The 72,089-nt window shown below is 44.7% G+C and overlaps 1 protein-coding gene across 3 annotated transcripts; it reads left to right on the top strand.

The window, feature by feature from the left end:
* The first annotated feature begins 13,025 nt into the window (after positions 1-13,025).
* On the top strand, positions 13,026-64,615 carry LOC147616715 (proteinaceous RNase P 1, chloroplastic/mitochondrial-like). Of its 3 annotated transcripts, XM_086777789.1 has the most exons (7): positions 13,073-13,141; positions 13,254-14,933; positions 15,057-15,155; positions 28,875-29,053; positions 29,189-29,309; positions 63,810-63,878; positions 63,958-64,615. In XM_086777789.1, the coding sequence occupies exons 1-7, from the start codon at positions 13,103-13,105 to the stop codon at positions 64,063-64,065; spliced, it is 2,295 nt and encodes a 764-aa protein (XP_086633915.1). In that variant the 5' UTR covers positions 13,073-13,102; the 3' UTR covers positions 64,066-64,615. The 3 variants fall into 3 exon arrangements, 2 of the variants coding, with proteins under 2 accessions (XP_086633914.1, XP_086633915.1); XM_086777788.1 differs by having other exon boundaries at positions 13,026-14,933; XR_015262540.1 differs by having other exon boundaries at positions 13,059-14,933; positions 29,209-29,309.
* Positions 64,616-72,089: the final 7,474 nt, after the last annotated feature.

Raw genomic sequence — 72,089 nt, 5'->3', positions numbered from 1 at the left:
TGGTCAAGATGCTTGTTAGTAGGAACTTTTCAACCATGCACATGACCTCCAAGGAGTTTAGAGGGGCTTACTCCAAGGTATCTTTCCTTATTTTCTTGGTGTGGAGATTTAACACACCAAGGTGCTAACCTTATGAATAGTGGTTCTGATTTCTTCAGTAGTACGACATCCCTTTATTATAATTGGAAGAACAAATTGTAGAAATTTGTGCCAATCATGGGACTTTAAGCCACTTTTCTCATCATCCTTTACAAATGCACCCTTTAGGCAATGCATACATCTAGTGGGGGTGTGAAACTCTGCAACGGTCCTCGTTACCTATTTTTCTTCTAATTTACTTAAGACCCATGGCTTAGGGGGAGGAAGGGTCAGCAATAAACATATAAGAGTGGCATGTGGGTTCAACAGAAGGGATTTTTAAAATCCCTTTTTTACATATTTTTTACATACAAAAGGGTACCATTTAAAGGGGGTATTCATAGGTTGAATAGAAAAAGGGTGTGTTTTATTCTTGAAAATTTCACAGATAAGGGATTTTTTAATTAGGCCTTGAACGCACGTGATACAAAGGGTTTACATATATAGTGAACCCCCTGAGACCCAGGGTGCTTTAGGTACTACCACCTTCTCAATCATCAGGTTGTGTTTGTAGCCACAAATCTTCCATACATCCAACAACCTTTAGATTATCTCTCTCGCCCTTGCTTTCTTTAGCCCCACTTATGGTTTTCCAAAGCACATCAGCTATATTCTTGAATATGTGAATTAGGTCTAGTAGATGATTAATTAGAAGATCACTCCCATAAGGAAGTTTGTGAAAAATGGAGAGCCTCTTCATTCCTGGGTGGGGGGGGGTAAAATTTTTATTATTTGTCCATTCTTTCTTCTAGTCACGTGTCTTTAAATCAACGAGCATCCAATTGAGGTCCACATAATGGCCATGTGTTGTATACAGATATAGTGAACCCTACAAAACATTATAAATCTACAAAAAAGGCAATTTGAGAAATTACCAAGGAACTTATTGAAGTTTAATTAATTAAGTATCTTTACCAAGGAACTTGTTAAATTATGTATTAGTTAAAACTTACCCGAGCATTCTCCATAACCGGGCCAATCATGCATAGTCCACATAAGTACTTGGACATTTCTTGAACTTGAATGCCATCCCAAAGTGTTTTAAGATCCTCTACCAATGGTACCAAGTATACATACATGTTCTTTACTTTGTACTTTCTTGGGACTACTAATGATAGTAAGAGATGCCCCTTCTTTATTGCCAACCATGGTGGAGGTTACAATTCACAAGGCAAATAGGCCATGTGCTCCATGATGAACTTCGTAAACCAAATGGATTTACACCATCCATTTCTAGCCCGAGAACGAATGTTACGAGTATCTTCTTTGAAAATAGGCCATTTCTCTTCAATGTGGCTCCAAACAAGGAAATCGGCTGGGACAAGCATGAGATTGTCTGCTATGTAATTAAACTTGCTATAGATTTGCACGTGAACATGTGCTTTATCCTCGGTATGATAGGGAAGTGTCGGAGAACTTTTGCAGGAACCTTTTTTCCCTGAACATCTTGCATGTATTTGAGCGCCCCACAACTTGGACATTCTTGATGATGTGTTTATTCATGTCGGTAAAGGATAGAATCATTGGGACAAGCATGGATACAATTGAAGTCCATACCAATTTCACTTAACAATCGTTTGGGCTCCGCACGATAGCTTAGCATTGACAACAGAATGAGGGTGTAGTAGTGAAAATAGCAGCGTCTTTATAACTAGAAGGGTACGAAGATTTGGGGGCCATTTGCTGCTAAAAAGGTGCTATTTTTGCAGCAAGATCGCTGCTCAACATCAAAAGTAGCAGTAAAAATTCACTGCTCAGCAACGATATTTCGCTGTTTAGATGAAATTTTACTATTCATATCGATGGTTAATGATATTGAGCAGATTTGTAATATATGGGTGCTGTGGGTCGATTGTGACATTGCACATATAACCCAACCCAAATACATGCATAAGAGTCAATTGCTTGAAGTAGAAAACATCCATAAATAGCCATTCATAAAGGCTTTATGAATAAAGCTCTACGCATGGAGCTATGCATAGAGCCTACGCATAGAGCCTTATGCATAAAGCCCTATGTAAAGAGCCTACGCATAGAGCCTTATGCATAAATCTCTATGCATAGAGCCTATGTATAGAGCCTACGCATAGAGCCTTATGCATAAAGCCCTATGTAAAGAGCCTACGCATAGAGCCTTATGCATAAATCTCTATGCATAGAGCCTATGTATAGAGCCTACGCAAAAAGCTCTATGCATAGAGCCTATGCATGGAGTTCTACGCATAGGCCCTATGAATAAAGCTACGCATAGAGGTAAACCTAAGCTAAACTTAAACCCGACACCCAAGGGTGCAATAAAGATAGAACTTGTATAAGTGATTAAAAAGAAAGCTTACGTCTTTTTTGTGCAGCCGAAAGAAAGGATTAGTGCAACAGCTACAAAATAAAAGATTAAGCAAAGAAATTAGTAGATTAAATATAAGCCTTATGCAAGCCTATCCATAGAGCTTGCAAGAAGCATAAAGCTTGCATAAATATACATAAAGCTCTTGCGTAGAACTTGCAAGAAGCCTATGCATAGATCTTGCAAAAGCTTACAAGCTCAATGCATAAAGATTATGCATAGAGCTTATGCACAAGCTTGTAAGCTCTATGCATAGACCTTGCAAGAAGACAAGAAGCCTATGCATAGAGCTTGTAAGAAAGCTATGCATAGAGCTTGCAAGAAGTCTAGGCTTGCATAAGGTTGTAAGCTATATGCATAAAGCCTGAGCTTGCAACAAGAAGGCTATGCAAGAAGCCTATGCATAGAGCTTGCAAGAAGGCTATGCAAGCTTATAAGAATCCTAGGCTTGCATAAAGACTATGCATAAATCTTTCAAGATCTATCCATAAAGCCTATGCATAGAGCTTATAAGAAGGCAATGCAAGAAGTCTAGGCTTTCATAAGCTTATAAGTTATATGCATAAAGCCTGAGCTTGCAAGAAGGATATGCAAGAAGCCTATGCATAGAGCTTGCAAAAGAAGGCTATGCAAGCTTGTAAGAACCTTAGGCTTGCATAGATCCTATGCATAAACCTTTCAAGCTCTATCAATAAAGCCTATACATAGAGCTTGTAAGAAGGCTATGCAAGAAGCCTATGTATAGAGCTTGAACGAAGGCTATGCATAGAGCTTGAATGAAGGCTATGTATAGAGCTTGAACGAAGGCTATGCATAGAGCTTGCAAGAAGCCTATGCAAGCTTTATGCAAGCTGCAAGAAGCCTATGTAAGCTTTATGCATAAGATTTATGCAAGCTCTATGCATAAGCTTCATGAAAGCTTGCGAGAAGCCTATGCATCAGCCTTATGCAAGCTTGTAAGAAGCCTATGTAAGATTTATGCATAAGCTTCATGTAAGCTTACAAGAAGCCTATGCATAAAGCTTTCAAGAAAACTATGCATAGAGCTCTAAGCGTATGCATAGAGCTTGCAAACCTAAACTAAACCTAAACCCGACACCCAAGGTTGTAATAATATGTAGAGAAAGGCATAAACGATTAAAAGAAAAAGAGGGCTTATGTCTTTTTTATGAGGACGAAGGAAAGGATTGGTGAAAAAAATGAATAAACAAAGTAATTAGTAGATTAAACTTAAGATTAAGGACTAAAACATAAAAAATACAAAACCCTAAAATCTCTAGGCATGCATTAAGAGCTCTATGCATGCATAGAGAGCTCTTAACATGCATAGAGACCTAAGAAATTCACAAAAACCTAAAAGCTCTCAACATGCTTAGAGGTACACCTAAGATAAACCTAAAGGTGTAATAAAAGGTAGAAATTATGTAAGCAATTAAAAGAAAAAGAGATCTTACCTCTTTTTTGTGAAGCCAAAAGAGAGGATAGTGCAAGAGCTATAAAATAGAAGATTAAACAAAGTAATTAGTAGATTAAACACAAGATTTATGCAAGCCTATGCATAGAGCTTGCAATAAGCCTATGCATAAAGCTTGGATAAATATACATAAAGCTCTTGCATAAAACTTGCAAGGAGCCTATGCATAGAGCTTGCAAGATCTATGCATACGCTTTATGCATAGAGATTGCAAGCTTTATGCAAGCCTATGCATAAGCTTGCAAGCTCTATGTATAAAGCCTATGCATAGAACTTGTATAAGTTTAAAAGCTCTATGCATAAAGCCTGTGTATAGAGCTTGCAAAAGCCTATACATAGAGCTTTGCAAGAAGGCTATGCAAGAAGCCATGCATAGTGCTTTGCAAGAAGCCTATCCAAGCTTTATGTGAGCTTGCAAGAAGCCTAGGCTTGAATAAAGCTTACATATGCTTGTAAGCTATATGCATAAAGTCTATACATAGAGCTTGCATAGCCTTGCCTATCCAAGCTTTATGCGAGCTTGCAAGAAGCCTAGGCTTGCATAAAGCTTGCATATGCTTATAAGCTATATGCATAAATCCTATGCATAGAGCTTGCAAGAAGGCTATGCAAGCTTTCTGCATAAGCTTGTAAGCTATATGCATAAAAAGTATGTATAGAGCTTACAAGAAGGCTATGCAAGCTTTATGCATAGGCCTTCTTGCAAGCTTTATGCATAGAGCTTGCAAGAAGCCTAGGCTAAACTAAACCTAAAGCCAGCACCCAAGGGTGTAATCATATGTAGAGAAAAGCATAAATGATTAAAAGAAAAAGAGGGCTTACCTCTTTTTTGTGAAGCAGAAGGAGAGGATTGGTGAAAGACCTACAAAACAAAAGATTAGACAAAGTAATTAGTAGATTAGACATAAAATTAAGGATTAACACACCAAAAAATACAAAACCCTAAAAGCTCTATGCATGCATTGGGAGCTCTATGCATGCATAGAGAGCTCTCAACATGTATAGAGACCCAAAAATTCACAAAAACATAAAGGCCCTAAAAGCATAATAGAGAAGAGAGAGCTCTTACCTCAAGAAGCTAGAGTTATGAGTTATTGACTTCAATAACCTAAAAAATAGCAACAAATTAATAAAATAAAAAGTTAGAAAGTATACTTTATTTTTTAGGTTATTGACTTCAATAATCTAAAAAATAGCAACAAATTAATAAAATAAAAAGTTAGAAAGTATACTTCATTTTAACATATAAACAAGCAAGAGGAGAAGTGAAAGAGGAGAGGAGAAAAACAAGGTGAGTTTATTTAACCTAATCCTAATGCATAAATGATTGAAAGCTTGTGGTTTATGTTGCCTTAACCGTAGCTTTTACATAGAAATCATAGTAGAGAGCTTTAATGGAGAGCTCTCCACATCAAATCTCTCTATTAGCACTTCTATGTGCAAGCTAGGGTTAGGTTAAGGCAAAAAGAGGGAAGAAAGGGAAAGGAAAGACATGGGGAAGGGAAAGAAAAGCTCACATAGAGAGCATAGTTCAAGCTTTCCATGAAAGCTTGGAAAGCAAGAAAGGAATGAAGCTTTCCATGAAAGCTTGGGAGAAAGGAAGACAGGAATGAAGAATAGGAGAGGGAGAGAGGCACTTTCTTACTAAGCTAGATGCCCATATAAAAGATGGCACATCAGATAGAAAACTCTTGGTTTACAATGCCATAAAAAAGAGTACTTAGGCTTAAACAAATAAAACATGTGAGAGTAGAATGGGCCAAGTCCATGACCATCAAAAGGCAAAATCATAATCATTGAGGAAAGGTTGGCCTGATGGAGAGTCTTCTTCTTTCTTCTCTTCGGCAAGATAGGTTTTTTGGGCCTTCTTCTTTGCAAAACAAAATTCCTCAAGATGTCCTTGTTTACCACAAAATGTGCACTTAAAGGTTTTATTGGTTTGAGGAGTGGCTTTTGAGGATAAGGTTTGCCCTTTGATAAAATAAGCTCCATCAACATGATACTCACTCTTCTTTAGAATCCTCTTCTCTTCTTCCAAGAGAGAAGTTTCAATGTCGATGAGAGATGGATTAGGAAGATTTAAAAGGGTTGTGACAAGGGTTGAGTATTCATCAAGATGTGACACACTCTTGATTAACATAGCAATTTTATCGTCATCTTCTATTTCCTTCTTGATTCCTGTGAGTTGTCTTAAGAGGCTTTTAAAATCATTAATGTGGGCACGCATAGTAGTTGTGGAGTCCTTTTGAAGCCGAAAGAACTTCACTACGAGACTAATCTTGGAATGTTTACATGTAGCACCAAATAATTTTTCTAGGGTTTCCCATGCATGTTGAGATATTTCACAAGTGTAAATGTGATATAAAAAAATGTCATCCAAGTGTTCCCCTATAATGCCTAGTGCCTTATCATTCTTTAAATCCCATTGTGCACTACTCTCTCTAGTAGTAATTCTTTCCTCTTTCCCTTGAATAATGTTCCACAAGCCCTTTTTCATGAGATTAAACTTCACCTTGGTTTGCCAAGTGTGAAAGTTCTCCCCTCTAAACTTTTCTCTCACCTCTCTAGGAGCCAAAACAAGGTCTTACCTCTTGCAAGAGCAAGGGCAGTGTCAAGTTTTGCTCAAATTACTTTGACAGTGAAAAAATAAGACACAAGTGCTAAACCAAATACCTAAAGTAATTCCCACCTTGAGAAAGTTAATAACCCGTCTTCTTTCATATCCCATGTCCCATACAAATGAAGGTTTGATGCAAGATAAGGACTAATACCCATTTTAATGCTTTCTTTATAATACTAGGGTTTCTTTGGATTCCACAGGTTTCTAGGTGCCCTATTACTTCTTCATCAAATGGATAGCTTCTGGAGTAGAGGTTACTTCATGTGAAGATTTGGAGGATGGTTGACGGAAGAAAATGATGAGTTTTCACTCTCAGAAGATGAAATAGTAATGATTTCTTTATAATACTAGGGTTTCTTTGGATTCCACAGGTTTCTAGGTGCCCTATTACTTCTTCTTCAAATGGATAGCTTCTGGAGTAGAGGTTACTTCATGTGAAGATTTGGAGGGCTGGTTGACGGAAGAAAATGATGAGTTTTCACTCTCAGAAGATGAAATATTAATGATCTCAACCACCTTCTTGCTACTAGTTGACATAGCTATAAGTACTCATCATGAAGTAAAAAAGAGTTATGTGCCTTATATGGAGAAGATGGTGAAGTGCTTGACAAAATCTATTTTGATGATGACATCAAATCCGATGATGAAGACTGAGTTGATGAAGTGACAAAAGACACATTTATCACATGCCACATGTGCATTACCCTTATAGAAGTCACTCTATACCTCTTAAAGACCAAGAGTTTTATTTTATTTTATTTAAAATAAATCTTATTTTTATTTTGTTTTATTTTATTTAAAATAAATCTTATCTCTTGATTTTTCGACTTGCAAAGGCACCAAAAATGGCAGTATAGTAGGAGAATCGTGATGCTATCACAGATGATAGATGGCGTTAGATTTTTCTTGGCTGATACGCTTAATGGAGACACTACCAGCATGGAAGGTGATAGCCAAGTGGTGCTATCTACAGGGTGGCGCTACTCAAAGACGGCACTTAGGTGATTGGAAGTGCTGACTGGGCTGAGTAAAGAGGGTAGCAGCGCATAGGCCAAAGTAGGCAACAACGATGGTACTGCAGGCACAACTAATGCGCAATGGAGGCGCTGGCGGCTAGGCAAAGTAGCACAAGGAGATGCACCGACTCGAGAGGACACATGGGCGTAGGGCTAGTGTTGCCAGTTAAAGGGATGTCACAACTAGAAGTGCTGGCACAGCACCATTGGTGAATAGACGTGGAAGTTGGAGGTGACCAGAGACGAGGGTGTCGCTGCACTAGTAGACCTTGTACAGCAGAAGCACTGGTAGCCCTTTGGCTTTGATACCATATTATAAAAAATTATGCTAATACAAGACTTGCATAATCTAACTGGGGTGCATTATAAAGCATATTAGCCATCATAAAATTATAATCAAATATCAAGCTTGCAAATAGAATAGTGTAGCAAAGCTAGCACTTGATCACGGTGATGAAGCAAAGAGACTTGACTTCTTTCCATTAAACATTGAGCCTATTTATGGGCTTTAGGTACAACCGCTAGCCCACAATCGCTCGTGGCCTTGATTGAAGGAAAAATGGTGGAGAAAATCTAGGAAGGTAGAGATAATTTTGGCAAGTGGAAGATGCACCTCTTGTATCCTTTAATACGGATAAAAGGCTAAAGTAAAAGTATGCCTCATCATTTGACTCTTAATGAGATAATGTGAAAATAACCTTAGGAGAACAAGCACATGTTTGGAGCATTATTTCCAATAGTTTTTTGCAAGTTTAGGGCCTCTTCTTCAGCATGTTTTAAGTGCTTTTATCTTCATGGCTAGTATCTGACACCTAGGTAGTTGGCTGCCCACATGTGCATTTTTCTACCTCGTGGCACTTTGTTTCTAGAGCTTGAAGGTGGATGCATTTTCTTCACTGCTAGATTAGTGTTTTCTGCCAGTGACGCCTCTTGTTTGTGAGTGTTTTCTCTTCTGGTGCTCCTGCTCTGCATTTTCCTCATGGAGTTCAAGGTTTAATTGAGAGGGGGGGGGCTTCGTTGGTGATCAGTGGGCTGTTTTTATAGCTTGGATTGCAGGTGAAGGTACGTTTCTTGCTTGTGGTCTAGCCTGACAAGTGGCTCTTGCTGTTCATCTTCTTCCTCGGCTTCCCTCCCCTCTCGCTCAATGCTTTTTAGAGGATTCACCACTTCATTTTCCAACTTTTTCTCAATCCATTCACTTATGGAACTACTTGCTCAACTTCGATCTCCACCGCACAAGCTTGCCGTCCCTTCTTGCTGGTCTCTCTTGACTTGTTGGAGGTGTTTCCCTACCAATTTCTTCCCTCAAAACAAGTTCCCATCACCCTCCAAAACAAATCATGCATTTTTCAAGTTATCTCTCTCCTCCTTTGTCACCATTGCAGCCTCGGTAATTAGCCAAATTCTCGATGCAGTTCCAGGAAAAGTAATGATGGAATCGTGCAAGGTCAAAGTATGCATGACATTGTAATTGAAAAACCAAATGTGTTGCCATGTTGTACCATTGGGCTGTTGCCTCCTTCCTTTAAAACATGGTTTAGGCATGTCGGCAGTTGCACTCTTGCCAAGCTTATTGATCAATTTCCCACATCTACTATCGGTTGATTGTAGGCAACCAAAACATGTGACCTCAATCCTTGGTCTTGTCCTGTGGATAGCCCAGTATGTTTCGTGAACAATACTCTCCTTGCATATTTTTAAATGCTCATCTTGCACTTGTCTTTGTTTTCTTTGTCCCCCAACCAACCTTTTTACCTTGATTGTTGAGTATTCTAGTCTATGACTATTTGTTCGAAGTATCTCTAGGATCCACACCACCTCTCTTCCTCTGCACACTTCTCTCCTCCACATGAGGCTTATACATCTCAGGTGAATGTATCCCTACCTCAAATATCACTGAATGTGTCAAGTTGACAAACTTCTTATTAGAAGTACTTCCACCCTTCCCTAACATGAATCTTTCCTTTAGCTTCTCCAATGATGGTCCAGTACCAAGATGTTTGCCAGACATGAATGCCATGTAGTGTGCACTCTGTAGGACTGCCATTGCTAGATCTGAACTACATGCCTCATAAAGTGTTAAGTACTTGGAGAACCCATGTGCAGCCAGCATACTTGAATGTTTTGTTTCATACAAGTTCATAATCGAAAAAAATCCCATATCATCATGCTGCTCAAGGAGCGTAGCTCCCCATTGAGAAACCCTAACATCCCACCAATTGAACCATGCAAGTAGTCCTGGAAGTTCTCCATCCTTTACATGTTCCAAACTCCATAATGACAAAAGAGCTGCTTTGCATTTCTCTGCTTTTGCTTCAGAACTCGCTTTCTTCCATTTTCTACATAGAAATTTATGTTCCTCTAGGTATTTCTCTTTGACACATCTCTTAGCATGCACAACCATGTTCATCTCCCAATGAAATGAACATGTCCTTTCTTTTCCTTCCATCACATTTTTAGGCCCTCCATTGTAAACTATTCTAATAGCCAACCAATTAGCTTGTGCTACATCTGCCACCATGAAGCCCTTGAACTGGGGCAAAGAGAATCCATTTTGGAGCATCACCTCATTCAACATTTTCCAAAAACAAACATGTGCCTTATTATCTTCAACTTGAAATTCACCAATGGAAATTGTGAGCAATTCCTTAATATGTGGGGGGGTCATACACATGTGCACCCATGGTATTCCATTCTTTCACCATGTGGACATGATTGAAATGGATCCATTTCTCCCCCCTTCCACCTGGCCTCATCCTATTTACAAGATCCACCCTAGATCCGGGTCCAACAGTTGACATCTTAAAAATATGAGGCTTAGTGTTATCTGCAAGTTGACTAGAAGATAAGATATTATGGAAAAATGGGTACATGCAATTCCTTTTCAATGACAAGATTGCATTAAGCCCAACATCCACCTTGTGCATGCCTCTTCTTGCAATCTACACTGACCTTTGCAATCTTCTCCTTTGAGACAAAGGGGTAAGATTATCTAAGACCTCCTAGAGCTTTGTTTTATCAAACTCCTTAAAGTCATGCCCTTCTTTGGATATTAACATTCCATAGCTACTTCAATGTTCTTATAAGATGCATAGGGATTCAATTGAGCTATGAGGTTTACCATGTCATGAACCTGTTTTTGCATGGAACTTGATAAACCACCACCAAATGGGTGTTCATGGTCACCCACATAGTGGTGTATTGTCTCTCATGTGGAATACAATAGTATATGTATGCATCACAGCTCTGCACACACTCAGGTGGCTCCCCACAATGTTTGCATTTCAAAGTGCCATGCTTAGTATATAATGGTACTATTGAGGGTTGTTTCCTTAATTTTCCTTTCCATTGGGAGTCATTAACCAAGCCAGTTCTTTCAACAAAAGGACAATACACATTATAACATCTAAGATATCCACATCACCTACTCATCCTAATAGTGCCAGGGAAGGTATCATGTGATCCTGTACTGTACTCAGCCCATACATGGCCATTATTCTTCTACTCCATTCCTTGCATGCTACTGCCAATAGGTGCAGGTGGAAATTCATAGACCACACAACCATTAATAAGAGACAACACACTACTGGTGCAAATATTCATGCCGGTAGTAATGGAAATGTGAGAAGCGAAAGGGTTGGAGCTGCAAGGAACAATAATAATCGCACAGCATGCGATCTAGATAGCCCCTAGCTCCATAGATTTTTATTACGCTTTATCTTGTATATGAGTCTTTTGGAATCATACACTTATGTAATACCGCTAAGTATTGTAATTGAATTTTGACATTCCTAAAACCATGAATCGCAAATGTCTTTTCTTTTTGGTATTTGTCAAGTTTTACATTACACTTGTCCATGATGATATGAAGTTATGTTAGTTTTATTATGTCTACATTAGAAAAAAAAGAGTTGGGGTAGACTTGGGAGTCTTGGGAGTCCTGTGTAGACTCCCCAGTCTGGCCCAGCTTTTTTTTATTATGTAGTACTTTCGCTACTCAGGCGAGCCTGTTACAGCGAAAATAGCAGCATGTTTAGCAGCGATATAGACCCGACATCTCCGTACCCTTCTAGTTATTTAAGCGCTACTATTTTCGTTGCTAAACCCTCATTGTATTGTAGTGTAATACAAAAGTACGAGAGAGGTACTTTTCTTTCTCTTTATTTTTTTTTTGGGAGGTGGTACTACCAGTCCACTTGACAAGCCATTAGATTAGAAACATAATTCCTCCTATGTATGAACATTATTCTCTCTTCTAACCATCTTAAGTCCACTTGAGAAGCCATTAGATTCGAAACATAATTCTTCCTATGTATGACTTCTTTCTTCAAACCAATTCAAGTTTGAAAAGAGTTTGCCTTTTGATACACCTTTTATGTTGCACAATGCATATCATGATTCCTTGCATGTTAGTTTATGGCAACATTTCTTTCCATATAATGAATATCCATTCATCTCACAAGTGTGCGTTTTATATACCTTTTATATTGCACAATGCATAGTATGATTCCTTACATGTTAGTTTAGGTAACATAATACATTCCTTTCCGTATAATCAATATCCATTCATCTTACAAGCGTGACTAATATATATTTTGCCATAGACTTCCAAAGGCTTAAAGGTCAAAGTTTCACCGAATGACAACCATAAAGTCTAATGACACTTTGAATTTCACAACACCACCACCATGACGTTGAAACATTTATAAAGTAGAAGATTTGTAATTGCATTTTGCCTTTTACAAGTCACAATCTAAATTACATCGAATTACAACCATAAAGTCTAATGTGATGTTATTGTGACTAAGCCTCTAGTGTTGTTAGAAGATGGGGTGATGGGATATAAGCTTAATGGAAAAAATAATAATGTATACTCCATCTCTATATTGAATGACATACCTAGTGTTAATGAGGTGGATAATAGTAACATGATCCTAAAACACAATAAAACTAATACAAGTGAGAATCAATTTTGCAAAAACAAAGAGGTTTAGGGTTTAGGAATGTACTTACTTGCCATGCTTGCCAAGCATCTCCTCCAGTAATGACAATATATCCTTTGTCTTGCACACTATCAAATAGAGCTTGCAAACCCCGTTGTAATGCAAAATCATATTCATCTTACGTACGGGGGTGGTCCACTGCTTCAAGCTATAGACATACAAACAAATGAACATTTTAAAAAGTTGTTATTTAAGATAAATTTTTTAAATTAAAAAATAAAATACAATTTGAGGCTAATATATACTTACAAATATTGTTAGAATGTCGACTCCTCCTATGTTGTTATCTTTATATCAGTTCAAGGATTAATAAATAAATATTTAAATTTATCTTACACTAAGGTTGTCACTAAGGTTGTAAACCTTAGTGTGCCTAAGTTTTTTTTACCAAAAATTAAATTCGCACACCCTCGAAAAAATTAATGAGATAAGCACCTCGACAACTTTTGATAAACCCATGGGCAAGCCAAACGAACTAAGAGGGGGCTGCATGATGAGGCCCTCTCCATGGCTTACGCAATTCCCTATGCGAGTGCCATCTGTGAGGTATTGTAAGAACACCATTCACCCTTTGGGTATCTTAGGGCTTCTAGGGTCTGAGACTCCCAGAGAATACAGATCCTTTTCTCATCATCAGTTTTCTCTTTGCTGGAGACAGCGCTTGTCTGATGAGCAGTCTCTTTACAGAGGTGGCTTTCCAAGGTTTGCAGACTCCAGTGTTAGAGTTTTCTCTCCACATCCTGCCGGTTTCAGAAGCAAAGGTAAGCATCAAGACTCGGCCTTATTTTTGAGAAAAGACAAGCATCCACAGTCTGTTAGTGCAAGTGGGGTTACTGCGTTTAGGTCTGTTTGTTTCAGCACAAGCTCAGAGTTTCAGGAAAGGTCCAGTAAGGGCACTAAGTCCAGTAAGGGTACCAAGAGATCATTGCAAGGTGTGCAGCCTGCCGTCAATGGTGCAAAAAAGGTATCGCGTGCCAAAGTTCGCAGAAATGAAGAGCAAGGGCATTGTGATTCCCTTACAATCGTGAATGATGAGTCCAAGGGTTTCAAGGTCCATGAAAAAGAAGACCAAATTTATGCTGATGTTAGCACTGCTGAGCTCAAGCCCTCTTGCATAGAAAGCAGCAGTAGCATGCATTTGTCGAATGAAGGTGCACATAGTCATGGAACCTCTCCTCAAGCTGAGAAAATATCCTCAGAAGCCTCTTCTCAGGAGCAAGCATGTGAGAAAAGAGGGTTTAGAGACAATGTGGCAAATCTGGACAGCATCAAGGTGTCCAGACGGTTCAAAAAGAATCCCGAGGAAATGATTACCCTTGTAAAGCTCAACATGTGTTCCAGGCATGGCGATCTGCATGGTGCACTTGAGATCTATGACAAAGTTAAGGGAGAAGGGGTGGTAAAATTGAATGTGCATAATTACAATGTTTTACTGTACATCTGCTCTGGTGCTGCATCTGGCAGTTTAACAAGAGAAAAAAGTAGGAGAAAAAAGAAAGACTCTGAAGCCTCAACTCTTCATACCAACAAACAGAAAGACAAAGAGATTGAAAGCTCAGAAGGCACTAATGGTAGCGACTTATCGGAGGGCAACAAGGAACTGGTTTGTTTTGGCTTGGAGGATATGGAGTTGGCAGCTAGGAGGGGAGTGGAAATTTATGAGGACATGCTGCAGGCAGGAGTACCCCTAAATGAAGCTGCATTCACGTCCCTTGCCAGACTAGCTGTTGCTAAGGGTGATGGTGATTTGGCCTTTGATACGGTGAAGAGGATGGCTTCGGCAGGCATAGCTCCTAAGCTCAGGTCTTATGGTCCACCTATGCTTTGTTTTTGTGAAAATAACAAGGTAGACAAGGCATTTGAGGTAGATGATTATATGCTGGAAGCTGGTGTTCTGCCTGATGAAAACCTGCTAGACAGTCTCCTGAGAGTCAGTGTAGGAGCTGGACTCGACGACAAAGTCTATTCTCTGCTGCAGAGATTAAGGACGACTGTTAGAGAACTTTCGCCAGCAACAGTGAGGACTATTGAAAGGTGGTTCAACAGCGAGGATGCGGCTTCTGCAGGAAAGGGTAAGTGGGAGAAACTGCCATCAAAGGAAGAGCTCAGACAAGCTACACAGGCGGGTGGTGGAGGCTGGCATGGTCTGGGTTGGCTGGGAAAGGGGGAGTGGGAAGCGAAGAGAACAAGCATAAGCAAAACCGGGTTATGCCTGTCGTGTGGGGAAAAACTGTGTACCATAGATTTAGATCCTGAAGAGACAAAGAGCTTTGCAAAGTCTCTTGCAGAACTTGCCTGCCAAAGAGAACACCATCCGAAATCATTCAAGGCATTCCAGGTTTGATTTTGAAAGCCGAAAGAGGGCCATCCTTGAATTAATTCAAGCCTTGTTGTGTAGTGTAGCTTCTTTTTCAGGCTAGCATATCATTATTTAACAGAACTTCAATTTTTTTTTGGGCAGGAATGGCTGGATAAGCACGGGCCTTATGAGGCTATCTTAGATGGTGCGAATATTGGGCTATACAATCCTCAAGTCTTTCGAGGATTTAGTTTTAATCTGGTAATTTAAGATTTGATTAACTCTCATATTCATTCTTTTTTTTTTTCTCATATTCTTCTCTTTATGTAAGGTGAGTTTGCTTTTTTCAATTTAAGGAATTTGGTAGAGAGAGAGAAGGAAAGAAAGAAAGAAAGTTATATTCAAAAGACCAAAGAGTCTATGAGACAAAAAGACTTCAGAGTTGCATTCCGTTCTCGGACTCAAGTTATATTCAAAAGACCAAAGAGTCTATGAGGCAAAAACACTTCATAGTTGCATTCCGTTCTCAGACTCAACCTCATGATTGGTTTGGTGCTTTGCGTACTGTACAGGGTGTTTCGTACGACACCATGCAAAATGCTCAAGGTTCTATAGAATTTTGAAGTTCCTGTTTGTTCTAGACCTTATTAGGTCGTCCCTATGCCTCATCCATGCAATCATATACTCTCTCATGTAGTCTGCACGCACAATGTGTACACAGCTGTTTTCAACATATCATTTATACTATTCAAACTAGAAAAATAGTGGCGCACTTAATTTACTGTATCTTTTTGGTACTTTCTGTTCTTAATCAAACAAGTATTTTACGTATTGTGCCTAATGTTTCCAACCACTTTGTCAAAAGTGTTGTGATGGAGCCATGAAGTCATGGAAAAAAGAAAAAAAAAACTAGCTACCTAGATAAAACCATCATATGAGAGACCATGTTTACCCCGTTACAAAATTACAAAGCAGCCCTCAATGTGAGACAAGTGGTGTGGTAGGAAAAATAGCTCTTGGGTACACGTTCTCTGTCGGAAGAGGGGACGGGCGGTCAATATATGGGCTCAGAACTTGTGAGTTGATATATACTTTTTGCATCCACAATCTTTCATGGAGCATCCCTTGCCGAGAAAGAAAGAAAGAAAATTATACTAACGTCCGTGGGTTACAATGATCCTGGTAAATAACATAAATGAAAAAGAACCTAAAACTAACAGCAACAATTGCAAACAAGTAAGTAGTGGCTAAATGAGGTATGGCTTGAATAACTAGAGAGACTGAGGATCATGGGGTGGTGGCATCCTGAAGAGTGGAGACCCAGCCTCCTCAACAACTATGTAGAGCTCTTCAAAATCCACCTTCCATGGGAAAGTACTATGGTGTCTTTGGAGTATCTCCCAGATCTGAGACTGATGAAGGGAGTGTGCTCTCTTTCTCACCGGTCTCGGCCGTCTGGCCCTCCTTATCTGGAATGCTCTCTCGATGGATACTCCTGGGAACCCGAGTGTGGGCAGCTGGCTTGCTATTGAGACTGATGAAGGGAGTGTGCTCTCTTTCTCACTGGTCTCGGCCGTCTGGCCCTCCTTATCTGGAATGCTCTCTCGATGGATACTCCTGGGAACCCGAGTGTGGGCAGCTGGCTTGCTATTGGAAGGCACTGCCTTACCTATCTGGTGGATGAGGCACCCTTTGTGGTTTCTCTATGTCGTCTAAGACTGCTCTCCTGACAGGGGGGCAAAGAAGCTTGTGATAAGAGGTCTTGGAGGTAGAGGTCCAGGGGGCATCGTGTCCATGTCTTTGTGATGTATGCATCAAGCTGTCTGTCTCGGTGAATCTCCATGAGGTATAGTCCAAGACAACTTTGCTCAGGGTAATCCATGACCCGGGCGAGTGGCCCAAATCCATCTCTGAAAAGGCAATGAAGTCTCCCTTTGATCTCATAATATATGGGGCATTTACAAATGTAATGCTCCTCTGTCTCCACCTCTAGTAAGCACAGCCCGACAGGTCCTCTCCTCTTATCAATCCTGATAGCTCTCCTAGTCTCCACCCACAAGCGATGTGAGGAAACCCTAATCTGGTCTATACCTATGTGACATGAGGGAGTTGATCGTAGTAATCCAGCCCTAATATGACTAATCCTGCACTTAACTTATACTGAGAGAGATAAGAGATAAAGAAAGATGACTGCAAGATAGCTTTGAATGCAATGCAATGCAACTAAATTAATATGAAATGATTACAACTGAGATCCAATGGATCTATGCTGAATGCTACTGCTGATGATCCCTTGCCCTTTTCCCTATGCTGGAAATACTGAGGCCAAGGATTATAGATGATGACCTAACTCCTCTGTGGCTGCAAAACGCTGAGAAGAGGAGATGCTTGAATGGGTGGACTGGCCCCCCTCTTTTATATGTCCTCTATATGCAGGTTGGCCAGTATTAAGGCCTGTCGGTCTGCTGTAAATCCACGACAGCCCAAAAAGACTGCTGTCGGCTGTTATTTATGTCCACGACCTGATGTGTGCAGTCGTCTAGCCTATAACAGGCCCTGACCTGCTGCTGATGAGGCCTATGATGGTTTGAAAGGCCTAGGCACTGCCCTGGCCTGTGGTACATGCTTCTATGCTGCATATGATGATGCTGTGACTGATGTCGACCTCCTCCAGATGGTCCAGAAACTGCCGACAGGTACTGATGCTCTTCTATCTGAATTATGCTGCCCCTAGGGTTACCCCAAGGCCATGATGATGTGCATCTGCAAGGTCTACAAGGACACCAAAGAGTTTTCTGGGGAAAACTGACATTCATCATCATCAGAGAAAATGGAGGTTTGTGCTTCACATGGCAACATAAGGGAGTTATCTTCATCAGAAGAAGAAAGGAAGGTGCTCCAACAGGCCTCAGGAAGTTTAGAGTTTCATGATCCACGGGGATGGTGTGTGAGAGGATTCCACAGGCAAGTCAGAGGTGCTTCAAGTTCTCCAAGCAGTTAGCATTGCCAGGCAATTCCTTAGTCGACTACTCCAGCATTAACCTCAATTCCCGAAGAAGCAGAAGAAGTGGGGGATAGTGGTTTCAGAAGAGGAGGATCAGTATAACAGGGAGTCAAAGTGTTGCCAGGTCTACCACCTAGCAACAATCTCAGCAGCAGAAGGGAATGTCACGTGCACACCCCTACAGGGTGCACAGTGACACACTGGCACCATTTCACATCATAGGCATATAGCAAATCATCATCATCAAGAAAGCATGTAGCAGATAAAAGCATGCACCAGTGATATGGAGCATGGAACTAAGATGCTGAATGCAAGAAACTGAGAATGCTATGCAAGCCATATGCACTCCTATATGCTGTGCATGGTGCAGATGATGGATTTACTAGTGCATGCCTAAGGGAAGGACCCTAAGGAAGGCTTGCAAAATCTTCAAAACTGGGTTTAACTGAGCCGAAGCGAATGAAATGCTGAATAACTGCATGGTGTAGAAAAACGCTAGGAGCTGGCTACCCTGAGAATCTGATACCAATGTGACATGAGGGAGTTGATCGTAGTAATCCAGCCCTAATATGACTAATCCTGCACGTAACTTATACTAAGAGAGATAAGAGATAAAGAAAGATGACTGCAAGATAGCTTTGAATGCAATGCAATGCAACTAAATTAATATGAAATGATTACAACTGAGATCCAAAGGATCTATGCTGAATGCTACTGCTGATGATCCCTTGTCCTTTTCCCTATGGTGGAAATACTGAGGCTGAGGATTATAGATGATGACCTAACTCCTCTGTGGCTGCAAAACGTTGAGAAGAGGAGATGCTTGTGTTAGAAGTCATCTCCTGTCTATATTTATACACCACGGCTTCTGTTGTGGGTGTGCCCGCCGTGTATAAGGTGTTTTATCATTTTTCCTCACTCCCCGTATTTTTTCCTATTTTTTTCCATTTTTTCCAGTGGTGGGGAGGGATGCCAGAGGTTGGCAGGAGCACTTCAAGGCTGGCCGACTGTCCCAATTGCAGTCTTGTGGCTGGCCGATTGCTCACACATCATTCGTGGGCTTCTGGACTGCCGGCCGACTGGATACATGCAGTCGTGGACCTTTTCTGCTGGCCGACTGGATACATGCAGTCGTGGACCTTTTCACTGCTGGCCGACTGCTCATGCAGTTGTGGAGGCCCTTCAGTGCTGGCCGACTGCTCTCATAGGGGCATATAAATAGGCCCCATGTCCCCACCACTTCCTCATTCAGTTTTCTGTGGGATCTTGTGTATAGAGAAGAGTTTACACACCTATCTCTCTGTGTTTCTTGTGCTGTCTATTTTCTGCATTCTACTTGCTCTTGTCTACCCAAGTTTGGTTATCATTTCCGCTGCATATTCTGACATGGTATCAGAGCCCTAGGCTCGAGATAGATCTTGGGAGTTTTTCTGAGCAAGAGGGGGAGCGTTAGGCTGCTGAGATTGGTGGACTGTTTTGGACTGTTTGGGAAGAGAAGGTGCAAGAGGAAGGCGGGCTAAGGTGCTGTACAGTCACTTGCAGGTTTTCAGATTTTTTTTCCCACCCACCCACCCTTTCAGGTTACTCCCCATGATGGCAGATTTACTAGAGATGGCTGAGAACCACGTGAAGATTCCGACTCTCCCCACGTTCCCAGTGGATCGTCAGTTGGATGGGTCCAATTACGGCATCTGGAAGGTCATGATGGAGTCGGTGCTGGAGTCATATGACATTGCTGATTTTATCATTATCGGGGTTCCACGGCCGGAAGCAGAGGAAGGAGAGTTACTGTCGACGAGGAAGGACCGAGAGGCACAGGCACACATGTGGGATCGTGTCAACGTCAGGGTCCGGTCGTTTATTTTCCTCAATTGCACACCACAAGTGATCAATCATGTAAAGCACATGACGCTGGCGAGAGGCATATGGGAGCACTTGGCTTCTTTGTATAACAGGGTATCACCCATGAAACGGATCTCCTTGGAAGTGCAGATGTGGGTTATGAACCCTGCAAAGTCTTCGACGATGCGAGAACACATTAACAAGCTGCAGGCCCTTCAGCAGGAAGTCCTACAAGCTGGGAAAGAGATATCATCTAAAGACATGGCCATCACTTTGCTTTCCCACTTGCCGGCTCAGTATTCTGCTTTCTATTCCTCGTTGATTACGAGTGGTAGGCTCAGCACCATAACCTGGGAGGAGCTTGTGCCAATGGTCTTGGACCAGGAGGAACGTTTCACGAACCCTCCTCATAGCGGAGGTTCGGAGACCTTAATTGGCCAACGGTCGAAAGGCCGGAATAACAACAAGGGCAAAGGGAAGGCTTCACCGGAGAAGTCTTCTGAGAAGAAGCCTGATTCAGAACGAGAGAAGTTGAAGGCCGAAAGATTTGTTAGAAGTCATCTCCTGTCTAGTTTTATACACCAGGGCCTTTGTTGTGGGTGTGCCCGCCCTTATGAGGTGTTTTCCCTTTTTTTCCCACTCTCCGTATTTTTCCCCTATTTTTTCCATTTTTCTGAGGCTTGGGAGGGCTGCCAGAGGGTGCCAAGAGCAGTACAGTGCTGGCCGACTGGATGTTTATCAGTCGTGGGCACTCTTGCTGCCGGCCGACTGGTTTTGATCAGTTTTGGGCACCAGATTGCTGGCCGACTGCATTTATGCAGTCGTGGACCTTTTTATCAGTCGTGGGCTTTTCCTTATGCTGGCCGACTGCCCTCTAGGGGGGTATATATAGGTCCTCAGCCCCCATACCTCATTTGTATCATTTCTTGGGATCTTCTTGTGTATATAGAGCAGAGTTACACGCCTACATCTGTCTCTCTTGTGCTGTTTTTCTGCCTGCGTTTTTGCTCGTGTTTCCAGATTTGGTCATCATCTCCGCTGCGTATTCTGACATGGTATCAGAGCCCTAGGCTCTAGATAGGTCTTGGGATTTGTGTGAGCAAGAGGGGGACTGTTTTGTGGCTGATTGGTGGACTGTTTTGGGCTGATCGGGAAGAGGAGAAGCAAGAGGAAGGCGGGCTGAATTGCTGGACAGCCACTTGCAGGTTTTAGTTCTTCTTTGTTCCCACCCACCCACCCTTTTCAGAGTACATCCCCGCTATGGCAGATCTGTTTGAGATGGCCGAGAGACATGTGAAGATCCTGACACTCCCCACATTCCCGGTGGACCGTCAGTTGGACGGGAGCAACTACGGCATATGGAAGGGCAAGACATGGCACAAATACTGGCTCTTTCATGGTGTGACAATCCCGTGGGGGGTCGAACACAGTCCAAGTCATATATGGGTGGCACCAGTCTGGCTCCCGTCCATACGACACCATCCTGCTAACACACGGGTGGCACCAGTGTGGCTTCCGTCCATGTCAGTAAAATACTGGCCTCTTCACATGAGACACCGGCCTGGCCTCAAGTGAACGAGACACAAAAACTGGAGATGGACCAAATGGTCGGCCAGTTGGTGACAGCAGGTGCACGTCTGCACTAGATCCAGGCTCCAAGACCATAGAGCTCTCACAAACTTGCGAGACTCTCTATATCCTAATGACTAACCTTGGCCACCCTTTTATAGGCTCTTGGCCGGCCATCGGGCGTCCACACTTGGGCGCCCGCCCGTGCATACTTGGATGCCCGCCCGTTAGTCTTTCTTTAACTCAGCTCGCCAAACAGCCTGCCTAGCTCCAAGCTTCGAAGCTAGTCTTGCGTGCGTGTAGCACACGGTAGATACACACTGTGCACATGACATACTCCCCTTCCTCTAAGAGCTCACTCCTGAGCTCACGAAAAAGCCAGGGTAATCTCTCTGAAGAGTAGTCAATGTCTCCCATGTAGCAACCTCCTCAACACGATCCTTCCATTTGATCTTGTATTCCGTGATAAGCGTATTACGCTATCTTCTTTAACGAAAGCCAAGAATCTTTTCAGGTTCGTGTGGAATAAATGTCATGTCCTCGACATCTATGATTTCTTGAGGAGTAACTAACTGGTCTGTTCCACCCAGTACTTTCTTAAGTCGACGACTGACGTGAAATACAGGATGAACTTTCACATGAGAAGGCAAATCCAATTCATATGCAACTGAACCAATCCTTTGTGTAATACGAAACGGTCCACAGTATCTAGGAGATAATTTCGGAGATTGACTTGTCCGTAAAGTCTGGGAATCTTTTGAAACTCGCAAATACACCATCGTTCCGGCAGAGAACTCTATGGGTGAACGATGTCTATTAGAATAAAATCTGTCTCGGTCTTGAGCACTTCTAATAGATTCTTTCGCAACTTGTAACATTTCCTGCATATCTTGCAAAAAGTTACGTGCTGCATCATGCTGAAGTCCTAAGAATCCTACTGTAACAGGTGATCTAGGTTGAAAACCATACATAAGCATGAAAGGACTAAAACCTGTACTCGTATGCTTAGTACTGTTATATGCAAATTCTAACATAGGAAGATAATCCTTCCATGAACTCTGTCTTTTGGATATATATGCTCGAACCATATCTTCCAAAATCTGATTCACTCTTTCAGTCTGGGGGCCATCAGATTGAGGATGATCAGAGGAACTCAAATTCAAAGTTGTTTCCAACTTCTCAAAAACAAGTTTTCAAAAAAATTACTCGTAAACTTAGAGTCCCTATCACTGACTATGTCTTGCGGTAACCTGTACAGTCGAAACAATTGCTCGATAAACTGCCGTGCTAATTGCGTAGCTGTAATAGTCTTCCGGGTCGGAAAAAATCTAGCCATTTTTGTCAAGCGATCTACCACAACTCAAATAGAATCGTGGCCTTGATGTGTTCTTGGCAATCCGGTAATAAAATCCATGGAAATACTTTCCCATTTATTACCTGGGATTTGCAAAGGATGCAACAACCCAGCTTGTCTAAAGCGTTCAGCTTTATTTGCCTGACAAATTTGACACTTGAGAACATAATCTTCTACATACCCTTTTATCTTTGGCCAATAAAAAGTGTGTTCTACTAACGATAGCATCCTGTGTACCCCAGGGTGTCCAGCAGAAGGGGCGTCGTGACACTCCTTAAGAATCTTGGACCTAATGTCTCGGATCTGTGGTACACAAATTTTGTTATTACGGAATAGTAAACCATTCCGAATCATCCACTGGCCTCCTGCAACCTGAAAGGTAGACTGCTTAGTCATCGAGTCTTGGTCAATCAATGAGCTCCCGTCCTGTATCTTCTGCCAAAATGGACCAAAATAACTATCAGTCCTGCAAAGCCCTCTCAATGACTGAAATAAGTCAGTAGAAATCTCAGTGAACGACAAAGTATTCACCTCTCTGATTCGACTAAACGCATCTGCAACACTATTCATGGACCCTTTCTGATAACGGATCTCAAAATCAAAATCTTGCATTAACTCAGCCCAACGAGCTTTCCTTCCTCTCAAGTCATCCGCATCACACACATACTTGATTGACTGATGATCAGTCAATACCACAAACTTGGAGCCATATAAATAATGTCTCCAAACCTTGAGATTATGAATCATAGCATAAAGCTCCTTCTCAAGGGTTGGCCAACGAGATTGAGTGTCGTCTAGCTTTTTACTTTTAAAAGTAACCGGTCTACCATCTTGAAATAGAGCAGTCCTGATGGCATAGTCACTGGCATCAGTTTCAAGAACATAAGGCCGACTAGGATCGGGTAATGCTAAGATAGGTGCTTCCTTGACTTTATCTTTCAAAAGTCTGAAGGCCATATCCAAATCGTTATTCCAAGTGATAGGCTGATTGGACTTACGTCCACGACCTTTCAATAAGTCGGTCATTGGTAGTGTGAGCTGAGAGTACTCCCGCACAAATTTCCGAAGAAAAACAACAAAATGGAGAAAAGAACGAAGTTGTTTCACTGTTCGCAGTATAGGCCAGTCCGGAACCTTTTGAACTCGGTCATAGTCAATGCTCAATCCATCTCCAGTGATCTTGTGTCCCAAGTAAATGATGTCTGTCATAAAAAACTCACATTTACTTAACTTAGCATATAGTCGATTCTGTCTTAAAATAGATAAGACAATCGTGAGGTGTCTAATATGATCCTCAAGAGTACGACTATATATCAAAATATCATCCAGGAACACCACCACAAATTTTCCCAAATGTTCACGAAAAAGATCGTTCATCATTTGCTGGAAAGTGGTTGGAGCATTGGTTAACCCAAACGGTAACACGAGAAACTCGTAATGGCTATACCTAGTCCGAAAGGCGGTTCTTTCGACATGCCTTTCATGAATACGTATCTGGTGATAGCCAGTACGTAAATCTATCTTCGTGAAATATATCACTCCTGCTAATAACCGATCAATCCGGTCATCTGATCTAGGGAGAGGATAACGGTTCTTAATTGTCAGCTTGTTCAATCTCTTGTAATCTATACACATTCTCTAGGTGTTGTCCTTCTTTTTCCTAAGCAACACAGGTGCACCCCAAGGTGATTTACTTGGACGGATCTGGCCCATCCTCAAATAATCTTCGAGTTGTTTAGCCAACTCATCTTTCTGAGCTTGGCTCATCCTGTAAGGTGGAATACTGACAGGATGGGCACCAGGGATCAAGTCCATACGATGATCTACTGTTCGTTCAGGTGGTAAACCCTATGGCAATTCCTTAGGAAATATGTCGTGAAACGAATCAAGTATCTTCTGTAATTCTTTGCTTTCAAACACACTTAATTCATTTACATCCATGGAAGGGATGAGAAAGGAAGAAAGTGGAATCAATACACAATGGAAAGCGGTATACAAAGAAGAATCCATTATATTTCCAAAATCAACTGTATTTACAAGAGGTCCCTGAGAGGAATGAATACAATCACGTAAAATACTATACTGGATGTCCCTATGCTGAAAAGAAAAAATATGACTAGACCAATCTATCTGGACTTGAAGAGTCTTAAACCACTCAATCCCTAATAACAAGTCTACATTTTCTAGGTGCATAACATAGCATTCCAGAGTATCTTTGTAGTCCTGAATCTGGATTGGAAGCATCTCCACCTTTTGATCCCATACTTGCTTCCCCGCAGGTAGGCGTACCTCATAGGTATGACCGCTGGGTGTCGTATCAAAACTCAATTTCTGCACAAGTTTGTAGTTAACAAAGTTGTGTGAGCTGCCAGGGTCTAGAAGAATGTGAATTTTATGGCCATTCACTTCTCCATAAACGCGGAGAAGATCATGCAAGCCAAATACTTTAGAGTTGAACAGACAATCAGAACAAGTACTAGGACGAGAAAGAACAGTAATTGACGTACCTGTCAAAAGACAACTGGTTAGCTATCTTTGGCTTGGGTCCTGCGTTGGTCTTTGCACCCTTTTGCTTTGGGCACTCGTTATGCATGTGTCCTTTTTCTTCGCAGATAAAACAACGTCCTTTCTTCTTGAGCTTTAAAGCCCTAGGGAGTCGTTTCTTCTTCGCTCGTGTCGAACTTGAATTCTTCGAAGGTTGGTCCGAAGACTTTCCTTCAGTCGTGTTAGCCATAGGTGCGGAGAACTTTCTTTTATGCCTGTTCCCCTGCTCGGTAATGGGTTTAGACTTGGAAGAGACCATTGCATCATCATAGATACGAGCTGAATGAATGGCTTCGTCCAATGTTTTGCATTTGTTATTTTTAACTTGTAAACGATATGAGTCTGGTAAACCAGCTAGGAAGAACCCCAAAAGAGTAGTGGGATCCATCTTTGTAGCTTTCATCTGCAAGTCCCCAAACTTCTGGAGGTAGAACTCATAAGTGAGGTGCAGCGAGGTCATGGTCAAAGCTGAAAACCGGGCAACAACATCATAATCATCCTCTTTCTTGAGGAATTCCTTCTTGAAGACGTCTTCGAATTGTGCCCAAGTTGTTGGCTTAGGGTTGAGTTCATTCCACCAAAGCAAAGCTTTGTCGGAGAGGAAACCTGCTGCTAACTGGATCTTTTTTCCATCATCATATGGATGAAACTAGAAATGGACCTGCCACTTATGTAGCCAAGTGTCCACGATCTCCTTGGTACGCTGCTTTTGCTTGCCCCCGAACGGTTCCGGATTTATGTTGGGGCCTAAAGTAGAGGCCAAGGTATCCATACCCGAAAGAGGAGAGATGGTAGTGGTCAAGAGAGAGATGGAGTTCTGCCAGGCTTGCATTTGGGCGGCGATTTGTGCCCGACGTTCCGAAGAAGAAGCTTCGATAGCTACTTTGAACTCTTGGAAATCTGATTTTGACACATAATCGTCAAAAAGATCGGCATCGGTATCTTCCGTAGCCGGCAAGCCTTCGCGTTCGACAAGGGGCTCCAACTTCGATTCTTGGGTCGACATTGTGAAGAGGACAAGTGGAGAGAAAAGTCGATCTTTGCACAATAAAAGTGCAAGGGAACTTGAGAGCTTGAAAACTTGAGAGATGTGTGGCAAGAAGCCCACTTAAGGGGTTTATATAACGATAGCCAAAAGCTACTTGAGCTTTTGCTTTTGTGTTTATATATATATATATATATATATATATATATATATATATGGATATATATATTCTGTTTTCTTAAAAAAAAATACCACCTTTAAACGTGGAGGGGCTTTTAAACTTAAAAAAAAGAAATCTAAAAAATATCAAAAGCAACGAATGCTTTTGTGTTTTTTTTTTCCATCCCTCTTGGATTAGCGCCGCCGGTTGCCTGTCTGCAGACGTCACACACGCTGCTGCCGTCGCCGAATGTACTGCCGGTGCTTTCACTTCAGCCTACGCCTGTGCCAGCCTCGTGTAGGCCTAGCCACAAGGCGGCGTGGGCCTGGGCGCCTGCGTAGGCCTGGCTTGGGCGCCTGCCGGCCTGGCCTAGGCGCTTGCGTAGGCCTGGCCTGGGTGCCTGCCCGCCTGGCCTGGGCGCTTGCGTAGGCCTGGCCTGGGCGCCTGCGTAGGCTTGGCTTGGGCGCCTGGCCGCCTGGCCTAAGCGCCTGGCTACGCAGGCTTGGCCTACTGCATGCATGCGCCTCCAACAAGCACACGACCAGCTTGCGCTTGCGAACTTGCAACAGCTAATCCATCACGTCTCTCGCTCTCTCTCTCTTTCGACCCAAAAGCAACCATGCTTTTTTTTTTTTGTTTTCTCTCTGCTGAAACTGTTTATACAGTTCAAAATCATCTTTTCTCTTCTTTGCAAAGCAAACAACCCTTTCTAGACCACAGTCGCTATCATGACGGGTTCTTATGATGAAAAAACAACATACTGAATCTGAAAGCAGCAGTATGCACAGAAAAAACAGCAAGCTTTTTGAACACATACCTTTCTTCGACCTCATCTTCTCTACGTACCGACTTGCTCGTTCACGAGGCATGCTCTGATACCACTGTCAAATCCCCACCGGATCTCCTCGTGGAACGCTCTTGGTGCGAGACTCGAATCCTGCAAACAAACAAACAACAAGGGGGTGCAGGCCTGACTCACCTCCCAACCATGACAGCCGTGGGCAAGCCCAGAGTCTTGGCTGTCCCCACCGAGCCACGAGCTGAGCTAACTAGGTTGACGTACCGACCAATCTCCTCCTCGCGACGTCCCATACCGCCACGAAGCTACCCTCTCGGGCCTCGAGATTGTTGCCGGCCTCGGCTGCGTAAAGCAGGTGCACGTCTGCACTAGATCCAGGCTCCAAGACCATAGAGCTCTCACAAACTCGCGAGACTCTCTATATCCTAATGACTAACCTTGGCCACCCTTTTATAGGCTCTTGGCCGGTCATTGGGCGTCCACACTTGGGCGCCCGCCCGTGCATACTTGGATGCTTGCCCGTTAGTCTTTCCCTAACTCAGCTCGCCAAATAGCCTGCCTAGCTCCAAGCTTCCCCAAACCTCGAAGCTAGTCTTGCGTGCGTGTAGCACACGGTAGATACACATTGTGCACATGACACCCACCCATGTAGTGTGTACCTCCAGTCTCGTGAGATCAGTGCGAATGAGGTGGTTAATATCGTGATTGCTGAGTGGGAGGAATGGGGAGTCAAGACTGTAATCGAAGGGGGGTAGACGGTCAATCTGAAATCTGTGTGCTAGAAATCACGGCATGACCCTAGCATACAAAGATTTTCCATTCTTGGTCTCTGCTAACTGTCAAGAGGACTCAAGTGCTAGCTTCGGGAGCCTTTCTCTGCTCAATGTGTACTCGCAGAATGTAGGTTACTGGCTGAAAAAGGGCATCCACCAATAGGGGAGTAGCTGTAAACTCTGCCAGGACAGTAGGGCCCCCACCACGAATGGTGTATTTGCTTTATTAGAATGATAAATAACAATTGGTTCTTGACCTGCACTCTTCACCTTGGCTGGAGCACTCCCCTTGGTTGTCTTGACCCTTGGAATACACAAGCCCCATGTGAATCATGAGAGAATAATTGAATTCTGGCTGGGGTATTTATTGTCAAAAGTGCGCAATGGAAAGCGTGAGACATAGTCCTCTTTTCTCATCTGTGTGTTAGCTTGAGTAGTATTCATATACGTGGAAAGATTGGGGGGTAGGTGTGAAGTTGGTCACACCACATTGTGTGATCTCTTTTATGGTATAAAGAGCTGTTCTCACAAGGCAGCCCCCAGTGATGTTTCAGTTTTTGTTATTGTGAATGACCATGCCATTGGTGCATTTCTATAGTAGGATATGCCTGAACGAGCAGAGGGCTAGTGGCTTTAAACTATGCCTACTCCCTGGTGGAGTAATGAGCACACCATTTTATGTACATGTTATTTGATTCTTCCACTCATGATACTCTCTTAAAGAACTCCATATTCTGAAAGAATTGTTTATTTATTGATCGTTTCTAGCTGTTTAAATTTCATTTTGAATGGGACCTCTTTGGGCTGCTGTATGTAGTTCCCAAAGGGTTCTTTCTTGTGGGAGGGTGCTAATTTGTCTGCTTAAGTAATTAAAATTTGAAGTATTTGGATTTAGCGAGTGGCTTCTCTCCATTATTAAAGCTTTGTTTGTGGATGGGATGTTTTTGCAGCTTAATGCAGTGGTGAAAGCAGCAGGAGCAAGAATCTCCATTCGACGGCCACCACTGATACTGTTACATAACCGGCACTCAGCTCGAATAGCTCAAACACCAGCACATCAAGCTGCCATAAAAAAGTGGAAGGAGGAAAATACACTGTATTTCACTCCTCAAGGCTCCAATGATGACTGGTACAAACATAATTTGATCTCTACAATCATGCATGCTGCCTTTCTCCCTGTTTCTGCACAAATTCTACGTTTGTTTCGTGTTGGACCTAGATGTCTTGGAGTGTTCAGGTTTTGGATACATGCTGCATTTGACAGGTATTGGTTATATGCTGCAGTCAAATGCAAGTGTCTGCTTGTAACAAATGATGAGATGCGTGATCATCTTTTCGAGCTTTTAGGGAATGACTTCTTCCCCAAATGGAAAGAAAGACACCAGGTATACACATTTTGATTTTGGCATTTGTGACTTAAGCGTATGTACATCATAACCTTGAAATGATCAGACTTCGGCATAGCCTTCAAATGATCATTTTGGTATATAAATGACAATGCCATTGCTAATGTTAGAAAGTTCCCAACTGCCAGATCTGAGACTGCTTTCAGGCCCACTTCCAGTAGCCCCATACCAAGTGTTGGCTCTTTGATGCTCTGGTACGCCCAGCAACGAAGTATGATGCACTTTTTTGGGGACTGGGTCTTGGTGTGGACTCCTAGAAGAGCATAGAGAGACTGCAGGTAATGATGCTGTCACATTTGATCAGGAAATAAAGCTTCGGTGCCACATGCTATTGTGCTAGCAGAGTTTGGAGCAGCCGCCTTCTTCCCAGACCATCACATACATTCAGCATGTATATACACTTAGTAGGGACCATCTCCCGAGACTGGCACTTGAGGCATCCCTGCAGTTACACCAGGCGAGGGAGAGGGAGAGAGAGAGAGAGGCATGCTAGACTACCCTCCTCCTCCTCCTCATCATCAGTATCACCATCATTACCAGCACTAGCATCCCAAGTGGTTGAGTGGTTTGACACACACGGGCTCAAGATGGACCACCTTCCTCCTTTTCAGTATAGCCTGAACTACTCATATCTGGATCTAATGCGTAAGAGATCAACTGTATTATTCGGTTGGACTTGCTAGGGCTTCACATACATCAGGAATGAGTGTCCCCGCCACAGCTTTGGAGGAAGCTCTAGTTTTGGAGGTCGGATTCATTGAGAGCCCGAGATACATTTACACACATGTTACATGCCATGCAGGCAGCAATTGGTCAGCTAAGGTATGCTCTCACCTGAGCCACGTACCCCCCCCTCCCCAAACAAGAGGCATGGGTGTGGCTCCTATGTGCAGACACCTCGGTTAGCCCTCTCTTGGGGCTCTCGTGTATCTCCATGTCGCTTTCCCTGGGTAGGTCTTTGATAAACCTCTTGGATCTGGCAGAGGGTCCAATTGCAGTTTCATGTGGCAATGTGGAGTGCATTTGTGGTCCTATAGACCTTGCATTGCTATGTGGGATGCCGCTTGGTAATGATGATGCGACCATCTTGGTATACTGCCCATTGGCCTGCCGTCCTTGCCTCCACACCTTGGACCATTCCAAGTTTCCGATGCTCTACTTGCAATGGGGAGAGATTGCAGGCCCCGCCCCCCCCTTTTGGAATTCATGTCATATTACTAAGGAGTATTTATTTGTTACACACTTTGGGGGTGCTTCTTGAGATGAGCACTACCAGGTTATCCAGGTTACAAAGTATAATGACCCAAAAAATTTCCAAAACTCCAAGGTCTCATGTAAACCCATGACATTCAGAAGGCAAGGATGCCTAGATAGCCCATTCTCAATCCAAATCACAAGACGAGAGTAGCCCATTGTGTGAGTAGATAAATCATTGATGACATCACATGAGAGTACTCGTGCTCCCACACGTGTTGTTGCATGAACACTAGGAGCAAGATAGAACATCTCCAAGTTGTTGTGTGAACACTAGTAGCAAGATAGAAGCAGGTACAACCATGTCTCCAACATCAGGTACAGAGGGTTCAACAGATACATAAGAGTACAAAATGTACAGCATGGATTACCGATCCAGACTGGCCACTCCGAGAATGGTGCAATGATCTTGTCCTTCTCACTGAGTGTAGCAGCAGAGTGAGAGTGGAGTGCGGAGTCTGTCTCCTCCATTAATCATGGACAGGTGATAGTGCTCTCTCATCACCTGGGGGACATGCGCCTCACCGACATTGTCTCTCACACTTTTGGTCCTTGGCCCGCATGGAGCTTGGAGGATCAGTTCACGGGTGTTGACTTTCCTGGTAGAGCTGGACAATGGTTGCAGCTAGGGTTTGTAGTTACAATGCTCAGCTATGGATGTTGAAAGATCTTCATGTCATAGGAGTGGGTGTGCAAAAGGATAGAGAGAGAAGAGAGAACAAAGCTCCTAAAGTTACATGATTGAATGATGTGATAGATGCGTAATTAATTCAATGAAGTACAAGTACCTTTATAGGTTACAAAGGTTGGCCTATTGACATCATTGCTTATGCCATAGTACACATATTTAGATATTATTTGATACCCCTCTAAAAGGTGGTTCACACACGGACACAGTACCTCACTCATAGGAGTGGGTTCACACACAGGTAAGATCTTGATTCCCAACAAACCCCCCCTCAAGGGATTATCTCATACTGTGTCAAGGATAAATCTAGGCTCATGGTTTCTCATGACTCCAACCTTTGAGGCCTTACAAGAAAGCTGTATGTACTTACCCAACCTAACCAAGATAAGATATTCCTTGAGACAAACTCCACGATTCTAGTTCAAAAAGTGGAGTAAAATCGGGCTTGACTAGGCTGCCATGCACAACCAAGCCCCATCTGTTACTAACATCCTAGTTACCTAAGACACCCTTACCTCGTCCTAGATGCACAATGGCCAACTTGTCCAAGAGTGCTACTCTTGTATTACACACATGATCTCTTCAAGAGTCCAATCGACAAGCTTGTCTAACATGGACTGGGATTGGTACCACATGACCATAGGGTCCTAGAATCGTACCACCTGACCCAAGGATCACCACTTGATTCTCTCTTCGGCATTGATATGGGAATCGTACCAACTTGATCTATCTTGCCAAGTACAAATGAGCATCGTGAATAGTACCACTTGTGATCATTACCTAGGCTTTGGTAATTGTACCACTTGAGCCTAGTCAACACAGATTCAAAGAGTACTAAGTGAAGAGTAAAGTCTCCAAGACTCTACAAGCAACACTCAACACTCACTTGAATCTAGTGCCAAACCAAAGCCAAAACTCTAACCACTTGCGCATCAAGTTGGCCTAGACTTGGTGGAGAGCTGGGCTCAAGTTCACTTTACCACTTGCACTCCATGTTGGTACTCTCACCACACACCTTGGAGGAGAGGTGGGTTCTAAGATTCAAATCCTCATCACAATATGCAAGAAAACATTCCACAGTCTCCTTGCAAAGTTGCAAGGGTAAAGATGCACATATAAACCAATGCAACAATCTTGCAAAAAAAGAAGGAATAACAAATATTGCAATTTTGCAAAACTCAAAAGATACTTAGCTTTTATGTTTACTGGAGTCAAATATTTCTTGTCCTCTAGTACGAAGAGAAGGTCCTCGGGGTGCTTCTGGAGTCTAGCACGATGTTCCATGATACAATGTAAAATGTCCAAAAGATCTCCACAAACCACGGATTCGAGTGAATCCAAGGAATCCATAAAGTACAGGAACTTGTCTTCATTCTCCATCATGGAGCACATACTATCGATGACAAAGTTCAGGCAACGATAATTAAAGATACCAATCCGTAAAGTACAAGAACTTGTCTTCATTCTCCATGTAGTACCATCGATGACGAAGTTCAGGTCGTGGCCATTGTTTTAGGGTTTTTTTGTCCGTACTACAGATCCATACATGTTCACACATCATGTTAGTAAAATTAGGGATTTAGTTTGGTCACATTAATAGAAAAAAGTGTACAACAGCTTGTAGGAGAACGCCATGGTGATGGTGGTGATGAAGTTCTCCAATAATCATGATGATGATACTCATGTGCACAAGAGGGGTCACACATATATACCCAAGTACATGCTTTTCCTCCACACGTGTTTCTTTACATGCTTTTAGTAAGGTTAAAAACCTAAATATGTGTAATGTCCAAAATCTCTTGGGTGCTCAAAACACACACACACACACAACCTCAAGCACGGAGAAACACGAGTGTTGGAAAAGATGTACTCAATAATGATATGAAATGAAAGTACAAGTGAGAGCTAAAAGGCCTAGGGCTAAGTGCCCAACACACATAAGTGTGTTCACACCGGGAAAAAACCTGTGTCCAGTCACAGGGAAAAAGTGCCCGTGAGTAAGCTGGGTTCACACCTGAACTAGCCGGGAGTGGACATGACCAACACATTTGCCCTATCAACTACTTATTTAATGCACTAATTCTTTCTATTTGCTACTTCCCTTAGTGCTAGGCTTCATTATGGTTGAGTTTGCCATGCATCTCTGGAGGTTTGACAGAAACTCAGCAGAAGGCCTTTGTGTGAATATATGCTCTTATGTGTGTGTGTGTGTGTGAGAGAGAGCAAATCTTGATACAGAGTTCTGTAGGCATATGCTCACTTATTGTAGTGCTATGTGTGAACAGGGCTTAACCAAGGGCACTTTTTCCCATGTGGTTTTTTCCCTTGGACATCAAGTGTGAAAGGACACTCTAACATATAATATTTTGTACTTCTATATTATATGGATGTGGCACACTTGCAAGGGTTGACTTGCATTTTGTGGATACCACACTTTTGGCGCGCTCTCTCTCTCTCTCTCTCTCTCTCTCATTTCTGTGTATGAGCTTCTCTACCCTGCACCTAAGCCTAATGTGCAGGTTTGTGTGTGTGAGTGTGTGAGTCCAACACCCAACATTTGGTATCACAGCTGGGAGCTTGCCTTGGAGCAATGCCTGTGCAGAATCTGCAGGAAAAATTACGAAATTCCGTCGACGCTGTGTTTTTCCGTGGATTGTGAATTTCCGTCGACGCTCTGTTTTTCCGTCGACGTCCGTCCGTCCGTTCCATCGTTGCTCCTCCGTCCAGCCACCAGAATCGGGCGGCACTAGTGGGGAGCCCACCACCACCGCCCAGCTCCCGGGCGGCACCGCCATCTACAGCTGCCGTAGCTCCGTCAGCGCCCCCAGGTCCCGGCGTCGCCCCTCCGTCCCCGCTTGGAGACTAGCCGCCACACAGTCCGACGCGCCCCCGCTCCGTCACAGCCACCGGTCGCGGTTCCTGCTCCGGACGTCCTACACCGTCTGTTCTGCTCGGCCTTCGCCGCCGTCGCCCACCGCCGGCTTGCTCAGCAGTTCCGTCCCCGTTGGCTGGTCCGGCCGTCGACTGCTGTGTGCACCCTTTGACCTTCCGCTCCGGCCAGACTGCCTCCGTCTCGACTCCATTCTGCCAGAGACCGCCCGTTGTCTGTTCCGCTACCGCCGGGTCTCCAGCGCCGCCTCGCTTGCGCCTGGCTTGGCAGTTGCGTGTGCCTCTTCCACACCTGCAGCTAAAGTGCCTCTGCTGGTCCGCCATCACTAGCGACTCCAGCACGCCTAGCCCACGACTCCGCTTACCTCCTCGCTAGCCCACAACTCCAGCACACCTGCTCGCCTAGCCGACTCCAGCGCCTACCTGCCCTTCTCCCGCCTATGACTGGCCCGTCGGCTGCCCACAGCCATCCGCTCGCCCTTCAACCGTCTGCAGCTCCGTGTGTTCTCCAATTGCAACGACTTAACCAGCCTGTTGGCTCCCTCTATTCGACTGTCTGCTCCGAGCCTGCTGCCCTTGCAGGAAGGTATTATTCAATTTTTGGTCAAACACAAATACAATATTTTGCAGCCATTCCAGTGCAGGTCATATGCAGATTTAGCAGAGACACTTCTGTGCAAGTCAAATTCACAAAAAATTATAGGTGCAATTTGGGGGATTTTTGAATTTCAGGACAAATTGATAAAATTGGGCACTGCAATTTGGGGGTTTTCAAAATTGAGGTCAAAATTGGCAAATTGAACCTCTTTCACTTGCAGAAATTTGGGGCTTTTGTGAAAATTGGCCAATTAGATGCACATTGAAGCGATTGGAGTGCATAAAAATTGGGGATTTTCAGATTGGAGCATGTAATTGGGCATTACACCTGCGATTTCTCGCGTATGTATACACATTGTGTGTAATTGGACAATTTGGTGCAGGTTTACACTTGCTTTGGTTTGCAGGCATACATTTGCACAGGACATTTGGTTGCCTGGCAGTGCACATTGGTGCTTGGTTTGCTTGCAGATATATTTTGTTGACATGGCACAGAATGCTACATATGTATTTGGTGTGCTCACCCAGGAGGACAAGCTGGATGGATCTAACTACTCCCTCTGGAGTTTCATGATCCGTAATTTGCTGGTAGCCAAAGGGCTTTGGGGCATCGTGTGTGGTGATGACACACGCGCACTTACCATACAGCCAGCCACGCCTCAAAGGGGAGGTGCTCAAAGAGCTCCTGATGTAGATCCTGCTCCCACACAAGAGCAGAAGAGATGGGACTCTAGAGATGCACAGGCCATGTCATTGATAGCCCTTTCAGTGAAAAGGACTATTATTCCGCACATTCGTTCGTGCAAGACATCGAAGCTTGCATGGGACACATTGGAAGCAATGTATCAGGTACACAACGAGGCAAGAGTTGCCTACTTGAAGAGGCAATTGGATCTTCTTTCTATGGATGAGGGTGACTCCATGGCAGATCATCTCACCAAAGTGAAAGATTTGCAGGAACAATTGCTCAACATTGATGAGGTTATCCCAGACAGACAGATGGTCACCAACACTCTTCATTCTTTACCGCCTTCCTACTTGGGTTTTCACCTCTCTCAACCTCTCAATGAGAGGAGGTGGTGATCCCGTCACTTTTGAAGAGCTCGTGGGTTTACTCTTGCAAGAAGAGCAAACAAGAGCAAATTTATCGAGCAACCGTGGTGGAGAAAAGGCATTTACAGCCAAGGATAAGGGTAAAGCAAAGAGCTTTAAGCATGGGGGACAACAGTCTAGCAAGGCTGGTCATGGACAGCCCTCTTGTAGTAGTGAAAAGTCTGACAAAGGGGATGCAAACAAGCCCAAAAAGAAGGGCAAATGTCACTACTGCCATAAGCCTGGACACTACATCAGTGAATGTAGGAAGCGGATTGCAAAAGAGAAAAAGAAAGAAGCAGGCAATGCAGTAGCAGACTCTTCGGATGACAAAGCACAGCAATCAGCTAATGTAATCCAGGAAGAGTACACTTTTTTGGTCACATGCACTAGTGACACACCAAGTGCTTCAGAAACTGATATGTCTTGCATTGCATCTGACAGACAGAATGCATCATGGTATTTTGATAGTGGTGCTTCGAGGCACATCACTTCATGCAAAGATGTATTTCAGCACTTGGTTTATACTTCAAATGGCCGCACTGTATCATGTGCAGATCATACCACATATCCAGTAAAGGGAATTGGTAATGTCATACTTATTGCAGCCAATGGTGCCAATATATGTATGAAAAATGTATTGTATGTTTCAGGGATAAAGAAAAATCTGCTCTCCGTCTCAGCCATAAACGACCAAGGTTTAAAGGTTGAATTTGAAGATGGGAAGTGTTTGGTAAAAGACCCATCAAAGGGTTATGAAATAGTCACTTCTGGAACACGATACAAAGGCTTGTATAAGCTGGACAGCTATGACAAGCGCACTTATGATGCAAATACAGTGGCTGCCCACACTCCTGCTATGCATGATGCAGAGCTATGGCATGCTCGTTTTGGGCATGTAAATTTTCAGAGTTTGATGCTTTTGCAGAAGCATCATATGGTTGATAATATGCCGCCTCTTGAGTCTCCACCAAGACATGTATGTGAGGGGTGTATTTTGGGAAAGATGCAACGGAAACCATTCCCCAAAGATGGAGCTGTTAGAGCTGAAAGTAAATTACAGCTCATACATAGTGATGTATGTGGTCCAATGCGGACACCATCCATAGGGGGGCATCTTTACTTTGTCACATTCATTGATGACTACTCCAGGTTTGCTTAAGCTTACCCTTTGAAAGCGAAAGCAGATGTGTTTACATGCTTTCGACACTTTGTATCAATGGCTGAAAATATGTGTGCATGTAAAGTCCAAACACTCCGCTCAGATAGAGGTGGAGAATACATGTCAAATGCATTCAAAGATTATATGCTTCAAAAGGGCATCAAACACCAATGTACTGTGCCTTATACACCGCAACAGAATGGTGTAGCTGAAAGGAAAAATAGATCTCTCATGGAGATGGCAAGATGCATGGTGAAAGCACAAAAGTTGCCTCACAAATTTTGGATGGAAGCTATAATGTGTGCAGCTCATGTGTTAAACAAGTGTCCAACAAAAGCTTTGAAAACCATAACACCATTTGAGGCTTGGTATAGCCGAAAGCCAACAGTGGATTATATGCGTACATTTGGGTGTTTGGCATATGCACTTGTGCCAGAACAACTCCGAACAAAGCTTGATGACAAAGCAATTAAATGCATTTTTGTGGGCTACAGCAATGAGAGCAAAGGATACCGTCTTTATAATCCAACTACACGAAGGATTTTTGTCAGTAGAAATGTGGTATTTGCTGAAAATTCAGAACAGCCCATGGCCAGCTTGTATAAAAGCAATGATACAAACATTCAGGACATGTTTGATGGACTTTTACCCATTGCAATTAGGGGGGATTCAGATCAGCCAGCCCCTACACAAGAAAATCCACATGTAGAACACGTGGACCAGCCAGGTATTCAGCCCCCTTCTATGGAAGAAGTGGAAGATCTTGTCAGGGAAGAGCAAACAGCCATAGACACAGCCAAGTCAGTGCCAAGATGGTTGCTGAAAACTTTGCAAGAAAGCAAACTTGCAGCTCCACTCACAGGTAGAACAAGGGCTAGTTCCAGCCATGCTTTGAATGTACATCGTGGGGAGTCGGCATTCGCAATGGGTGGTCTCTTTGATTCAGAAGAGCCTTCTTCTTATGAAGAAGCACATGAGAATGAGCATTGGTTGCAAGCTATGCAAGCTGAAATTTCTTCTATCATGAAGAACAATACATGGGATCTTGTGGAATTGCCTAAAGGCAAGCATGTAATTGGAACAAAGTGGGTGTACAAAGTCAAAAGAAAGTCTGATGGTACTATTGACGGGTACAAAGCAAGGCTTGTGGCTAAAGGCTACTCCCAGAAAAAGGGAATAGATTATGAAGAGACTTTTGCTCCTACTTCGAAAATGACCACAATAAGATCTGTGATTGCATTGGCTGCCCATAAAGGATGGAAAGTGCATCAATTGGATATCAAAACTGCATTCTTAAATGGGGATTTACATGAGGAAGTATATGTAAATCAGCCCATTGGTTTTGTAGTTCCTGGTGAGGAACATAAAGTATGCAGGTTGCACAAAGCATTGTATGGGTTAAAGCAAGCTCCAAGAGCTTGGTATGATAAAATACATGCTCATCTAACTAGCCAAGGTTATGAGAATAGTCCAGCTGAAAGCACATTGTATGTGAAGAAAACCGATGCCGATATTCTCATAGTCATCTTGTATGTAGATGACATGCTCATTACAGGTACAAGCAAAGCACAAATTTCAGATTTCAAAGCTGATTTGAAAGCTGAATTTGATATGTCAGATTTGGGGCCTTTACACTACTATCTCGGCATACAGTTTATGCATACAGATGATGGCATTGTTATGCAGCAAACTAAGTACATAAAAAGTTTGCTAAAAAGGTTTCACATGGATGAATGTAAGCCCATTTCTACTCCGGTAGAACCTGGTGTACGGCTTACTATGCATGATATTGGAGAGCCTTTTGAGGCCGGCATTTACAGCCAGGCAGTGGGATGCCTCATTTACTTGTGTAACACGAGGCCAGACATATCTTTTGGGGTGTCTTTGTTGAGCAAATTCATGCACAGCCCAGGCACAAAGCATTGACAAGCAGTCAAATGCATTTTTCGATATCTTAAGGGTACCCTGGATCTTGGTTTGTTCTATCCCCGGGGGGGCAGCTTGCAGCTTTATGCATACAGTGATTCAGATTGGGTTGGTGATTATGATACCAGGCAATCCACCAGTGGGAATTGTTTTTTTTCTTGGCAGCTCATGCATATCTTGGTTGAGTAAAAAGCAACCCACTGTTGCTACATCTACTTGTGAGGCTGAGTACAGGGCAGTCTTTACAGCTACAGTAGATTGTGTATGGTTGAGGAGACTATTGGCTGATCTTCGTGAGTGTCAGCAGACACCCACCACCATTCTCACTGATAGCCAAAGTGCTATGGCCGTGGCACGAAATCCAGTATTTGCACGTACCAAGCACATAGAGATTCATTATCACTATGTCAGAGAGAGGCTACATGCAGGGGAGATCAGTTTATCTTATTGCCCTACAATGGATAATGTTGCAGATCTTTTCACAAAGGCTTTACCTCGAGAAAAGTTTGAAGCTTTCCGCAAAGCTTTGGGCTTACTCTCATACAAGGAGTGATCTGCTACCTTGTATAGGTTCACACTTCCACTACAGGGGGGATTTGTAGGCATATGCTCACTTATGGTAGTGCTATGTGTGAACAGGGCTTAACCAAGGGCACTTTTTCCCATGTGGTTTTTCCCCTTGGACATCAAGTGTGAAAGGACACTCTAACATATAATATTTTGTACTTCTATATTATATGGATGTGGCACACATGCAAGGGTTGACTTGCATTTTGTGGATACCACACTTTTGGCTCTCTCTCTCTCTCTCTCTCTCTCTCTCATTTCTGTGTATGAGCTTCTCTACCCTGCACCTAACCCTAATGTGCAGGTTTGTGTGTGTGAGTGTGTGAGTCCAACACCCAACAAGTTCTACACCCACTATTGGGCATTGATGACGTTAGTGGGGTTGTCGTAGTATCTAGTCCATACTATGCATAATGGAGTTGATGGTTATATAGTCTTGTGGGTTGACTACCATGAGTATATCACATGCACGTTCCTAAAAGGTGAATTTGGGCATGCTCCTAGATTCATCTAGGTATATGTATTATAACTATTTGACATAAGCAGTGATATCATTTAGATGAGCCTCTAAGGCTATAAAAGCATTGTACTTAGTGAAGGGTAAAAATCACATCAATCAATAGCATTGAGTCATGCAACACATCTCTCTCTCTATCACCACACATACAACATGGCTCTCCATCAAGCACCTTAGTTCTGCCTCAACAAGATTACTCCATACGTACATTGAGGGGTGTGTTCCAGTGGTTTGGGAGGCTTTGCACGTGGAGCCATGTCTTGGACCTGTTACCTCCATGACCGGGGGTGAGCCCGATTGGCTCTATGGTTGGGTAGAGAGCTAGATGCCAGTGTTTGTGTTTCCATGTTTTGCTTAATCGCAGATGTTTGTTAGATGGGGGTCTTACAGTGTGGAGGTTGGCCGGGGGGTCTGGGGGGTTGGTGGGGTGTGGGGTGGGGGTGGTTGGTGGGTGGTAGAGATGTGCAAGACATGGTGAAAGTGAGATATGCTTGATCAGCCCCAATGGGTGGTGGTGGGATGGTGAAATCTTGGATGTAGTGCATAAGGCTGAGAGACCCCAATAGGTAATCCAGTGTACTAGGTTCCCCTGTACATGTAAGTCAAGCTGTCAGAAGCAAGCGAACATGCATCCCGTTAAAACTGTGTAACTCATGCTCCCATGTCCAAGAAGCATCTTCTATACGTGGTAATGGAGCCAGAATCCAAAGATTTCCGAAGCGATCCCATCGCGGTAGGGTTCATCTCTCAAAGTATAACTGGGTCTGCATGGGCATTATACATCAGCATTTGCCTGTCAGCTGTCCGTGCTTTGAAGTCACCTAACAAGAGAATTTACCCTATTAGGAGAACTCCACAATGTTAGTAAACAAAGGGCATACGGTGATTGTCCATCCTGCAGCAAATCTCGTGCAAAAGCAGATGTCTCGGGTGGGCGTACCACATTGCAATATGCATGGTCCAAAAACCAGGCTTGGCTAGGTGCATCCATATGAAGCGGACCTTCTCATTCTGTCACCACTATTAGTATCATGCGTAGATGGGACCTGCATAAGCATGCCACTCCTCCTGAGCTGCATAACCCCCTCCCCCCCCCAATCCCAAAAGAGGTATGAGTCTGGCACCTGTGAGCTAACTCCCATACATATCCTGACAGCTCAGGTAGCCCATGTTTGGGGCTCTGTTGAGGCTCCGTGTAGAAGATGATGTCTCTTCTCGTGTAGGTCTCTGCAAAGTCACCTGGGTAGGACCGTAAGGTCCCATTGCAATTTCAAGTAGCCATATCAATCATGCATTTCGTATCATACACCCTGCCCTGTCATGCGGGGCGCCTCTGTAACAGCACCTGGGTAGGACTGTAAGGTCCCATTGCAATTTCAAGTGGCCATATAAAATGACCTATGAGACCAAAAGGTTACAGCATGTCCATGAAATACATCATCATGGGAGATAGAGAGAGAAAGAAAGAAAGATATATTAATGTCTGCGAAAGGGAAAAGTGGCCTATGAGACCAAAACATAGTACACAACTGATGGTGTCTCATCAAAAGTAAGACAAAAAGGACTAAAAAAGTCCTAAAACAGTCCTAAACAGCTATGAAAGGAAAATACTCCTACTGAGGTACAACAAAAAAAGTGTGTAATATCTACAACCAGCATAAGACTGGTGTAATCTGCTCATCTCAGTATCTCTCTCATGGGGTGCTGTAAGATAGAGAAACTAAAGTGGCGGGGTAGTCGTCTCCTGTGGCGGGTGATGATGGCTCTAATCCACCGGTGATGAAGCGGCCGTGGACGAGGTCCTGGTAAGCGTGGGCGTCTCGCTCGACAAAGTGCTATGGTTTTGTCAAGGGTGACTCCTCTTGAGGGACGTCTATGGGATGTCTGGCTCGCCGAGGGGGTAGTGGAGGTCTTGGTCGTATCTGCTGGGGTGGTCCTGGCCCTGAAAAAATCTATCATGGCTCACTGGCGGGGTGGATCCTGGTGTGCTGTCTTGGCTCGTAGGAGAGCCTCTCAATGGCATCTGAGCTCCAATAATAAAAGCCCTGAACACCTTTGATTGAGACCAAAGTGATACAATAATGTCCATGGCATATCTCATCATGGAATGGAAAATAAAACAGAAAGAAAACATAACATAAACATACCTATCTCACTAGGGTGATACAAAACTGTCCATGGAAACTCATCATGGAATACTAAGAACATAAAAACATGGGAGCAACATCAGCTCTTCGAGTAGATGGTATACCACTCTCCAAAATGTCAAGCATGGGGCTGATGAGTATGGCCGAGAGGTCTCCCTCAGCTATGTGACGTGAAAAGGTAGCTCGATGGCGCTGGAGCATGTCCTGAATCTGGAGCTGATGAGGTGATCGTGGTTGGGGGGGGGGGGGGGGGGGGTTTTGAGGGCGTCGGGCATGCTGGAGTGCAGAGGCTCGGTCCGAGGTAACTCCTCTCGGGTGAGGTAGGTCTAGAGCATCTCGTGGAGGGTCCACAAGATCCTCTATGTCGGTCTTGGATCCGGAAGAAATTGGTGATGGTTGGTTGGCGAGGGAGGGGGCGGGGTGGTTGGGGCTGAGGCTCTCTCAAGGTGTCCAAGTGTCTGTGGAGCTCAAGTAGGAGGAGGCCTAGGCAATGCTGGTCGTGAAGTCAATGATCCTGGAGAGTGGACCGAATCCCTCACGAAATCGACAGTGAAACCTCCCGCGGATCTCATAGTATACTGGGTAGCGGGCCAGCGGCATATGTACTGCTCCTCCGTCTCAATCTCTGTGTGGCATAGCCGGCAGATCCTCTCCTCTCTGGGTCTCCGTATGAGCTTCCCGGCTTTGAAGATGCGCTCAGCTCTACCTGTCTCCACTATGAGGCGGTGGGATGAAACCTGTATTTGGCCAATCACAATCTGCATTGCATGGGACATGTGAACACTCAAGTAGCCCGGCTGCGGGATGAATCCATCCTCAGTGAGTGTGAGGAAGTGATCTCTGTAAAAGTGCATCTTCGTGGGGAGCTCCGGAGGTGTGATCCATGTGCAATGTGTAGAGGCTGAGAAGACTTGACCGGATAACCCGGTTGGTATCCTCGTGAGACAGCCGGAGAAAAGGGGAGTCCAAACTGTAGTGAAGGGGGGGGGGTAGGCGGTCCATGCAGAGCCCATATACTGAGAACCAAGTGGAAACTAGTGCATACCATACTCTAGAGTGCCCCTCAAGTGCTAGCTGTTTGGAGGACTCCAGGGCAAGCCTCGGGTACCTGCGGAGATCCATGTGTCACGTAGGCTGTAACGCCTGTGACCAACGGCAGACTGGATGGCCAGACGGGGCTTAAGCGTCAACGCCTCGGTCGAAGTGCCGAGGACGTGGCCATCCGGGGTTCAGTGGGAGAGGACGTCCATGCGGAGCCATGGGCGGCCAGGCTAGTGTGGACGGCAGGCCACACACTATATAGCCTGGGGGGGGGGGTAGGCGGTCCATGCAGAGCCCATATACTAAGAACCAAGTGGAAACTAGTGCATACCATACTCTAGAGTGCCCCTCAAGTGCTAGCTGTTTGGAGGACTCCAGGGCAAGCCTCGGGTACCTGCAGAGATCCATGTGTCACGTAGGCTGTAACGCCTGTGACCGACGACAGACTGGATGGCCAGACGGGGCTTAAGTGCAACACCTCGGCCGAAGTGCCGAGGACGTGGCCATCCGGGGTTCAGTGGGAGAGGACGCCCATGCGGAGCCATGGACGGCCAGGCTAGTGTGGACAACAAGCCACACACTATATAGCCTTGGGGATGAGGGGCAATCCTCATTCTTCCTCTGTGGCTGGGTGGTGAGCCAGAGAGGCCGTCCCCTCCTGTAGTAGCACCCGTAGCGGCGCTACGGAGATCTAACATTGGTATCAGAGGCTTGGCTGGCCGCAGCGGCCTGCCCAAGGGCGGCCTGCCGGTGCAGCTGGTGGCCAGCCCTGACCGGCGGCCTGCCTGGTGCTGCCGGCAGCCGGATGCAGGAATGGGAAAAATTTATAGCAAAGGGCTGTCCTCGCATATATTTTTTTGGGGGGGGAAAGGTTATACAGGGCACCAGGGGCTGGTTCCCACAGCGGGATGGTATTCGTATTTGGGACATGTTTTGGTGAAGCTGTTCCCGCAGAGGGACACACGAGACTTGATGACCGCCGACTTTTACGGCTCCAAGCAGTTGTTCGCATGATAACTGTCAATTAATTTTTTTTAATGAGTTGCATTCACCTTTCTCTCGGATCGGAGCATCCCGGAGTAGCGATGCTTGTAGAGGCTCGCAGCGCAACACAAATCGGCAGTCGATGACAGTCGCAGGCGACCGTAAGGGGGGTGACTATTCTCTCTCCACCGCTCATTTTATTAGCGTTTTTGTAATTTTCGAGTTCTTGCATTTTTATTTGTGCAAGAATTAAAATGTCTGCCAGGCGTATTGTGTTCCCACCGCCTTCTATTTCTCTAGGGTTTTCAGGTCTCTTGTCCTAAGTCACGGGTTTGACCCCGACCGAATTGTCAGGCCGTATACGTCCGACCGTTGTCCGGTCCGGAGTGCGCTCGTCAATCACGCGTGATCCGCCAGCGCCTTCCTCGTCTGTTGACCCCACCTTAGGACCCAGTGAGCCCGCAGCGGCCGCAGTAGCAGATGACCCCTTTCTGGCCGATGAGCCAGATGACATGAACACCGACGTCGCCGAGTGGACCGAGGAGGATCTCTTGGAATATGACGACGACGATTATGACCTATTGGATCCTGTCGACGTCCTGACAGAGACGGAGCTCTATAGTGGACTTTTTAAATATCTTAATGCAAAACTGAACAATATGGGTAAAGTCCAGGCTGACTTAGTCACGATGCTACATAGCATCTCCACACGGTTAGACGCACTGACAGCCGCCTCGGCTAGTACTCCGACTCCTTGTGGTAGCCGAGCTCCTACGGCACGGGTGAGCGTAGCCTTGCCAATGGTTGCAGGAGTACAGGCCGATGCGCCTGCAAGGCCGTCCGTAGAGACAGCTTCGTCGTTATTGAAAGACTTGAAGCCGCCTAGTTTTGGTGGCGAGGAGAAGGAGAGAAACAAGGACTTAGTCAACATGTTTCTAGCGAAGTGGTCAAACTTGCACGCGCTGTGAAGCAGCCTAGCCGGGTGCAGCCCGTAGAGGCTAGCCTCTCATTAACCGGCAAAGCGTACAAGTGGTGGATGAGTTTGACAACTCGTCCTGCCACTTGGATGGAGTTTGAAACGATGTTTCGAAAAGAGTTTTTGCCTGTTAATGAGGTGGAGAGAAGCTAGGAGTTATGGGACAAGTGCTCGATGGAGAACAAATCCCTGACTTAGTACATCTCAGACTATAAAGAGATAGTACTCAAGCTAAAGGGGATCGATGCATTCCAGACATTGCGAGGCTTTAAAAGAGGCCTCAAAGATGATTACCTTGAGTACGTACAGCCCTTACAGCCTAAAGACTTAGCAGAGGTAATTAAGTATGCGCAGATATTTGATGATATCAAGCGCCGCAGTGCGCGTGGTGGTTCGAGCAGGGCCGAGCGCCGTGATGAGAAGAGGAGTTCAGGCCTTAAAAGAAAAGGTTTCCGCAGTGATAAGTAGGGGATAGGATGGACCAGGGAGGACAGGGTGGTCATTGGTCTAAAAAACGGCGACCATCTAGGAAGAAAAGAGATAGCGAAGTCCAAAAGAAAGAGCAGTATATTAAAGCGCGAAAGAAAAATCGCTGCTTTAATTGCAACGATGTAGGGCACACGAAGACTGAGTGTCCAAAGCTTAAAGCTAGTACGAGTGGCAACGAGCCCAAAAGAGATAGTCAATTCTCTAGGCAGTTGCATACAGTGCAGAGACTCCCTCTCAGTTCCGCAGGTTCAGAGAGGTGACTGTGCCATTGTGATGAGCATCACGCTTGTTCGGTGACACCAGCGATGTGGCAGTCTACTGTAGGTTCGCATGACATGGTGCGCATGTAAGGCACCATAGGTGGCCGTAGAGTCACAGTTTTTATGGATGGTGGAGCTAGCCACAACTTCTTGAACTACTCGTTAGTCAAGAAGTTGGGGTTGACTGAGACCTAGAACGATCATGAGTATACTGTTGGCCTAGCCAACGGGCATGACAAAACGGTATGGAATATCGTAGTATTGGGGGTCCCATTATCTATGGAGGACTACGAGGCTCTGCTTGACTTTCAGGTCATGCACTTAGCCACAACAGACGTATATCTAGGCAGGGAGTGGCTGTATGGCTTGGGCCCTAGTCTAGCTCGGAGTTACTTACATAATACGCTACGTTTTGAGCATGGAGGTAGAGTCATTACCTTGCAGGGCGACCGTACTATCCCCGCCACACCACTTATTTCTTCCATGGAGCTGTGCACAGCGGTCCGCAAAGGCCAGATAGCAGAGGTATATGCTTGTTACCCTCTTTTAAATTCTGTTTCCGTGGATGAAACTGTAGATGATGTTTGCGTAGACAAATAAGGAAAACAGCGGTCCGCAGAGGCCAGATAGCAGAGGTATATGCTTGTTACCCTCTTTTAAATTCTGTTTCCGTGGATGAAACTGCAGATGATGTTTGCGTAGACAAACAAGGAAAACAAAATAGCCTTGGACGAGACCCACTGTTTGAAAACCCTGTTTGGCATGCATGCGATTTAAACAAGAAAAAATCCAAGGCGAAAGAGACATTAAAGAAAAAGTACGTAGATACTTCAATGAATTTATTAGAGAAATTTGAGGATGTTTTTTCTGATGATTTGCCAGATGGCTTACCACCATCTAGAGAAGTAGACCATGGCATCGAAGTTACGCCAGGATCAAAACCTATAAGTAAACCTGCTTATAGATTAAGCCACTCCGAGGCACCGGAGGTGGAAAAACAATTGACGGAATATTTGAACAAAGGCTTTATTCGGCTTAGTTAAAGTCCGTGGGCATCGCCTATTCTTCTGGTAAAGAAGAAAGACGGATCTATGCGGATGTGCATAGACTATAGGGCTCTTAATCAGATAACGATTAAGAACAAGTATCCGATGCCACACATTGATGAGTTGCTTGATCAACTCTATGGATCGAGATACTTTACAAAAGTAGACTTGAGATCGGGGTATCATCAGGTTAGAATTAAAGCAGAAGATGTTGCGAAGACAGCATTTAGGACCCATTTCGGGCATTTTGAGTTTTTGGTTATGCCATTTGGGCTAATCAATGCCCCAGCGACGTTTATGACGTTGATGGAGATCATTTTACGTCCATATCTAGGAAAATTCGTAGTAGTTTTTCTAGATGATATTCTTGTGTACTTTAAGACACTTAAAGAACACACAGAGCATTTGCGTCTAGTGTTCGAGTTGTTGCGAGAGCACAAACTATTTGCAAAGAAGAGCAAATGTGAATTTTTTGAAACAGAAATTCACTACCTTGGCCATATTATATCCGTCCATGGTACGTGGATGGAGCCAGAAAAAGTAGAGGCTATTCTTAAATGGCCAGCGTCGAAGAATCTCAAGGAACTGCAGATTTTTCTTGGCATGTCGGGGTTCTACCGACAGTACGTAAAGGACTACGCAAAAATCGCAGTCCCGTTGACTGTCCAGTTAAGGTCAAAAACTAAAAACATTAGTTGGGAGGAAGCCCAACATAAGAGCTTTGATATGCTCAAGGTGGCCGTAGCAGCTACACCTGTTTTGACTATTGTCGATCCAAATGAGCCATTTGCCTTGGAAACAGACGCTAGTGATGAGGCCATTGGGGCCGTACTTATGCAAAGGGGATGCCCAATTGCATTTGAGAGTAAAAAGTTAGATCGTGCGCAACGTAACTACTCGGCTTACAAGCGAGAGTTACTAGCGATAGTTCATGCACTGAAAAAGTGGAGACACTATTTATATGGTGCTCCTTTTGAGGTCTGGACGGACCACGAAAGTCTGAAATGGCTTTTAAGTCAAAGTGAATTGAAGGGTAGAAAAGCTCGGTGGGCAGAGATTCTAAGGAGTTTGACCTTCAGATACGTTACCAGAAAGGTAAGTATAACGTGGTGGCAGATGCACTTAGTCGCATGCCACAGATTAATGAACTTAGTTTCACAGTCTTCAAGAATGATTTCTTGGAGTCACTACGCGGTTTATGTGAGCACGATCCATCTTTTAGAGAGGTCTGGCGCGCTGTACGCGTACGCACTTCTTCACAGACGCGACCACCTCTCTCGTTGGCACGGATTGCTAGTCCGGAGAGACTGGCCGAAGGTGCAACGGGAAGGGAAGCGAGAGTTAGTCTGGAGAGACTAGCCGTGTCTTCTGGGTATAGTTGGGAGCCGGAGAGCTCTGACGTAGGCCCTTCATCACCTTTGACTGCCACGGCTTCAAAGGGGGGTGATAAACTTCGTCGGGGGGAGAAATATGCTAATTACTCCATTGACGACGAGTACTTACTCTACAAGGGTAGAGTATGTGTACCAACTATTGGTGACTTTCGGGCCCAAATTCTTAAAGAAAGTCATGATAGTCCAAGTGCGGGTCATCCCGGGATTCAGAAGACCTATGCACTAGTAAAAAGACAGTTTTATTGGCCTAGTTTGTTTAAGGACGTCCCGACTTATGTGCTGAAATGCAATAAGTGCCAGGTCAATAAACACGAACACCTTAAGGTTGGAGGACTACTCCATCCGCTAAAGATTCCTCAGGGGAAATGGGAAAGCATTTCCATGGATTTCATTACCGGTTTACCCAAGACGAGTCGAGGGAATGACTCAGTGTGGATGGTAGTGGATAGGTTAACTAAAATGGCCAAGTTTATCGCCACGAAGAAAACTCTTAAAACGCCAGAGTTGGCAAAACTCTTTATTGAACATCTCTACAAGCTATATTGCCTGCCCGCAGATATAGTGTCGGATAGAGATAGAAAGTTCAACAGTCATTTTTGGAGAGAAGTCTTCAAAAATTTGGATACTACTTTGAGTATGAGTAAGGCAGATCATCCGGAGTCTGATGGTCAAACTGAAAGGGTTAACCAAATTCTAGAGGATACATTGCGTTCTTATGTCAGTAAGAAGCAATCTAATTGGGAAGAGTTCTTGCCCTTATTGGAGTTTGCCTATAACAGCACCAAACACTCAGCGACTAGATTTACACCATTCATGTTAATGTATGGATTCCAGTCGAGATCTCTGATGGCTGTAGGCCTAGAAAAGGAGAAGATTCAATGTATCAAGGATTTCCTTGAAGATATGAATGATATGCTCAAAGCCGCATGTGAGAGCATTCGTAGCGCTCAGGATCGCGCTAAAACTTATGCGGATAAAGAACGAAGAAAGGTGACCTTTGCAGAAGGTGACTTTGTATTCCTCAAGGTTCTTGCGCAGTCAGAAACCATGAAAACGGGAAAGTGTGATAAACTTTCTCCGAGATATTGTGATCCTTTTAAAATCCTTAAGAAGATTAGGGACGTAGCATATAAACTTGAGTTACCGGAGAGTTCTCAAGTCCATCCTGTCTTCCATGTCAGTAAACTGAAGAAATCAGTTCACGGGTTAGAGAACGCAGTTTCTCCAAAGATTTTGGTGGACTTGATAGAGCCACCAAAGATACCACATGAACCTGAAAAGATTCTAGGGTATCGTGTCAGACAAACCTGACATAAAGTATACCAGGAGGTACTTGTTAAATGGACAGACAAGGATGAGGAGGCAGCTACTTGGGAACGGCGTAGTGCAATTTCCAAGAGGTAACCCGACATAAAGTGTACCAGGGATGAGGAGGCAGCTACTTGGGAACGTCGCAGTGCAATTTCCAAGAGGTTTTCCCAGTTTGTTTTTGAGGACGAAAACTCTTCTTAAGGGGTACAGGCCACCTGTTTGGCTCTTTTCCCTCCCTATTGTATGATTTAGCCTCTCAGTCTTTTGTGTTGATGCTTGTATTTTGCAGCACCTAGGGAGAGTCTCCCGGGCTGCCATGCTGTATTCACTGCTCTTTTTCTCTTATGAGCAGGAGAGATTTTTTGTAGCCCTACGGGCGTTTTTTATATAACTAATGAAAGGATCTTTTCTCGGGAAAAAAAAAAACTCTTCTTAAGGGGGGAGTAATGTCACGTAGGCTGTAACGCTTGTGACTGACGGCAGACTGGATGGCTAGACGGGGCTTTAGCGTCAATGCCTCGGCCGGAGCGTCGAGGACGTGGCCATCCGGGGTTCAGTGGGAGAGGACGCCCATGCGGAGCCATGGGCGGCCAGGCTAGTGTGGACGGTAGGCCACACACTATATAGCCTGGGGGATGAGGGGCAATCCTCATTCTTCCTCTGTGGCTGGGTGGTGAGCCAGAGAGGCCGTCCCCTCTTGTAGTAGCATCTGTAGCGGCGCTATGGAGATCTAACACCATGTGGCTGATGCGATGGAGGTATGTGACTGTCTGGTGGAAGGGTGCCTCTACTACCATTGGGGCTGCAGCAAACTCTGCCTGGATAATCTGGTGTGGGACTGATGGTTTGTTGCGGATCATATGGGAGAACATCATGATCTGGGGCCTCTCAACTCGCTGCCAATCCTCATCGGATAAATTTGGCCCCCAGAAAGCTGCTCCATACATCAAGGCTGGTGTGATGAGGGTGTCAAAAAGCCAGCCCTTCGTTTTGGGCTCCTGGAAATGTGCCTGGAAGCTCAAGGCTGCATATCCTTGCATCACTCTGGCATGTGCTGCGGGGAGCATGGTAAAGCGTGTGTTGGGGTAAAGGCATTATGCCCACCCTTATAGTGTGTACTAGCCCATAAGTTTTATAGTACATAGTACACTTAGTACTTTTAATGTACTAAGTGCACTATGTGTACTAGAGCAAATATACATGTGTGATAGGGGAGTCACACACTCAGACATTTAGTTGACTTATCCCCACATATCTCTCTCTCTCTTCCTTCTTCTCTGTGTATGTGTCTCCCACATGAAACCCTAATTCTCTCCCTTCAACTGGTATCAGAGCCACGGTTGTGTCCGTGTGTGTGCGGGTGTGCGGAGTCGTCTTCATCGCGAAGAAGAAGCTCGGCTATGGAGCCTTGAGCTTGGCACGAGCAGAGGAGAGCTTGCTGTCGTGTTGGGCGCTGCAAGACAGTGAGAGGGAGTGGCAGCAGTGTGTTGGGCGTCAGACGCCTGGCCACAAGAGGGTGTAGCGCTGGACACTAGGCGGAGACAACGGCAACAAACAAGTCCCCGTCGCGTGTAGCGCTGGACACTAGGCGTAGGCAACGGCAACAAATGAGCTCCCGTCGCCTGTAGCGCTGGCCACTAGGTGGAGGCGGTGTCAACAAACAAAGTCCACACTTGCGAAGTGATTGCGCTCCAGCAATAGCACCGGCTCAAACGCCTTGTAACGTGTATAGAATTGGTCGCTGGTCGCCTACATGTGCTGTGTGTGCAGAACTGGTGCACCTCGTCTGTAGCAGCTTGTAGAAGCCTGACCAGCAAGCAGCACGAATACAGCATCAGTACGAGTCAGCATAGCAGCAGCAGCATCAGCACGAGTCAGCACAGCAACAGCAGCAGCAGCAGCATCCCTTCATGAGTCAGCAAATACGACCCTTTCAGCAACATAAATCAGAAATTGCCTGAGGTATTTGCTTCAATTTTGGAATTTGCATGTCCAATCATCAATTGAGCAGGTACAATCATCAATTGAGTAGGTACAGGTCCAAATTGCTTAGATTTTGAGTAAAATTGGCAACAATTAGGTGACATTGGTCACATTCCGCGTCAATTTGCAGGAAATTGGATGTCAAAATTTGGGGCTTTTGATGTAATTGTGCCATTGGGCATTCATACATGCTGTATGATGTGAGCAATCTCACATTCGGGCCAAAATTGCAGGAAATTGGAGTGCAAATCAAAGGGCTTTTGTGCCAATTGGATTGATTTGCATGCAGGCATTGGCATTTGATGCTTTGGGCAATGTGTTGATGCTTGTCAAGCACTCAATGTGCCAGTAAATCAAGGGGCTTTTATGTATTGGATGTATATGTGGCCAGGGGGAAGCATTGTGAAGAACCTGGATGCCTTCATGTGCATTAAATGTACCATGTATGATCAGAAATTGATCTTGAATCAAGGGGCTTTTCAAGATTTTGTGCTTGTTGAGCTTGTCAAAGCAGCAGGGAAGACTTTTATGCGTTGAACCCTCAGAAATCCACTTGCAATCAAGGGGCTTTTGCTCAATCTCTGTCCGGGACTGTTGTATGCAGTGGTGAGGACTGTCAAGGTCTGATTTTCACTCATTTGGACAGCGAGGAGAGCATTTATTATTGCTGTACTTGCTGGTACAGATTTGGTACAACCTTGTACAAGTTTTGGCATGGCTGTACATTGATTTGAGTGAGGAAAAAGTTCATTTTCAGCTGCTGTACTTGCCGGTACAGATTTGGTACATCATTGGTGAGCACTTAGCACTATTGTACAGTACTTTGGAAGGGGAACAGAGCACATCTAAGGTGCTGTCATAAATCTGTAGCAACCAGATTTTGGTGATTTTATCACATTCAGTGGGAGTAGAGTTGCATTCGTGCTTCCGCAGTGGGAGATAAACTTTGGGAGAACAATTGTGAGCACTTTGTGTGCTTTGGTGCAGTGTTTGCACATCTTGCAGGGAGTCAGGCATTGACAAAGGTTGCATATTGCTATGGCAACCACAGGTGAGAGCTCTTCATTGCTTCACATCAAGAAGCTTGAAGGCTCACATAATTATGACATTTGGCAAACCCAGTGCTATAATGTGTTGCTCCAGAAGAAGCAGCACAAGCCCATCAAAGAAAAGGGTGTAATGCCCGCTGCTCTTACTGCTGAAGAATGGGAAGATATGGATGAGCTGGCAAGATCTACCATCATGTTGTCTGTGTCAGACTCTTTACTTTTCAGCATACGTGAAGAGAAGACAGCTTGGGGAATGTGGCAAAGATTGCAAGACTTGTATGCCCAGCAAAGTGTATTGGTTGAAGAAACTCATAGGTCTTCAAATGAAGGAAGGGGCGTCTATGACAGCCCATCTAAATGAGTTTAATAGTGTTGTCAGCCAGGTCATCAATCAAAAGTTGGCAATGGACGATGAGTTCAAAGCCACCTTTCTCTTATGCACTTTGCCAGAGAGTTGGGACACATTCAGGACAGCCACTAGCAATTCAAATGCTATGCTGTCATATGTAGATGTGGAGGGTGCTCTCCTTCAAGAGGAGATGAACAGGAAGAACAACTCTGTTGGAAAGTCCAATGCAATGAATGCACGTGGGAGATCCCAGCAAAGGGGTAAAAGCCAAGAACGGGGAAGGAGCAAGTCCCGCTCCAAAAAGGACTTAGAATGCCATTATTGTGGCAACAAGGGACATATCAAAAAGCAATGCTACAAATGGAAGAATGATCAAAAGGAAAAGGGCAAAGGAAAAGACAAAGACAAAGATGAAGCCAAAGATGCAAAGCCAAAGGGCAAAAGTGGATTTAAGATTGAAGAAGTCAATGTGTCACATGCAGGTGACAGTGAGGATGAAGTCCTATTCACGTCTTCACTTGATGCCCATTCACTTCTTGCAGGAGATGATCATGGTATGCACTCATGGATCATTGATTCATGTGCCTCCTTGCATGTCACAGGTTGTAGAGACTTGTTTGTCAGGTATACTGCTGGCAATGAAGGAGTAGTTTATTTGGGTGACAACCATGCATGCAAGATTCTTGGCAGAGGTGATGTGAGGCTTGTGTTTTCAGATGGCTCGCAGCTTATGCTCCATGATGTCAGGCATGTGCCTGAGATCAAGAAGAACCTGCTTTCTACTGGACAGCTTGATGATGCTGATTATGTTACCACATTTGGTCATGGAAAGTGGAAGATTAGTAAGGGCTCACTGGTTGTTTCCAGAGGCTCGAAGGTGAACACTCTTTACTTCATGCATGCTGGTGTTTGTCACCATGTTAATGTAAATGCAACCGAGCTGCCGGAAATCTCTATGTGGCATAGCCGGTTGGGACACATGAGTGTCAAAGGAATGGAGCAATTGTCTCGTTTTGGTTACTTGCCTTCTCTAAAGTTCTCAAGTTTTGAGTTTTGTGAGCATTGTATATATGGCAGGCAACTCCAGTGTCCCCACAAGAAAGCTCTTGGACAGAAAGATGCTTAGTTAGAGCTTGTGCATACAGATGTATGTGAGATGCCTCAGCTTTCTTTGGGAGGGGCAAAATATTTTGTGTCTTTTATTGATGATGCCACACGCAAGGTGTGGGTTTATCCTCCTCGTTTGAAGAGTGATACATTCTCAGTGTTTGAGAAGTTTGTTGCTCATGTTGAGAATCAAACTGGCAAAACACTGAAGGCTTTGCGTTCCGACAATGGTGGAGAGTATATGTCCAAACAGTTTCAGGACTTTTGTGATGCTAAAGGCATCAAGAGGGAGCTCTCTACTCCTTATGATCCTCCATAAAACTGGACAGCAGAGAAGATGAACAGGACCATTCAGGAGAAGGTCCGTTCTATGTTGTCACATGCTGCGTTACCTCATGGTTTTTGGGCTGAAGCTGTTATGACAGCCGTTCATCTTATAAACAGGTCACCTAACACGAGGCTTGGTGGGAAAGTGCCAGAGGAAGTATGGACAGGGAAGCCTCCATCCTACAAGCACTTGAGAGTGTTTGGTTGTGTTGCGTACGTGCACATATGCAGGGAAATATGCACCAAACTTGATCCTAAGTCTCACAAATGCATATTCCTAGGATATGGTGACAGAGGTGAAATGGGGTATAGACTTTGGGATCCAGTGAATAGAAAGATTATACGCAGCAATGATGTCATTTTTTTTTTCCGAGAAAAGATCCTTTCATTAGTTATGTAAAAAACGCCCGTAGGGCTACAAAAGAGATCTCTCCTGCTCCTAACAGAGAGAAGAGCAGTGAATACATCATGGCAGCCCGGGAGACTCTCCCTAGGTGCTGCAAAATACAAGCATCAGTCTAAAGAACTGAGCGGCTAAATCATACAATAGGGGGGGGGAAGAGCCAAACAGGTGGCTTGTAGTGCCAACGGGGGGATCCCGTGTGTAGGGTGTAGAACGGGCCGCAGCGCCAAGTGGTGTGAAAGGTCTGGCGCCGTAAGATTGCCTCATCCGAGTCTCCCCGGATGCGGTCGTACTGTCCTCGCAGGGTGTGGATCAACTCCTGCCAAATCCCCCGAACAGTCTCTGCTGGTGGCTCTAATCTCCCCTCAAAGGCCGTAAAGCACCGGGCCCTCCAGGTGAACCAGATGGTGAGGCTGCTGAGGAGCTCCCATCGTAAATCCCTCTCCTGTGTCCAGCTGGCGGACGAGAAATCCGGTGCCGGAACCAGGCGAGGCTGGCCCCTAATAAATCTGATGGCCTGACTGCCCTGCTCCATCTCATAGCCCATAGCAGGCCCTGACGAAGTCGACCAAGCAGCGGCACCCCACGTAAACATACCCTCTGGAGAGAGGGGGGCCAGAATACGCAGCATCCGCAGCCAAATCTGCTGTGCCTGAGGGCAGTCCCAAAGGCAATGTCTCTGTGTCTCCATAGGGTGGCCGCATCGGACGCAGGCCGCCGGAAGACCGCTGTAAACAAGCCAAGTGCCAACTGCTGAGCCCCTGTGGGCGACCAGCCACTGAAAAGCCGAGATCCTGCGGGCCTGTCGACTAGCCCAGAGCCGAGCCCAGAAATCCTCCAGGAACTCCTGTGATAGTCCCTGCAATCGCCAATGCCCCGCTGCCGCTGGAGAAAAATATGCCGTCCCAGCCGAACAGTATACTGGAAAAAGGTGATCTCTGTGGCCTCAAGGGATGCATAAGGATCATGCCACTCGTACTCCCCGGGGTCCCACTGTAGCCGGGCCAAGGGGCGCGCTGCATATGCCCATATGCGCCAATCCGGGAGCACGTCAGCAGGGTCGGGGTCAATATGCCACTTCCGAGAAGCGGCAGCCACTACCCGAATCCTCTGAAAGGTGCACTCTGCAACCAAAGGCGACTCCACCTCCACTCTCTGGAGTCTGCCCTCATCCTGAATCTCATAATAGAGGCATCTGCCATCCTCAGTGCTAGCTCTGACAGCAATCAGGATCTCCAACTGTGTAAAGGCTCCCATCCACCGTGGGGCCACTGGCTCGAGAGGTGTGAACCACTCCTCTGTAAGTGCCTCCTGAATATCATCCCTCATAATCAACCCCCCTCTGAAGTGACTCAGCCTCTCCACCTGGGTCTCCTCTGGTGGACTGCAGAAAGCCTGCCAGTCTCCAAAACTACGAGCTGGGCCTGCCGCTAAAGGTCCCCAGGCTAGACGAGGCCGAGAACCCAGCATATGACCCTGCTCTGTACGAACCGCTGGGCTCCAGATGAGCGGCTGCCTGGCCCGCTCCTCAACACAAGAAGGAGGCCGCTGAGAGAGCCCCGGTCTCAGCAGCTCCCAAGCTCTCAGGATACTCAAAGCAAATCTGTCCTCCCATCCTCTACTGAGGCCTGTCCTCCTCATCTCTATGAAGATCCAGCGAATCTCTGGTGCCCAAGTACCCCCTGCAGGAGGCGCCCGGGCCTGCAGTCGCTGCAAGAGGAGCTCTTTCCAAGGCTCAGCGCCTGGAAGCAACCCCCGAACAATAAGCTTCCCCAATAAGGCTCTACTCTGATCGACTGGATCTATAATGCCCAAACCGCCTTGAGCCAGCGGAAGTGTAATAACTGCCCATGCAACCTTTGCCCGAGCTGGCTGACCGTCCCGCCCAGACCACAGAAAGTTCCTGATCAGCCTCTGTACCTGGCTGATGCAAGAGCTCGAGAAAATCCAGCAAGACGTAATGTACCACATAGTCGCTAACAGCACCTGATTTGCCACCACCACCCTCCCAGCCAAGGATAGTCGAGCTGTACTCCAATACAATAGCTTCTTCCGAATGCTCAGAAGAAGCGGGGCAATCTGCTGCTCAGGTGACAAATCGAGGCCAATCTGGCATCCCAAATACCGCACTGCTGTGCCTGGAGGAATCCATCTAAAACCGGGGTCCGGGCTCCATGCCGGAGTGGGAGCACTACTGATCCAAAAGGCCACTGTCTTGCGCCAATTGATCAATGCTCCCGAAGCTCCACTAAAAACCTGGAGCGACTGCTCTGCCCGAATAAGATTGGCCTCTTGGCCATGCAAAAATAAGCCCGTGTCGTCTGCAAACTCAGCATCAAGCAAATCCTCCCCCCGGACTGGGAGCTGAAGTCCTCTCAAACCAACCTCCTCTGCCGTCAAATACATACTCATAGCCTCCGCAAAGAAGAGAAAAAGGAACGGGGCGAGAGGACACCCCTGACGGACTGATCTGGTCAGCTCAAAACTCGGCCCCCGACCTCCTGCAATCAGCACCTGGCTGCGAGCTGTGGAATACAAAGTTGCCACCCCTCTGATCCATCCTGGCTCAAAGCCCAGGCGTAGCATAGTGCCCTCTAAGAATCCCCAATCAACTCTATCGTATGCCTTCTCAAAATCGAGAAGCATCACGACCAAGTCCTCACCAAGAAACCTAGCTCGGGCCGTCGCCTCCCAGAAAGTAAAGATGTTGTCAAGGATACTGCGCTCCTTGACAAATCCTGTCTGAGTAGCATGAATCAACTCCCCCAGGAAGGGCTGGATCCTCAAACTCAAGGCCTTTGCTAAGACCTTGTAGACAGTATTGAGGATCGTAATAGGCCTCCAATGCCGAATGTCATCCGATACTCCCTCCCCCTTGGGGATAAGATAGATCAAACCCTCTGAAAAGCTTTGCGGCATCACTCCAGTGTCTAAAACATGCTGAAAGCCCCTGTGGAGGCCTGGCCCCAAAAGGTCCCAATAGCGCATAAAAAAGGCCGGCGTCAGTCCGTCCTCCCCTGGGCAACTATGTCGCGGCAGGACCCTCAAGGCCTCGGCAAGCTCAATCTCTGACAGAGGCGCACCTAGAACTGTGCGCATATGGTCTGTGACCCTCCTCTGCACATGGGCCCACACAGTCTGTCTGCACACATCTCGATCCTCAGTCAGTGGCTGGCTCCGCTGAAAGCAGGTCACTATAAAAAGCAGTGGCAATGGCTCTGATCTCCCCGAGCTCAGTAGCTATCGATCCATCCGGTCTACCAAGCTGGCGAACTCCTGCTCGCGCATGACGGGGTCCAGTGATCTCAAAAAACTCCCCAGTCACTCTATCACCAAGCTGTGTCCACTGAGAGGCCTGACGACGATAGTAAAACTCATGTCTCTGCTCCTCTACCTCTCTAACCTCCTGGCGTGCCTGGCTCAGCTGGGACGCCACCCACTCACATGCAGGCTGCTGCTCCTGAAGGCGCTGTAGCGAAGCAAGGCTACGTCTCAGCCGTTGATCCCGCTCGCGAATCTCTCCCAGTCGTGTCAAAGCTGCAGCATGTAGAAAAGAGCTAAGATCAATGAGTCCCTGGGCACACTGGCCCGCTGCATCCTGGTCAGAGCACTGACTATCATGCCAGATCCTCTCAATGTCCTCAGCGAGACTGGGATCTGCAAGTACCCTCTCTGGGATCCTCAACTGCAAGCTGGGCTCCCGTGTCCCCTCCTCCAATGTCAATATAACTGGCGCATGATCTGAAAATGAGGTACCAGTAAGAATGCCGACGGAGCCCCCTCGCTCCCCTAACCAATCGCCCACATAAAAGCGATCAATCCGAGATAAATTAGTCCCTCCCTGCCGGCGATCCGACCGAGAGAAACTAAGACTGTCCTGAGACCGGGAGAAAGCCCCATGCTGCCATGCATCAGTGATCCTCAGTGACATGCAAAACCGGTCCCAAGCTGCAAGCTCCGTGCCATGCACTGTAACATGACTGCCTCCCACCCTATCTGCCGGGTCCTCGAGCATGTTGAAGTCTCCCCCAACACACCAATGTGCGGCCTCTGGCAATGCATCTGTAACCTGAGTCCAAAACTCTGCTCTGGCACTAGCATGATTGGGCGCATAGATGTTGAGCACACCCAATAGCTCATCATGCATCCTCAGAATGACATACTGTGCTCTACCAGGCACAATGATCCCTCGATCCACAATGGCCTGCCGCCATACATCTGCAATAACCATGCATACTCCTCCCTGTCCACCCAAAGGATCAAACCCTGCAGACCAAAAAGTGTCCCATCTACCAGGCATCACCGAACCATATCTCCGGATCCTGCTCTCACCCAAGTGGTGCTCCTGCATCATCAAAATGTCAATGCTGCCACCAACCAGGCATCTCTGAAGCTCCCGCCTCAAGCAACCTCGATAGCGTATAAAGTGTGCTCCGCCAAGGCCCTGTACATTCCATGAGATGATCCTCATGGATGCCCTGCTGAGGTGGATGCTGTCTCAGCCGTACGGCGGGCCTTCGCAAGCGGCTTGGATGGAGAGTAGTCCCCATCCGAACGACTGCGAATCTGCCCACCCGGTGTACTGCAAGAATCCCGGATCAGGCGCCAGTGGCTATGGCCCATGGCGACTGCCTCCTGCTTTGACATAGAAACCTCGTGTATACTCACATATCCAGGGTCGCGCGCCAAGTCTGCCACTATGCGCACGACCAAATGCCGAATCCCTGAGGTATCCACACTCCCGGGATCCAAGAAAAAATGAGGTATCCACACTATGTCATTTTTGATGAAACATGCATGTATAAGGAGCCTGCAAGGCAACAGGAGCCTGGCAGAGTCATCTTTGATGATGATGGACATCATGGACAACAACCAAGGGCTGTAAAACAGCCATTACAGCAACAAAACCAGCCCTTAAATGATGCTGAAAATGGTCCAAATGGACAGCCAGAGATGGCAGAATATATCCCTATGGATATCCCACAGTTAGAGGAGATACCGGGCATGATCTTTCAGCCTTATGGCATGGAACAGGAGCCACCAATTGGTGATATGTAGGCTTGACAGCAACCTGCAAATGATGGTCATTGGGTACGGAGGTCCACAAGACCCTCTAGAGCCCCTGACAGGTTTGTTCCAGGGGTTGACTACTTGATGCTCACTGACTGTGGGGAGCGCTCATGTTATAAGGAGGCTTTACAGAGGGCAGTCAAGGCTCTTTGGGAGCGTGCTATGAAGTCAGAGATGGATTCTCTGCACAAAAATGGAACATGGAAGTTGGTGCATTTGCCTACAAGCAAGAAGGTTTTGCCATGCAAGTGGGTTTACAGGCTCAAAGTTGCACCTGATGCAAAGCCAAGATACAAAGCCAGGTTAGTGGCTAAGGGCTTCAAGCAGGAATATGGTGTGGACTTTGATGAGATCTTCTCTCCAATGGTCAAAATGACCACACTTAGAGCTGTATTAGCTTTGGTTGCTCATGATGATATGGATTTGATTCAGATGGATGTGAAGACTGCTTTTCTTCACGGTGATCTCCATGAGGAGATATATATGCAATAGCCAGAGGGTTATGCAGTGAATGGAAAGGAGAAACTTGTATGCAAGCTAAAAAAGAGTCTTTATGGGCTCAAACAGGCACCAAGGGAATGGTATCATAAATTTGATACATCCATGAAATCCTAGGATTTTAGGAGAAGTGACATAGATCAGTGCTTATACACCAAGAAAGCTTTGGATGGCAGTCTATTGATCCTCATCTTGTATGTGGATGATATGTTGATTGCCGGGAAATCTCGTAAAGAGATGGATGCCTTGAAGAAGAGGCTGCATCAGACCTTTGATATGAAGGATTTGGGTGATGCAAATCACATTTTGGGTATGTGGATACTTCGGGACAGAAATTAGCATGTGTTGTACTTGTCTCAGAAGGAATACATTGGCAAAGTTTTGCAGAGGTTCAATATGGATGGGGGGAAGAAGACTAGTACTCCTTTGTCTCCATATGTGAAACTCAGTGCTATGGACAGCCCACAGTCGGATAGTGACAGGGCTGATATGGCCAAGATTCCGTATGCTTCAGCTTGTGGCAGTCTCATGTATGCCATGGTTGCTACCAGGCCGGACATTGCATTTGCAGTGGGAGTGGTTTCTAGATACATGGCCAAACCTCGCAAGAAGCATTGGGAAGCAGTGAAAGGTGTCATGAGATACCTGAAGGGCACACAGGATATGTGCATATGCTTTGGCAAACGGGATGCATTAGTGCATGGTTACACGGATTCGGATTATGCCGGTCATCCAGATAACCGGAAGTCTACTACCGGTTATGTGTTTACATTCACAGGAGGTGCTGTGTCATGGATATCCAGGATGCAGAAGTGCACTGCCTTATCTACTACAGAGGCCGAGTATATTGCAGCCACAGAGGCTTGCAAGGAGGCATTATGGCTATCTCAGTTAGTGGTTGATTTGGGTTATACAGGGGATATTCCATTGTTGCATTGTGAGAGTCAGAGTGCCATCCAGTTGGCAAAGAACCCTGTCTTTCATGCAAAGACGAAGCATGTGGATGTGAAGTATCACTTCATCAGAGAGGTGATAGAGAACAAGCAAATTCAGCTTGTCAAGATTCATACAGATGACAACCCGGCTGATCTGTTGACAAAGAGTTTGCCTCCATAGCGATTTGCTCATTGCAGACACTTGATGGGCATTGGATGAGGCCAGTTTCAGCCTTGATATGGCCTTGTATATTATCATGTACATGCTGATTTTTCTTTTCCTTCATTTAAGGGCACTTTGCCTTTAAGTGGGAGGTTGTTGGGGTAAAGGCATTATGCCCACCCTTATAGTGTGTACTAGCCCATAAGTTTTATAGTACATAGTACACTTAGTACTTTTAATGTACTAAGTGCACTATGTATACTAGAGCAAATATACATCTGTGATAGGGGAGTCACACACTCAAACATTGAGTTGACTTATCCCCACATATCTCTCTCTCTTCCTTCTTCTCTGTGTATGTGTCTCCCACATGAAACCCTAATCTCCCTTCAGCGTGGGCCATTGAAAGTGACACCAAGGTAAACATAGGATGAGACAATCTCCACAAGAACCCCTCTATATGTGAAGCTCAATTTAGATGTGAAGGGGCGAGAGGTATTGAAGACCATTACCTTGGTTTTACCAAGGTTAACAGAGAGGTCCCGTTGAGGTAACCATTACCTTGGTTACCTTGGTTACCTTGGTTACCTTGGTTGACGGACTCATAGAGGGCGATGATGCTCCAAACCATGTCAGATGGGACTCTGATCTCCTGTAGACGGTGTAGGAGGCGGGCTCTGGGTACAATATCAAAAGCTTTGCGGAAATCCACAAAGCAGCAGTAAATCCTTTTGATGTCATGCCTACCCTCCTCGATGATGGCACGGAGGGTGAAGATGTGGTCAAGGGTAGAGTAGCTCCTCTGAAAGCTAGCCTGTCCTGAGGCTCTACATCCCTGGCTTTTTGCAAATGAACTGAGCTCCGCCTCCAGCACTAATCGGCCGCGTGCAGTTGAAAGAAGCAGTGGTGGATGTGTGGAGTATGTTGTGAGGGTGGATAGGGGGACAGTAGGTTCCACATCCTGGAGTTGGCGGTAGATGTGGTTGGAGTAAACAAGGTCAAGCTCGTGATCAAAAAGGACCCGAGTGTAATGTGAGATGGGGGGGGGGGGGGGGGGTGGTGGAGGGACGGGTGGTGTGCAAGTAAGAGTGAAAGAGAGGTAGGCATGGTCAGCTTCAAAAGGGGGTGGTGGAATCGGGAAGTTGGGGATAAGGTGTGCCAAAGCCGGAGATCCCATAAGGTAGTCCACAGTGCTAGTACCTCCTGAGTGAGGGAAGGAGGTGAGGGCACCAGAGGAGGGCCATCGGGACATCCCGTTATAGATAACGAGACCATGTGCAGCTCTTAGCTCTAAGAAATACCTCCTATACACTGTGACCTCACGGTCCTGTGATGATCGCTGCAGCCCTGTGTCAGTGATGTCCAGCTCCTGTAGTCTGATAGGATCGTCTAGATCGAGTAGTGGGACCTGCTGACTTCCCGTCCTGGCGTTGAAATCCCGGAGCAGCAGGACTTCCCCTAACTGTGAGAACTCCGTGATATCCCCATATAATGGTAAGTACGGTGACTGGCCATGCTGTGCGGCGTAAGGGGAGTGGCGTGGTGCAAAATAACACACAGCAATGTGGATGACTCTGTCACTGCTAAGCTGTAGCCGCACCCAAAGATATCGTGCATCCTTGTCCTTCCGGACGATGCTGAGAATTTGTCGGAGATGGGATCTAAAAAGGAGAGAGAGAGAGAGAGAGAGAGAGAAAGGAGAGGAAAAAGAAATATTAACATCTACTAAAGACCCATTGGGTCTATGAGACCAAAAGTGCACGCATGTGTGCACATGTGTTAGTCAAGTACGCACCTATACAGATAGGCCTTACACTTCTTATGCACTCAAAAGAGATTGAGGCCTTTCTTGCTTCGAACAAAGATGTCTTTCTCACTAAAAAGAAGATGCAAGCCTGTGTCTTATTTCCATACGAGAATAAGCGTCTCTTGTACAAGCTCAAGTAACTGTGTGCAGCCTTTTTGCCTGCTCGCTTTTTTAGTCCACGTACTCTAAACAAGTTTTCTCCTCAAGTCTCCCTCTCAAGGTTTCTCACGTTCTAAAAGGCTCCTGAGATACCTCCTTTCTGCATAGTATCTTCCTTAGGGTCTGGGTTGAAAAGAAAGGACCACTGTAGTACCTGGTAGAGTTGAGACTCGGAGAAAGTATTTTGTGTATATTCAGTTGTTTGTGTTTAGGGAATCAGTTTAATTCCGCTTGTTTGCTTTGAGTGATCGTGTGAACTCATAATTGTGTACTTCCAAAACATGCTCAGGTTCGATTTACCTTCTCATCAAATGGCTTGGAGCTTCACATGCCCCCTCCTTACTCAATCGTTATTCAGGTATGGTTTAGGATCACTTTCTAATTGTTCAACTTGCAAAATATTTTTAGGCAACTTATTTTCAAGGTTGGATGCACAGGAATCTCAAAATGGCTCATGGCATGTACCTCAAGTTGGAGGTGATGACATTGATGTTCCTCGAGAATGGTTGTGTGTGACGAGGCCAGATCCTGCCACTCAAGTATAAGCTATCCACTAATCACATTCCAAGGAACGACAACTTATGGGATGTCAAAAGCTCTTAACAGCAAGCTTTTGAGACCCCCCTGTTCCCCCCCCCCCCTCCCCCCCATGCACGTGCACGTACACATTAAGAGAGAGAGAGAGAGAGAGAGAGAGAGAGAGAGAGGATTCTTAACGCTAGCTAAGCCAGTGGACCACATGGCCCATATGACAGCACCGAAGTGCGGAAAATGGGACTAAAACCTGGGATCTTTCAATTCTCTGGATTAGGAGCCAGAAGCATAAACTGCTACGAGAGAGAGAGAGAGAGTATTTGAACTATATTATCAATTAGTTTTGATCACATTAGTATCTAACACCTATGAAACCGATTTGATGGAGCGGGTACTGTTGTTTCAATATTACTAGGCTGGGGATGGTCAATGCAGGATATTCAAAGAGATATTGATACCATTTCTGTGCAGAGCTCTGCTCGCTACAATACACAAATCAACACATAATATTAAAACATTACTCTTGATGGGACGGTCTATACAAAGTTACTGTTTTTACAACACTTGTTTTAGAGGAGCATAAGCATTTTCTGACCTTGTGTTTGAAGGCCTTGAAGATGGTGAGAAAGCGTTCATTTTCAGTAGTAAGCTACCCACTATGAACGAGTGACAAACTGATTTCTGTGAGGAGGACAAGACCAAGAAGGCTACCATCAGAACTCCTCAAGGGCCAGAACTACGGGCACAGCAATGTTGCTATCACATCCATTTGGTATGTGTATTGTAAATGATCATTCAGAACTGAATGACGTGCTCAGATGGTTATGGACATGCACATCTTTCACCTGAGCTCGATAGAAATAGCCTTTTCTGCCTGTGAAGCAGAAGAGAGTAACTGATGGTGTGTGTGTGTGTGTGTGGGGGGGGGGGGGGGGGGGGGGGGGGGTGTGGCTTGGCTTTTCACTTATATTATGGTGGGAATACTCACATCCAATTCATGAGTAGTATAAAGCTAGTATCAAATGAAAAAGCTCAAGCCCTTCTCATGTAGGAGAATGGCATTGATTTTTGACCTACCCTATGAAAGGCCATAATTGTGGAGTTTCATAAATACAAACATACATTATTTATTGAATTCTATGCTTGCTTTTGTAGGTAAGGAGTACATCTTGGTTGATTGCTATAATCGTTTAATTATAAAGTGGTGATGTTGAAGATAGTTATATTAATGTTTGAAAGAGGCTAAATGATTATAAAGTGCCCGGCCTTTTGAATTTCTATGGAGCACTAACAATTTGTTCTGAGGTTTTATGTGCGCACTCTCTAGAAGGTTCTGCATGTGCACTCTTTGTTGACTGCCCACGAAAAACTCAATAATCAATTTTGGGTTGGAAGGGGTTTGTGTGTACCTTGAGGTCTAGTAGGCCCAGAAATGTTTTTCCTAAATTCCAACTCTTAACTTAATTGGCGTACCAAGATTAATTGATCATGAGGAATAGAGGAAACCATTTGGAGATATGGGTACGGTTAATAAACAATCAAAACTGAGTAAATAATTTTGAGGAAGGAATAATGCAAGGTTCATCTATAATTAATTTTTTGTTGGGGGTGCTTATTCAGTCTTTCACAATTAATTAATTTTTTGTTGGGGGTGCTTATCCAATTTTCGGAGGTTTTGTTGGGTGGTGCTTATTCAATTTTCGTTGCAAAAAGATAAAGATGTATTAAGGTTGAAAGATTTAGAAGGGAGTGAAAAGAGCTTCGAGAAATTTTAGTAGAATACTTTTTGACAAGGATTAGTAGTGGCAACGAAAATGAATATAACAAATAGAAATTTAACATAAGTAAACCATATACATCATAAAGAAAAGAGATGTATATTTCAGAGTAAAGGATAAGTCCGACCATACATCAAAGAGAAATCCCAATTTGTAAAAGGGACATTATATATTTGATACTATAGAAGTTGCTTTCTATGAAAAACAAAAAAAAACCTAAAGAAAACAACCATCTTCTTCATTGAGGTCCACATATGTACGTACTTCAGGTGATAGAGGTGCAAAATTATGGCCTTCCACAATGGATCGCTTGAAGTTGGTAGTCCTTTCATATATCCAAAGATATGATTTTTTGTAATCTTCTTCTTGTTGTTCTGGCACATCATCATCAACCACAACTGGGTTGTTTCTAGTCCCCAGCTCATTGTTGTTTCGATATTGTTTTTCCTCAGTATTGTCGTTGGCTTCATCTTCATGTTGAGCTCGAGGTGTTGGATTCAAGTGATCGAAGCATGTTCTGGTGGGTTCGTTGGAGAAGAAAATTTCCTCGATGTCGATACATTGGGTCAAGTGAGGGAGTTTCATTACTTTCCAAATAGCAGCTGATCTTTGCTTGTTCATGTCGGAACCAGTTTTGGGAATGATCCAGGAAGCAGCCGGGTAGTATTTTGCCGGTACGCACCATCTTCAAAAGTGTGCTTTGCAATGAGGCTCCCAGTTTATTGGCTATGTAGTTGTCCATATATACATATGCTCTCTCAAATAAGTTTACAAGAGACAAGCAAACCTTATTTTTTAAGTCACCTAACGTGCACGTGCGGAAGGGCGTCAAGATAATCAGCTGCCCATACCATTCGAGAAGAGGTAGAAGCAGGCAAAACACCGATGAAGTCGCTCCACAACTTCATCCACAAAGAGCACGTGACCATCCCATACCATGCCAGAATCGGTTCGCAAAAGTCCGCGAAGAAGCACGCCAAACCATCTTAGAAGTCGACCATACTAACCCGACCATAGGTTCCATAAGACAAAGACGACGGCAACCACAAATAACGTTACACGTGTCCGCGTTCACATGCAATAATGCATGCGAACGTTACAAGTGTACAAGTTCACATGCAAAAGGATAAAACCAGATTAAGGTTATATTTATTTCTACCCCCATAAAAGATTTGACAGAGAGAAAGGTTTACTAGCGAGAAGAGAATAAGAACATAAAATTGGGAAAAGAAATGAAGTTTCGAGAACAGCACATGCAGCATCGGCCACAACTGTACACGAGTGCTGAAGAAGACAGCAGACGCAACCGACAACTATAGATGACTCGATACGAAAACTTCGGAGAGAGGAAGGCGCCATGCACGGATGACGGGGAGCCCTGAAGAAGACACCAAAATGAACTGGTAGCTTGCTTGTTTGCAGACGACCTGCAGAGGAGGAAGGTACCATGCGCCATGCACAGACGAAGGGGAGCATTGAAGAAGATAACTTGAGCAGCTATTAGTAGCTGCAGACGACCAGGAGAGAAAGACGCCATGCACAAACGAACGAGCAACCGACAACTGCAGACGATCCGGAGAGCAAGGCGCCAAGCACCATCGATAGACGAAGGAGAGTGTTGAAGAAGACACCTCAAGAAATTGGCAGAGTTGTAGAGGACTAGGAGAGAAAGGACTTGAGTAGCCGGTAGCTACAGACGACCAGGAGAGAAAGACGCCATGCACAAACGGAGCAACCGGCCAACTGACAGATGATCCGGAGAGCAAAGCACCATCAATAGACGAAGGAGAGCGTTGAAGAAGACACCTCAAGAAACCGATAGCTGTAGAGGACCACGAAATAAAGACGAGGCCAACCAAAAATAACGACACACTTGTCATCATTTACATGCGAACAATGCATGCGAACGTTACACGTGTACGCCTTCACATGCAAAAGGACATATTAAGGTTATATTATATTATTATATAATATAACCTTAATATGTCATTTTGTAGGGGGTGCAATAAATTATTACACCCCAACAAAACGTTGGGGGTGCTTATTCGCTAAGATTGATCCTATTAAGATCCTATGGAATATGCATGTCCTTGGATGAGCTATGTGGACTTACCTAAGGGTGTTAAACTCTTAAAGGAATAACTCTTAAGTTTTAAGATCGTATAGAAGGACATTACTAGTTTGAAAAGAGATGCTTACCAAGCAATATTGATTTATCTGAGGAGGTTAATTCTTAGTGAATAAAGCTATACTAAGTGTTGATGTATAAAATTGTATGGAAGGATATTATTAATTCAAAAAGGGTTGTTAACCACTTTGCAAGCTAGCATGGTTTCTCCCACTCGACCTACCGACTTATAAAATGACCTTACCTTGAGCTTAATCCTAAATACGAAAGTTACCAACCTCATGTACATTCTTGCATAAGGGTAGAACTAGTGTGGAACTTTTTAAGTTTTGTCTGACCTAGTGTGAAAGCTAGTCATTAGTATATAAGAATACACATTCATTCCCTTGCGATTTAATATCTATGAGCTCTTCCTCTTGTCTACTCCTGCTTGCTTCTGTTTTATTGGATTCTTGCATGCTTGATGGTTTGCTTACTTGAATAGGTTTGAGTGTAGGCTTCTCTCTCTCATTAGCTTCTTCTCTACTCTTCTCTTGTGAGAGAGAACCATTGGGAGGGTCATTCTTTGCTTGTCTCTATCTAGGTAAAGAGAGCACTTCTTTCATTCCCATAGCCCTGGAAGCATTTTGGTGTGACAATGGAGCGACGACGTGACGGACAAGCTTGCATGCCCACAAGGAACGTTGCATTTGTGGCTCTATGACAAATTACCAAAGGACACTTTTTTTGACGAAGATCGAGTTGAGCTCTTACCTTGAACAAATTTGGCATTGTTGAGACAAGGATTAGCCTAGGGCCTAGCTATGTTTTTATGTTCATTCCTAGCTGTTGGGATCACCCAATATTACGTTGATTACAAGGTCACACTTTGAAAATTGGAGCTTTGGATATGTTAGTTTTGCATTTTTTGTTGTCTTGATGCCTTTTGCATTAGGTCATTCTATTACACCAATGTAATCCAGGACGATGTCTATTTATCATTCACATTGGTTCATCCTGCTACGGCCCGGGTATTTGGGAAGAGGAAAACTTTTATTTTTTTGGTGCTGTGTATGAATTTGAAGCCCAAAAGAATTTGATTTTGTTACATTTAATCAAGAAATAGCTTAGTATTTGTGATTAGGAGTGAAATCCACTTTGAGAATATAAGCTACAAGCTGTCGTTGGTGGATTCGAGTGAGAAAGTTATGATTTTCGTTCATGCATTTGCAACTTTGCAAGCATTTTTCTATAATGAACCAAGCTGTGAACTTGGGGATGGATACGAGATGTGAGTTTGCAGATGTGAGTCGTGAGACGTGATGTTGCACATATGTACCATGAGTTTAGAGACGTGAGCTCTGAGTTTAGAGGTAGGTGAACCTAATACTGTACTAACGAATTAAATTTATCTTGAAGACTTGTAATTAATAAGGACACACCTACTCATCTTCTACAAAGATTTTCTTCTCATGCAATCTAAACTAGCTATAAATTCGAACAAAAATAATTTTCCTTCGCAAATAATATAATTGTCACACCCCGCCAATTTATGAGCCCATTTCATAAAAACATATGTGAGCCTAAGATGGCGTGAGTCCAGTAATGTGAAGTGAGCCAAAAAGTTTAAAATATCAAAAAACTCAAGTAAATTTATTTTTTACAACACTTGGGTAAAACACATGTTTGAATCTCATCAGACCTGCTTCATGAAGCATTAGAGATAGATTCACCGAAGAGATTCCCTTTGATATGAACTCACTCAAGAGACTAATTGCTGGGGAAATGGCTTTTTACCCGACTTTAGTGCATCAAACCAGGCCCTTGCAAACCTTTCCAGCCTTTGGTCCCATCAAACGACCATCATTCAATAGAGTGCTTCCACTTCTGATCTACCTTAAGCGAGATGAGCCAATTTAAACATTGACATAGGTAGAGGAATAATGCAACCCTCAAAATGGAGTGGCCACAGTCCTCCATGCCCTAATTCACCGATCCGCTCAATGAATAGTGCCATTAACTTTGTGAAAAGGGAGTTAAACCATCCTAACTTTGGGTAAGGCTCTAGTGGGAGTGGGAGTAGGATGAGAACATTAAGGTATGCTCCTACATAAGGGAAATCACATAATGTGTCCATAAGCATAGCCTCGGAGTGCAGCTACTAAGGGTGGCCCACACTAGATTGTTGCGACTGGACCTTCTAGGGGTGCCATACTAGATCATCCCAAGCTTGGACGTCCCTGGAGGGCCGTTCCATTAGATCATCCTAGACTAGTCCATCTAAGATCATTCAGTGGGCCATCCAGAAAATAAAGTGCACCACCAACAACGAATACATGAGAGGTGCACGCACTAGCATACCAAGATAGGAGATGCCACCAACTCCCCTGCCTCCTCACAGGAATCATTGAAATGGTTCCTTAGCTCATTCTCTTTTATCTAGTCATGTTTATTGAGTCTGATTCATTGAGTGATGTAGTCACTTGTTATTTTTGTCGTGTGCGTCATCTTACTCATTGTGAGCACTATTTGATGTGCATGATATAGTGACGTGAACTGAGCCAAAAGGTTCAAAATATCAAAAAACTCAAACTCAAGCAAATTTATTTTTTGCAACAACCTGGGCTAAATATACATGTCTGAATCCTTTTAGAACTTCTTCTCGAAGCATTAGAGGTAGATTTACCACCAGAGAGAATCCCTTTGGTGCGAACTCGATTCAGACTAATTGTTGGAAATGATAATCTAGCTGACTATAGCATTAAAGCATGCCTCTTCTAACCTACTCAGCCCTCGGTCCCATTAAACATCTTGCACACAATAGAGTGCTCCCATATTAAGAAGGTAAGACTCCTCGGATCTACCTCAAGGGAGGAGCTTTGGGACGAAATGAGCCAATAAAACATAAACATAAGGAGAGAAATAACATAACTCCTCAAAATGGGAGTGGCCACCCCAGTCCTCCATGCTCTAGATTACCCAACAGGCTTAGTGAATAGTGCCATTAACTTAGTGAAAAGGGAGCTAAAGTATTCTATATTTGGGAAAATCCCCAATGAAGGAGTGGGAGAAAGACGAGGAACATTAAGGTACGCTTTGAAAGAAGTGTTGAAACCATGTTGGACACCACATTGTTTTGAACTTTTGGTGGACCCCGAGTTAGGTTTGCCCCCAACTAGCCATGGCCAAGTAGCCCAACAACAACAATCGTTTGCAATTGGGACATGTCTCTTCTCAGTACCATTAGGAGCCGGCATTCAAGAAACTAATCAACAACCATAGACAATGTAAGAGGGAGTACCACCTTCTCAAGGAGCCCATTATGAAAGCAAGACTAATTGCTGGAATGGCAATCCAACTGACTATAGTACATCAAACCATGCAACCTTTGGTCACATCAAACGACCATCCCTCAACACAGTGCTCCCATGTTAAGAAGGTAAGAATCATTCAAATCTACCTCAAGAGACGAGCTTTGGGATGAATTGAGCCAAGTAAACATAGACATAGGCAGAGCAACAATGGAACCCCTCAAAATGGGAGTGGCCATAGTCCTCCATGACCTAGATTCACCAATAAGCCCAGTCAATAGTGCTATTAACTTCATGAAAAAGGAGTTAAACCATCTTTTCTTTTCGGTTTATATCCAATGAAAAGTAACATTAAGGTAAACTCTCACAAGAAGTGTTGAAAACAACGCCACATTGTTTTGAACTTTTGGTGTTGACCTGGAGTTAGGCTTTTGGTGAACTAGCCATGGCCATGGCCAAGTAACCCAACAACTATTTTTTGTGGCAATCGGGACATGTCTCTTCTTAGTGTCATTAGGGGAGGGCTATCCACAAACTAATCAACAAGGACATATAGTGTAAGAGGGAGCACCACCTTCTCAACAAGGAGCCCATTATAGAAGCTTCTATTAGAATATGCAGCAGAGATGAAGACAAGATCTGAAAACACGAGCAAGTGCACTGCATAAAAACACAGCAGTAGAGAGGGGGAGAGAGAGAGAGGTGTGTAACTCTACTATATACACAAGAAAATCTCGAGAACTGAATACAAACTATGTGGGGGCAAGGGGCCATTTTATATGGCCCCTATGATCCAGTTGGCCAGTAGAAAACAAGCCAACAGCCCTCTCTAGGTCACC

The sequence above is a fragment of the Cibotium barometz genome, chromosome 38 (genome assembly GCF_041138505.1).
Source record: "Cibotium barometz isolate CiBa-2024 chromosome 38, ASM4113850v1, whole genome shotgun sequence".
NCBI classification, from domain to species: Eukaryota; Viridiplantae; Streptophyta; class Polypodiopsida; order Cyatheales; family Cibotiaceae; genus Cibotium; species Cibotium barometz.
The sequence above is the reverse complement of the archived record's forward strand: the minus strand, read 5'-3'. Positions and strand labels throughout refer to the sequence as shown.

Coding starts and splice junctions, on each gene's coding strand:
- LOC147616715 (XM_086777788.1), top strand. CDS start 13,053: ATGGGCAAGCCAAACGAACTAAGAGGGGGCTGCATGATGAGGCCCTCT. Junction 15,156..28,874: donor GAGGATTTAGTTTTAATCTG/GTAATTTAAGAT, acceptor ATGTTTTTGCAG/CTTAATGCAGTGGTGAAAGC. Junction 29,054..29,188: donor CAAGGCTCCAATGATGACTG/GTACAAACATAA, acceptor TGCATTTGACAG/GTATTGGTTATATGCTGCAG.